Raw genomic sequence first — 72,089 nt, 5'->3', positions numbered from 1 at the left:
AGATGATGGAATTTGGAGATGGAAGGTGGAAGAGATGATGGAAGGTGGAGGAGATGGAAGGTTGAAGAGATGATGGAAGGTGCAGGAGATGGAAGGTGTAGGAGATGGAAGGTGGAAGAGATCATGGAAGGTGGAGGGGATGGTAGGTGATACAGATGATGGAAGGTGGAAGAGATGATGGAAAGTGGAAGAGATGATGGAAAGTGGAAGAGATGATGGAAGGTGGAGGATATGGAAGGTGGAAGAGATTATGGAAGGTGGAGGAAATGTTAGAAGGTGGAAGAGATGATGGAAAGTGGAAGACATTATGGAAGGTGGAAGAGATGATGGAAGGTGAAGGAGAACGAAGGTGGAAGAGATGATGGAAGGTGAAGGAGATGGAAGGTGGAAGAGATGATGGAAGGTGGAGGAGATGGAAGGTGGAAGTGATGATGGCAGGTGGAGGAGATGGAAAGTGGAAGAGATGATGGAAGGTGAAGGAGATGGAAGGTGGAGGAGATGGAAGGTGGAAGAGATTATGGAAGGTGGAGGAGATGGTAGGTGATAGAGATGATGGAAAGTGGAAGAGATGATGGAAGGTAGAGGATATGGAAAGTGGAAGACATTATGGAAGGTGGAAGAGATGATGGAAGGTGGAGGAGATGATGGAAGATGGAGGAGATGGAAGGTGGAAGAGATGATGGAAGGTGAAGGAGATGGAAGGTGGAGGAGATTATGGAAGGTGGAGGAGATGGAAGGTGGAAGAGATGATGGAAGGTGGAGGAGATAGAAGGTTGAAGAGATGATGGAATGTGGAGGAGATGGAAGATGGAAGAGATGATGGAAGGTGGAGGAGATGGAAGGTTGAAGAGATGATGGAAGGTGGAGGAGATGGAAGGTGGAAGAGAAGATGGTAGGTGGAGGATATGGAAGGTGGAGGAGGAGATGGAAGAGATGATGGAAGGTGGAGGAGATGGAAGGTAGAAGAGATGATGGAAGGTGGAGGAGATGGAAGGTAGAAGAGATTATGGAAGGTGGAGGAGATGGAAGGTAGAAGAGATGATGGAAGGTGGAGGAGATGGAAGGTAGAAGAGATGATGGAAGGTGGAGGAGATGGAAGGTAGAAGAGATTATGGAAGATGGAGGAGATGATGGAAGGTGGAGGATATTGAAGGTGGAGGAGGAGATGGAAGAGATGATGGTAGGTGGAGGATATGGAAGGTGGAGGAGAAGTTGTGTGAGTTCCCCTCCCTTAACTGGAGCTGCGGTGGACTATAGTTTATTTACTGGGAACATACTGGTGTTCCTGTGTGTCCCAGCTGGGTTGCAGCGCTGAAGATGTGGTCGGGGGGGGGGCAGTGGTTCCACCTTGTCCCCCCAGCAGGCGTGTCCTGGCAGAGGAGGAGGTGCAGGAGACACAGACATAAAGACAGAAATGAGACTAAACTTGTGAATAAATGAGAATTGTCCACCCCTGATGTGTTGCATCACTTCTAGACGTTTGGCAGTAGTTTGGTTCCAACATGATGGTTGGAGGTCGGGCACAACAGCGCTGGTCGAAGCTGAACGGGACACGTTACCATTTAGTAGCAAGTTATGTAGTGTCTTCACTATCTGCACACATCTGCAGCTGTACAACAGGTTTCCTCCTGGGCATGGAGGCACCTCCACCTGCCTCCATCTGCCCAATGGCCGCTACACCACGTCTGGCTGTGGAGAACATCGTTCTGTTCCTCTGCTCTGGGTTGGGAAAAGGAGCGGACCCGACCTGTCAGTCCCTTCCCTTTGGAAGGTGCTGGACTGGAGTCCAGAGTCTCCATGTTCCATGTCCACCAGCAGGGACAGATAAGCCACATTGGGGAGCATTTTATATCCAACCATCACTTCATGTTCTGTATCTGCAGGTGGAGGAAACACCTGAGCAGCCTGATGATGGGCTGTTGTCATGGCGACCGCCTCCTTTTACCTGCAGGTCTTCATGTAGAGCTTTATTAGTACGGCAGCTTCTGTACGACTTATTAACTGTGTGATGTGGCTTTTTTAACATGTGGAACTGTATGTAGAGCAGCTAACCCGACAGCAGCAGCTTTCTGAATTCAGCATTGATGTCTGAACCGGACTCTGAGCCTGAGAGAGAAGATACCGAGATGGTGGAAGGAGCACGTTTACAACAAACTGTCTCAATTCAATTAAACTTTATTTATAAAGCGTCAAATCATGGCAATGCCATCTCAAGACGCTTTACAGACAGAGAGGAAAACATAATGAAGGCCATTTCATAATAGCCTATATAAGGAAACCAACAGATTGAGTTGAGTCCAACTCAATCTCCCATCCTGAGCAAGCACACTGGCGACAGTGGGAAGGAAAAAACTCCCTTTTAACAGGAAGGAAACCTCCGACAGAACCCGGCTCAGGACAGGCAGCCATCTGCCTCTGCTGTGTGGGGGGAAGAGGACAGAAAGACAACAGACAACAGGAACTGCTACTCCCGGCCAGGGAGACCTGCTGAGACAGGAGACATACATGTTAATGATGCAACACTGTTATTGGGGGGGATAAAAGAGAGAGATAAAGAGAAAAAGAAGCTCAGTGTATCAGGAAATGTCCCTCAGCAGTCTAAACCTATAGCAGCATAACTAAGGGATGCTAACCATCCCTAGCTATAGGACTTATCAAAAAGATAAGTCTTCAGCCTAGTCTTAAAGGTGGGGAGGGTGTCTGCTTCCCTAACACTAACTGGGAGCTTATTCCATAAGAGAGGGGCCTGATAACCAAAGGCTCTGCCTCCTGCTCGGCTCTTTGAGACTCTAGGAACCACAAGTAAGCCTGCAGTCTGGGAACGAAGTACTCTGCTTGGTATATAAGGAACAATGAGGTCTTTGATATATAGTGGTGCCTGGTTGTGGAGGGCTTTATATGTAAGGAGAAGGATTTTAAATTCTATTCTAGATTCAACAGGCAGCCAATGAAGAGAGGCTAAAACTGGAGAAATATGATCTCTCCTGCTGGTTCTGGTCAGGACTCTGGCTGCAGAATTCTGGATCAGCTGAAGGCTTTTCAGGGCATATTTAGGACAGCCCAGTAATAGAGAGTTACAGTAATCTAGTCTCGAAGTAACAAAAGCATGAACCAGTTTTTCTGCATCACTCTGAGACAGAATGTCCCTAATTTTGGCTATAGTACGTAAATGAAAGAAGGCTGTTGTAGTAACCTGCTTAACATGTGGGCCAAAGGACAGGTCAGGGTCAAATATTATTCCAAAGTTTCTCACTGTAGCACTGGAAGCTAAGGAGCTGTGAGGGACCAAGCTGGTGAAGGAAGAGGAACACAGGTGACTTCAAAAGAAAGAGGTTTTATTTGCCAAAACAATATAAATGAATTAGGCCTTTAAAAGAGGTCAACTAAGCAAAACCTAAATCAAAGTCTGAAAATAACTAAACAGATTAGGGAACATAATCAACATAACACAAAAACATACTGACCTGACAAACAACAAACAAAGGAGAACTTAAATACTGGCTGATCAGACCAGTTACAAAACATATGGGGTAACACATTAAACATACTAACAAACTAGACAAAGAACCAGAACCTAACTGTTAGCTTAATTATTCTTAACAAAACTACTAACAAAAGGTAAACCCAAACTAGTCAAAAATGGGAAAGAAAATGAACAAACATTAGAAGAAACTAAACTAAACTTTTAATCTCCACCTCTGAAGATGAGGTCTTCCCAAAGGCCCGCGGCACTTCCTGCTCACTGGCTTCCCACCTGTGCACACTCCTGCCCCCCAATGCCCAAGCTAATCCCTTCAGCACCAGTAAAAACGAAACAAGATTAACCAAAACGCAAACAATTGAAAATACAGTGGCTCCTTAATGTGCGCGCTAACAAAAAGAAACCAAAGCATTTAAACTAAGTTTAAATATAAAGAAAACTAGCAATGTGGTGCTTTTACCGCCTTTATATGTGTGGCCATTGGTCTGGCCATCACATAATGCCATCCAGGTTCATTACAAAACTGGAAAATTTAGCTCTGAGTTTTTCAGATCCAATGAGAATTACTTCAGTCTTATCTGAGTTTAAGAGGAGAAAATTTCTAGACATCCAAGTCTTTATGTCTATGAGACAATTTTGTAGCCTATTGGGCTGATTTGTTTAATCTGGTTTAAAGGATAAGTGTATCTGAGTATCATCTGCATAACAATGAAAGTTTATTCCATGCTGTCTAATAATTTTGCCTAAAGGGAGCATATTTAATGTGAAGAGTATTGGTCCAAGTACAGAACCTTGAGGAACTCCATGACTTACTGTAGTTTGGGAGGAGGACTTGTCATTTACATGAACGAACTGAAGTCTATCAGATAAATATGATTTAAACCAGCTTAACGCTGTACCTGTAATTCCAATCACCTGTTCTAGTCTCTGTAACAGAATGTTATGATCGACTGTATCAAATGCAGCACTAAGATCAAGCAAGATAAGTACGGACACAAGTCCTTTGTCTGAGGCCATAAGAAGGTCATTAGTAACTTTCACCAATGCCGTCTCAGTACTATGATGAGCTCTAAATCCTGACTGAAACTCTTCGCATAAATTATTTCTGCTCAGGTGGGCATGTAGCTGAGCAGAAATAAAATTAAAAATTAATCAAACAAACAACAAACCTGTATTTGTGAAGAGAGGGTGGAAAGTCCTTGATGACAGCTGTGTTCCAGCTGTTGCCGGCATTGTAGGGTCAGTCTGCTCCAACATCAACTTTTAGACATCAGTAGACCGCTGGTGCTGCGCATGGCGTGAGATGTGCTGGACTAAAATCTGCAAATACAAGTTATAAAAATATCAGATCATCACATAAATAGATTGTAGGTGTAAATGGCTGCAGTTTAAGAGTAATCAAATATTGTAATACAAATAGATCAAATCAAACTTTATAAAGCACTTTCATGCCAAATGCAACACAAAGTGCTTCACATACTTTTTTTTTTTTTTTAAAAAGCTGATTAAATAAATCAGGTTTTCACACACTGAAATATTAACATAGAATATGAAAAACACACTTGTTTTATTTCACACAGTTATGCACAGACACAATTTTCCCTAACCTCTGTGTCTTCACTACATGTAGATAAAAATAAAACATATCTTTCAGATCCATCATACCAGGAGTCAGACCTCCACATCCACAGAGGCTGCAGCTGCAGATATTAATCCTGCACAGCTCCCGTTTTACAAACATGACGTGAAGATGTCAGAAATAAAAAGTTTGCATTCTGGTTCGGTGAATAAATACGAGGATTGGAAATAAAATATCCTCCCTGCCGATATCCAACAGGTGCCAATATCAGACTACATGATGGTCACCTTGTTAAATAATCATTACAGCTGCCATGTCATGGAGAGCAAGCTACATCCATCATGAGTATTGTACTTACTGTGTGGTAGCAAGTGTGAAAAATGATAAATAGAGAAGTCATTTACAAACATTTACGTGGCAGAGCATAGGATAGATATAAGAAAATAAAACCTGGGGCTCATTTGTACGTCGCAGGAGGTTAAACCTTCTGGCTCGTCCCGTTGGCATAGCCGTTAGCATTATCGTCATCAGCTTCATCTAATCACGTCACGTCACAGCAGAACTTCATAGACGTAGTGACACTTACCGACTGCATTGATGGTGAGCCGCTTAAAGCTGCAATTGTCCCTCTTTCCAACCGGGTTGATGCCATCTTCCCTTGGTATTTTTCAATGTTAGCAAAATGTTTGGCACAAACAGAGGCCGCGGCCGGCAGAGATGCAGGTGCATTATCAGCAAAAAATAATGTAATCCATCTGTCCCTGGTAGTTTGGTCCACTGATGAAGGGAGAGAAAAAAAACCTTCTGATGTTGGTTTTGGTAACAGACAACCGAGCAGTAGACATGGGATCGCTGTTCGCACATCTTCACACAGATTGTTGCTAATAGCAACTGAGGCAGATCCAGCAGGTGTATTTAGGCTGGAAAAGGGGCTGGTTAATGCAAATAGCTCCCCGGGATTTCAACATCCCGGGGAGAAAATAAAAAGAAAATGCGTTTGTGAGACTTCAGTGTTGCGAACAGTTTTGCTGCGAACAAAGCGCCCAAACGTAAAAACCTGGCTGTCTTCAACAGAAAGGCTTCCGGGAATGTTACCACTTCCGTCCAACACTAATACGCACGTTTTAACTCGAAAAAGTGCAATTTCCGGGTGATGACTCCTTTAAACAACACAATGTAACTCCAAGTCAACCAGACTTCTGTGAAATGGAACTGTCCACTTAGGAAGCAACACTGATTGACAATCAGTTCCACCTGCTGTTGTGCAGATGGAACAGACAACAGGTTGAAATTACAGGCAACTGGCAAGACACCCCCAATAAAGGAGTGGTTCTGCAGGTGGAGACCACAGACCACTTCTCAGTTCCGATGCTTTCTGGCTGATGTTTTGGTCTGAATGCTGGCGGTGCTTTCCCTCTAGTGGTAGCATGAGATGGAGTCTACAACCCACACAAGTGGCTCAGGTATTGCAGCTCATCCAGGATGGCACATCAATGCCAGCTGTGGCAAGAAGGTTTGCTGTGTCTGTCAGCGTCGTGTCCAGAGCATGGAGGCGCTACCAGGAGACAGGCCAGTACATCAGGAGACGTGGAGGAGGCCGTGGGAGGGCAACAACCCAGCAGCAGGACCGCTACCTCCTTTGTGCAAGGAGGAACAGGAGGAGCACTGCCAGAGCCCTGCAGAATGAGCTCCAGCAGGACACAAATGTGCATGTGTCTGCTCCAACAGTCAGAAACAGACTCCATGAGGGTGGTATGAGGGCCCGACGTCCACAGGTGGGGGTTGTGCTTACAGCCCAACACCGTGCAGGACGTTTGGCGTTTGCCAGAGAACACCAAAATTGGCAAATTCATCACTGGTGCCCTGAGCTCTTCACAGATGGAAGCAGGTTCACACTGAGCACATGTGACAGACGTGACAGAGTCTGGAGACGGCGTGGAGAACGTTCTGCTGCCTGCAACATCCTCCAGCATGACCGGTTTGGCAGTGGGTCAGTAATGGTGTGGGGGGGCATTTCTTTGGAGGGCCGCACAGCCCTCCATGTGCTCGCCAGAGGTAGCCTGACTGCCATTAGGTACCGAGATGAGATCCTCAGACCCCTTGTGGGACCATATGCTGGTGCGGTTGGTCCTGGGTTCCTCCTAATGCAAGACAATGCTAGACCTCATGTGGCTGGAGTGTGTCAGCAGTTCCTGGGGTCCACCCGTTCCCCAGACCTGAATCCAGCTGAGCACATCTGGGACATCATGTCTCGCTCCATCCACCAACGCCAAGTTGCACCACAGACTGTCCAGGAGTTGGCGGATGCTTTAGTCCAGGTCTGGGAGGAGATCCCTCAGGAGAACATCCACCGCCTCATCAGGAGCATGCCCAGGCGTTGTAGGGAGGTCATACAGGCACACACTGCAAAGCCTCATTTTGACTTGTTTAAAGGACATTACATCAAAGTTGGATCAGCTTGTAGTGTGTTTTTCCACTTTCATTTGGAGTAGAACTCCAAATCCAGACCTCCATGGGTCGATATGTTTGATTTTCATGGTTAATTTTTGTGTGATTTTGTTGTCAGCACATTAAACTATGGAAAGAAGAAAGTATTTTTTAAAAAATGTTCCATCCATTCAGATTTACATGTTATTTTAGTGTTCCCTTTATTTTTTTTTAGCAGCATATATATATATATATATATATATATATATATATATATATATATATATATATATATATATATATATATATATATATATATCTCATCATCTCATTTTCAGCTGCTTTTCTGGGGTCGGGTCACGGGGGCAGCAACCTAAGCAGGGAAGCCCAGACTTCCCTCTCCCCAGCCACATTTACCAACTCTGCGGAGGGATCCCGAGGTGTTCCCAGGCCAGCCGAGAGATATAATCCCTCCAGCGTGTCCTGGTTCTTCCCCGGGGTCTCCTCCCAGAGGGACGTGCCTGGAACACCTCACCAGGGAGGTCCAGGAGGCATCCTAATCAGATGCCCGAGCCACCTCAACTGGTTCCTCTCGATGCGGAGGAGCAGTGGCTCTACTCTGATCTCCTCCCGGATGACCGAGCTCCTCACCCTATCTCTAAGGGAGAGCCCGGCCACCCTGCGGAGGAAACTCATTTCAGCCGCCTGTATACGAGATCTCCTTTTGGTCACGACCCACAGCTCATGACCATAGGTGAGGGTAGGAAAGTAGATCGACTGGTAAATTGAGAGCTTCGCCTTCTGGCTCAGCTCCTTCTTCACCAGGACAGACCGGCGCAGAGTCCGCATTACTGCAGACGTCGCACCGATCCGTCTGTCGATCTCACGCTCCATCCTTCCCTCACTCGTGAACAAGACCCCGAGATATTTAAACTCCTCCACTTGAGGCAGGACCTGACTCCCGACCCGGAGAGGGCAATCCACCCTATTCCGGCTGAGGACCATGGTCTCAGATTTGGAGGTACTGACTCTCATCCCAGCCGCTTCACACTTGGCCGCGATTCGCTCAAGTGAGAGCTGGAGATCACGACCAGATGAAGCCAACAGGACCACGTCATCTGCAAAAAGCAGGGACCCAATCCTGAGGTCACCAAGCCGGATCCCCTCAACACCTGGGCTGCGCCTAGAAATTCTGTCCACCCGGCCACCAGACGCTCGCTCTCGTACCCCACCTCCAGGCCTGGCTCCAGGGGGGGGGTCCCGGTAACCCGTGTCCAAGCAAGGGAACATTTATGCCCAGGTTTGTTGTCATCATGGAGGTCTATGAGCCGTGCTTGGTCTGGTCCCTTCCCTAGACACCTGTTCGCCATGGGTGGCCCGACCGGGGGCATTAAGCCCTCGACAACATAGCTGCTGGGATCTTTGGGAGACACAAACCTCTCCACCACGATAAGGTGACGGCTCAGGGAGGGGAAAAACACTTAAAACTTCCATCGGAAATAATTTACTGTTTGGGGTCCAGTCCAGGAAGATGAACCGTTATTCTTCAGGAGGAAGAGGAGTCGTCTTCAACTGGAACCCCACATTGCCCCAAGCGGAGAACAAGTGTGTGTTGTGTCACTTCGAAAAATGTCTGCTAAATGTAGAGTTGAATAAAATGTAAAATAGAATAAAAGACATGAAATGTAAAATAGAATAAGACAAAAAAAAATGTAGAACAGAATAAGAGACAAAATGTCAAATATAATAAGACATAAAATGTCGAATAGAGTAAGAGACCTGATGAAAGGTGTCGTGGAATTTATCCGATAAGAAATAAATCTATAAATCAACTGTTTTCTGTTCAATTTATTGGGCATGTACAGATGTTGCGGGCGAGAGGTCTCGAGAGCTCTGCCCCTGCTCAGTGTGCTACAGTGTTCTTTAAGCATACACAAACAACCTTTGCCTGGCAGCACTAGTCAAAACAACTGCTAGCTTGGAGATAACAACAGTCAAAGCTGAAACAGGCCTTGAACAGAACACTTAGTTTTATGCATGAATCTACCAAAGCAAGCTTACTGAACTACTCTAACTATGCAGAATATATATCTTGTACTACTTAAAAGAAACTTAATAAATGAATAACATATTAAAACTACACTATACGCATAATTCCACCACATTCCCCCCTTTTGATCCTTTCAGGATCAACACAAAAGAAACACAATTCACGAACATAACAAGGCAACAAAACAAACCCATAAAATAACACTAACTACCCAAAGAGATGCAGGAAACTAAAACATCAGAATGGCCACTCCCGGCAGGGTTGAAGAACATTCGTCATAAAACATCCTGAAAGGAAAAACACTCACGTGTCAGAGTCAGAATCAGAAAAGCCATCACTATCAAAAAAGAAGGAAAAAGGATCAAAGAGAGGGAGATCCGAAGCAGGAAGAGAGTAATAAACAAGCCGAGGAATGCGACATCTTAAGGCAGAGTCAATCAGCCCAACCAACAAGGCTCTGATACACGGGACGACACAGCAAACACAGAACAAAAAGGGCAACAAATACTGCAATGGAACCCCAATAGCGTTGATGTAGGCAGAAGCAGCTGAGTCGTCAGGATGAACAGAGTGCCTGGACCGAGTGACCGGATAAGGGGGCAGATGGGAAACCCAGGAAGACAGCTGTAGGCAAGAGAAGGGTGACAGGGGCATATATACCAGCCCACTTCGATGGCAGCACGCCCCTAAGAACCAGACCACCGTACCACCACCAAAGGCCGGCGTAGGCCACAGAAAATTAACAGCATAAACACTGTCACACCAAGCACGGACCAAAACCCCAACAAAACCAGAACCCGGAGAGGAGCTCATGAAGCAAGTAAAACCTCACTTCGTCACACTTGAACCAGAAAGGAGGGGACTGTGTGCGGGTAACAAGGAAAGGAACATCTAAGGAAATACATATCTGAAAGGGATAGGGTTAGGGTTTTCAGGAGAGAGCACATCAATCATACAGGTGGAGTCAAACTCAGGTGGAGGGGCAACTACATGCAGCACAGGTCTGGGCCCCAGGCAGACCACACAGGCAACTCCAACAAACACTTCTACCTGCTCAGCCAGCAATATCCAATTATTACTCTGAGCAGACATGCCAGTCATCATCTCAAAGCAATCATCCACTTACTTCTCAAGTTCAGACTTGGGACCCGGGAAAAGACCGACAACAGGGAAATCAGCATAGGACTCAGCCAAGCTACGAGGTGACGACGCGACATCACTGCAAAGAGAAAAATCCACTTACGGGTCCCGGCAAGGGCCCAGAACATACACAAACAACCTCATACGACAACAGGAGTTATTAAAAGTATCACCCCGATATCGGCTAGGAGGAGGATACTTGAAAAGGGGCTCAGAGGTAGTGTTAAACATGAACACCAAAGTAGCCTTAGTCAGGTCTAATTTCAATACACAAGACCACCTGCGACAATTCTTATTACCCACGTAGGAGGAAGGAGACCAGTCAGTTCCAGTTTAGGAAAAAACTGTCCCCCAAGTAGATGCAGAAGTGGAATCAGAAAAACACCACTGGTAACTGGTCCACCGATCACCATGCCATCCAAAGAACCAGAGCACACACATGGCGCAGGTATCATAATGACAGAGTAGACCGCACAGGGGCTCCTCAGAGTGCTAACAGGGAAATACATGATGGCGCGTCTACCTGTTAGAACCACAGACTGTATAGAGAGATGGACGGGGTCTCCGTGACGTCACCCATAGGTTCCTGAAGAGCTGAATTGAAGCTCGGTGGGCAGTTCCTACCGTCGCCATGTTGGTAGCGTTATGCGCGTCGTCTCGCCCGGAAAACACAAATATGGGCAAAGAGGTGGAGCTGAGAGGGGGGCTGTGAGTGTCATGGCGGATGACGGACATCTAGCGAACTCCAAGCCTACTGTTGCTAAAAGCTAACAGAGCTAACTGTAGCTAAAAGCTAACTGAGCTAACCCCAAGATAACGGGAGCTACCCAGCTAACGGAGGCTAAAGCTAAGTCACATTGTTTACCGGCTAAAAACCGTGGTTGTTCTATGTCCTTCGTCCTTGAAGCCACAGATTGGTACCTGTCAATAAAAAGGACCCGCATGGGAACATGGGACATGGGAGTCTATGGGGATTTGCTCTGTTTTGGAGCCAGCCCCTAGCGGATGAAGGGGGAACTGCCGCTGAATGCACTTCAGTATAGGCTTCACCTTTAACCGCCTTTAACCGGCGGTTAAAGGTGAAGCCACGTGATGCTGCAGAGGCCTGTCAGCCAGGACAGCCCCACAACATCCAGAGCCTTAAGGAACTCCGGGCGGATCTCATCCACCCCCGGGGCCTTGCTGCCAAGGAGCTTTTTGACCACCTCAGCGACTTCAGACCACCCAAATATCATAAGGATTTTATCAATGACTTTGCTGAGTTTCTGGCAGAAGTTATACCCAAATATGACTCTCTCCTTATTGTTGGTGATTTTAACATTCACGTGTGCTGTCCAGACAAGCCTATGGCAAAGGACTTTTTAAATCTTATTGACTCTTTTAACTTAGTCCAGTCCATGTCTGCTCCCACTCAAGAGCGCGGGCATATGCTTGATCTGGTTCTGGACCGCCACCGAATGGCAGCCAGGCCGCACTCCCCAGGCACCAAGGCCCTTTCACCCCTCCCACACACTCACATACACTCACACACTCATACACACACACACACACTCATTCACTCACGCATACATACGTGCACACACACTACCTTCCTACACACACATACACTCTATCCTGTCGCTTACAGACAACCCGTCTCGCACTCCCCCGCCCCCATCCTCCACAGATGCAACAGACCAGCACCCCCTCAGGGCCAGCAGCGACCACTCCCAGCCAAGCCAGCTGGGGCCCAGGTCTATCGGACCCCCCCCCCCCCCCCCCCCCCCCCCCCCCCCCCCGCCCTTGCCCGAACCCCTCCAGCAAGGCCCCGGAAATGGGGGCATGATAGGACCTCGATGCGCCTGCCTCCCTCCCCGCCAATGAATGATTGAGAAGTGTCCGTTAATTGCAATTAAAATTGAGGGGGGTAACCGCACCGTGTCAGGAAAGGAACCGCCTAAGCAGCCCCACCCGCCGTACACTGGATGTCCCGCCCCCCAAAACTTGACCATGAGTCGTCAGTGTTTTGTGTTGTGGTGACTAAATGTGATTAAAACTGAGAGGTGAGCAGATACTGGGTGCAGGGATCAAGACCACCTTGATGGTCTTTCTCACCACCCGCGCACCGTGCCCACCGCCCAACGCCCTACCTGTGTGTGGAGGAGAGAGGGGAAGGAGAAGGGACTGGGGATTTTTGTCCAGAGGGAAGTGGGTTCTTCCTCCATAATAATAATAATAATAATCATAATACTAATTTTGTCCTGAGAGCAGAAATAATATCTGTTGTAATGTATATTGCTCACATGTTCATTTCCTAGGAGAAAAAAAAAGAAAGAAAAAAAAAAAGAAGTTGGTCCTTTACAAATTCATACACTGCACTATTGGTTTCCATATTTTATCAAACTTTTGGGGCATACATGTCAAACTCAGGCCAATTTTGGCCCGCACTGAAATCATATTCGGCCCGCGAGATGATTTCCAACATAAATCACACCTGGCCCACCGATCCATTACATAACGCACGTACCTCTAACACTTCAAATCCCACAATGCTGTCTTGGTGAGCTAGACTCCGGATGGGAACCCCCCCCCCACCTCAACGTGCTTAATCTGCAGCTTCAGGGCGTGTGCACATCATCACAATGACAATGCCGTGAGGGCTTTTAGAACCAAGTTGTGCTTGTGGGAGAGTCCGATGCAGCGAGGAAACCTGGCTCATTGTTTGTGCTGCCGAGTCATGAGAGAGCAGACATCTACCACCGTGTTGCCTTCTGCACAGTTTGCTGAAAAACTTGATCTATATAGCGCTGAATTTACCTGACAATCTGCCAACTTTGAAGCCAAAAAGTTTATTTGAACTTTTTAGCAACCCGTTTGCGGTTGACGTGAAAAGTGCACCAACCAGCCTCCAAATGGAGCTTATTGAGCTACAGTGTAATTACACGCTCAAGTCAAAGTATGACTCTGTTGGAGCTGCACAGTTTCCACCTGACCTCCCCGACACGCTGCCCCGACTCCGAGCCCAAGCTGAGCAAATGCTCTCTATGTTCTGCAGCACATATCTGTGTGAGAGACTGTTTTCTTTAATGAAGATGAACCAAACACAGGAGTCGTCTCACTGATGAACACCTTCATCCAGTCCTGAGGATTTCCTCAGCTCAGAGCCGGACTCCACTAACTGATGGATTTGCATGTAAAAAGCGACGCCAAGTATCTGGACTGGACCCATGTGCATTATTAGAGTAAATGGAAGCAAACTAAACTGGATAAATATGATATTTACTGAAGGCATGGTCTGTTCAAAGTTGGAAGAGATTATTGTTTTGTTTTTTTTGTTTTTTTTAGGTGTTGGCCTTGATGGTCTGTGTTGAAAAGATTTAGGTTACAATCAAAATCAATATAAAGTTTCAAATAGAGAGACCTGATATCTATTTCAGTTTTTTTTTAAAAAATTGGTTCTGGGTTTAGTGTTTCAGCAAAAATAGGCCTAACTATTATTTAATATTTGAAACTGTTAATACAGTACTGTATCTCAAAGACAAGAAAAGCACGAATAATAGCCGTCACTTTCTGAATAAAAAAATGAGTTTGGCCCTCGACTTTGCTCCTCTTTTTAAATTTGGCCCTCTGTGAATTTGAGTTTGACACCCCTGTTTTGGGGGGTCCTTTTTATATTTTATTAAAAATTATTTCACTGGGTAACATTGATAAATGATTTTAAAGGAAACTTTTCTTATTTTATTAGTTAATTAAAATTTGTTGAGAAGAGTCCATGTTTTGTTCCAGCTCACTCCTGTGACCATCTTGGACCAAGCTGAGATCACATATGGAACAGAGGTGCAATTAGCCTGGAACACGGAGATGTTCTATTTTTTGGAAGAACCAGACTGAAAGCATGTTCTGCCTACAGGATTACCAGACAGATCACGTGGAGGTGATGGTGTCTCATTGGATAAAGAAGTCAGACCTTATAGTAACAACTGCAGGAACAGATTAGACTCTCTGGGACTCAAAGGAGTCTTAAAAAGACAGAAATTCTAGGAAACTAAAATGGCTTCCTTTTGAATGAAAGAGTTGGCTTACCAACACAATATCATATTGTGGAAGATTGCATACAACCAGACGAAGGCAAGTTGAGTCAGGAGCTTCATCTCTTCCACCAGTCAAGAAGAACAAAAAAGGAAGAGAACAGTCTTGACGAGCCAACTTTAGCCTCCAACCCATAACTCCGTCACAATCGAAGCTCTTTGTGTGTGAGACCTAATAATAACCACCACACAGCGCCCCCCCCCCCCCCCCCCCCCCCTCCCCCGAACACACAAGGGCAGACAGAACTGCATCACAAACAAAAGAAAATAGCAATAATAATAAAAATAAACAACAATTCACATTATTTGGCAAGGCACAATATTACCTATATCTCCTGGGAACCCTGACCACTGTGCCCCAACGACTTTGCCGAACTGGCTCAGGCACAGGGGAAGGAACAGGTGTAGGTATGACCGGTGGGGCTTGTGTAGGCGGCCGGCCTCTACAAGCTGGGGGTGCCAGCTCCACCACGCCACCCTGGAGCACACAGCCAGGTTTCAAACAATCCACTGAAACCTGGTCTTGACCCCGACCAGGTCAGGACCTGAGCAAAAAATGCTTGTGCCCAGCCTCCAACACCAAAAAGGGACCATCAATAGGTGGCTGTAGGGGCGAAGGGTGGGCGTCATGACGAACAAAAATATACTTGGCTGACATGAGGTCTTTGGCACATATGTCTGAGGAAGGCAGTGCTGATCAGGTACTGACACAAAAACCTTCGCCCCTTCATGGAAAGCAGACCTCTGAAATGTGCCAGGGCCTAAACCAGGAGTCATTGGAAGGAACTCCCCAGGGACCTTCAAAGTCTTGCCAAGCACCAACTCCGCAGAAGAGGAGTGCAGGTCCTCTTTAGCAGCAGAGCTCAAGCTGAGCAAAACTCATGGCAATCCGTCTACCCAGTTACTGTCCACCAGAGACACATGGTGGGCCACCTTTATACTACGATGAAACCTCTCACACAGCCCATTAGCTTGTGGATGATACGCCGTGGTACAATGAAGCTTGACTCCCAAGCTCTGTACAACAGCAGTCCACAGATCAGATGTGAACTGTGGCCCTCTGTCTGAGATCAGTTCTAAAGGCATGCCAAACCAGTACACACAGTCTACACAGTAGATGAACGAGCGGGCTACATGAGATGAAGTAGTTGACCTCAGAGGTACGGTCCACCATAGTAAGCAGGTGAGTAAAACCCTGGGATGTAGGAAAAGGTCCAACCAGGTCCACATGAACATGGTCAAACCGTCTCTCCAGAACCAGGAACGTGTCCAGAGGGGCTTACATGTGCTGTACTTTAATTCAGTTCAATTCAATTTTATTTGTATAGCGCCACTTCACAACAATGTTGTCTCAGGACACTTTACAGACACATCATTTCGAGCCAATTCAGACATATCTTATAATAGAAACCAACTGATTGCATCAAGTCATGACTTGGATCCAATCCCCCATCCTGAGCTGCACGCGGCGACAGGGGGAAGGAAAAAACTCCCCTTTAGCAGGAAGAAAACCTCCGGCAGAACCCGGCTCAGGGAGGGCAGCCATCTGTTATGTTTTGCCTCATCAGTGTAAACTCTATCCATCTGTGGCTTCCTAATTGCCTCTGCTGTTTCATTCAGTTCACCTGGTTTTCATTTCTCACTACCTACTTAAACTCCCTCCAATCTCTTCCCCTCTGCCAGATTATCATCAGACTCATGTCTAGTTGTGTTCCAGCGTTCTGCAGATTGTCTCCAGTTGCTGACCTACTGCTTCACGTCCCAGGATTACCCACCTTGCCTTGCCCACGACGGACACCTCTAATTTCTTGGATCTTCTGGTCACAGACCCTTGCTTTGTCTTTGGATCTCCGAGCCTTGTCTTTGCCCTGGATGAGTATTTGCCATTCTGTTTACCTCCTGCCATCCATCTGGAGCCTGGTTTCTACAGCGGCCCATTCACCTGGATTGATCCTTTGCTCGTGCTCAATCACCAATAAACTGGTTATTTGTTTATAGCTCCTTGTGTGTGGCTGAATTTCCGGATCCTCACAGTAATTCATTACAGCCATCAGCCTCGACTGGTTGGGGTGGAGACAACAGGAAAGACAGATCAACATGTACAACTGCACTTATTCAGGAAGACCTGCGGAAAAAAGGAGAAATAAGTTAGAGACGGCAATATTGGCATATATTTATACATTAATATATTAGAGAAATAGAGCGAGGTACTTCTCAGTGCATCAGGTAACATCCCCATTGCTACATAAGTAATGGATGGCTAGACTACCCATAACTATAAGAGCAATGAGCAGAACCTGGACAGTTGGGTCCCGTACATGCAGACTCCAACTCAGGAGATGCTCATATCCTAACTATAAGAATCATAGAAAAGGAAGGTTTTCAGCACCATCTTAAAGGTGTGGAGGGAGTCTGCCTCCCGAACCCACGGTGGGAGCTGGTTCCATAAGAGAGGAGCCTGATAGCTAAAGGCCCTTCCTCCCATAGTACTCTTTGAGACTCTGGGAACCACCAGTAAACCTGCAGTCTGAGAGCCAAGTGCTCTATTTGGAATATATGGAACTATAAGATCTTTTATGTACAATGGAGCTTGGTCATGGAGAGCTTTATATGTGAGGAGAAGAATTTTAAACTTTGTCCTGGATTTAACGGGGAGCCAGTGTAGAGAGGCTAAAACTGGTGAAATATGATCTCTCCTGCTAGTCCTCATCAGAACCCTCGCTGCAGCATTTTGGATCAGATGGAGACTTTTCAGGGCATATTTTGGAACAACCCATGAATAAGAAATTGCAGTAATCCAGCCTGGAAGTAATAAAGGCATGGACTAATTTTTCTGCATCTTTCTGAGACAAGATCCCCCTCATTTTTGCAACATTACGCAGGTGGAAGAAGGCGGTTCTAGAAACCTGTTTTAAATGTGAGCTTTAGTGCGCTGACAGGAGGCTGACCAGGTCTTAACCTCTTTCCTGAGGCCTGGCCACACAAACTTGGCTCCCACCAGTTTAACAGAAGCCTTAATGCCAGGGTGCGACAAGGAATAAACAGCATCAAACACCCTGTGGCACCAGACAGCTGGGACAAGTGGCGTGGTCTCCCAGTGGAGACATCACAAAGGAGGGTTTCCCCAGAGTCTTGAAAAACAACCTCCTCCAACTGCAAACTGGAGTCAGCTGTTCGAAATGCCTGCATCTCTGAATCAACCTGCTGGTTGGCAGCCATCTCTGCATAGTCTACACCCAAATGAACAACAGTGACAGGAGCATGTGACAGGCAGTCCGTTAGCAAGTTGTCCTTCCCAGCCACATGGCAAATATCAGTAGTAAACTTTGAAATCGCTGAAAGGTGTTGTTGTTGCCACGCCGACCACGCCTCAGAGGTTGTAGCCATGGCAAAGGTCAGCGGTTTGTGGTCCACAAAAGCGGTGAAACCACGGCCCTCCAACAGGAACCGGAAATTATGTGTGGCAAGGAAAAGGGCCAACAGCTCTCTCTCAAAGGCACTGTACCTCCTCTCTGAGTACTAAAAAAAAGGCCAGTGGCTGCCAGGACCCATCCAGCCACTGCTCACAAACCGCACCAAGTGCATAGTCTGATGCATCTGTGGTGAGAGCTACAGGTGCAGCGGGATCAGGGTGCGCCAACATAGCTATGCTGGCGAGCACCTTCTTCAAAGGTGCACAACCTCCTCAGGGCGCCAAATAAATAGCCATTCCATGTTGGCAAACTCATTCTCAGCAATGGCCAACTTAGCAGCATCCAAATGGTGCGCATGCGCAAAGACCGGAGGTCCGACCGTGGTGATGTAATACTCAACACCATGTTTAGTCACAGCAGCTGAGAACGCAGGAACGGTAAGCAAGGGGACCTCGGCAAGGAGACGCTGAAACCTGTCTCCTGAGGCTAGCATATTAGCAAGAAGCGGCCCCGCCCCACCCAGTGAGCACGGATAGGAGTCAAAAGATACAGCATCGATCAAACATCTATTAGCCACATCAACCAAAAGTCTAAATGCACATAAAAAGTCTGCACCCAGAATAGGAATTGACACAGCAGCCAAAACAAAGTCCCAGGTAAACACACAACCGCAAAAACGTAGTCATGGACCTGACGCCATAAGTGCAGATTGGAGTACCAGTAGAAGCGTTCAACGGCGGTCCATGTCCATCTGCAGTTGAGTCCGCTGAAGAGGGGGCCGCGATGCTCCGCTGCGCTTCTGAGTCCATAAGGAAACGACGTCCCGAGGTGCTGTTCTCAATGAAAAGAAGCTTATCGTTTCCGCCAGTGCACGATGCTGCTAGTGAGCACTGTCCGGCTCGTTTCCCGGCGGCTGGAAAGAGCAGGGCAGGACACAACGGCGAGCCTTCACTCCAAAACAGAGATGGTAGAAGCACAGGTTGCCCTCCTTCTTACGGCGATCCACGACGGCAGCCACACCTGCGACGTCCTCACAGGTCAGTGCAGTGCGCACCAGAGGTGGGAGCTGATCCAGAAACAGGTGGGTGAAAAGAAACAAGGTGTCCCTGGATCCGAGGAGTGCCAACATGTTCTCCATCAATCCAGGCCTGTCATGGACAGCAGGCGGTCGGCCCGCTCAATGTCGGAGAGACAAAAACAGTTGGGGACGGCGAAGCCGCGGAGGCACACAAGTCGTTGTCCACAGACATGCTTCTGATATCCAATGTCGGGGTCACCAATGTGGAAGATCAGGTTGAGAGCATCTAAACCAGTCATTTCTTTGGTTTAGGAGGATGTGCTGATGTTGCGGTAACACATTGTGTAATTTCCTGTTTGCCTAGCGTGTATCACTGCAGATTGCTACGAGCCGTTTGCTCCTTGAACCTCTTTCTAACTTCTATCTATTGTTAACCAACCACTCACTTTAGCTCACAAAATCTTCCCAAACCACTGTTCTATATATTGCATGTATTTTCAGGATCTTAGACTTTCTGTTTACTGACTTAAACAGCTCAAGCACTCGGTTTTAGCATGGCTGCTAGCTCTCTTCCCACACCCCGGTCCCCTGCCTTTTCTTGCTCGGTGTGTCTGATGTTTAGCTACTCCTCCGCCTCCTTTAGTGATAACGGTAGGTGTATTAAGTGTAGCAGCTTGGCAGCCTTGGAGGCGAGGCTCTGTGAGTTAGAAGCCCAGCTCCGCACTCAGTTAGGGAAGCAATTTATAGATAATTTGAGCGCTTTTTGTGGAAAGCCTGGTCTTATTAGGAGAGATGGCATCCATCCCACGTTGGATGGAGCCACTCTCTTATCTAGCAATATGGACTCTTTTATTAGTCAGCTAAATTGACAACTCAGGGTTGGGACCAGGAGGCAGAATTGTAGTCCTACACACTTTTCTGCAGCTTCCCACCTGCCGCCGCCCACCCAAAACCCCATTCTGACCTTATACAACTCCCCAGAAGTAAGAATTAAACAACACAAAAACACTTCTTGGGTTAATCGTGAAAACCTCAAAAAAATAAAAACAATGGATCGAATAAAATCTGAAAATAAGACAATAAAGTGTGGCCTAATAAAATAAAAATACAATGTCAACACATAGCATACAGCCCTACATGTTGGAACCTGAATCAGAGCCTGAAAACGAAGTGGAAAACAGCAACCCACAGCAACGAATGCAGCAGGATGTCTCTCTTTGGTAAACTCACCAGCCATCGTTGGAAATAACTTTATCCCACGTTTTCCACCCGCCTGATGTATTTGTACATGCCCTTGTTAACCAGTAGAAGGTAACCAATCACCGAACCTTATCCCCCGGGACGTCACAAGGATTTCCAAGTAGAAAAAACGCTCTAAAACGACACGTTTTTCGTCGCCATGAAACCGAAGGAGAGCGTGCTGGAACTCAAACTCGAACTCAAACATGTCTTTAGGTGATAAAAAACAGTGTTGTTCACATGTCTGATGAGGATTCAACACTGTAACACTGTAGAAAGCTCAGAAAACTCCAAATACCATAATAGCACCCCTTTAACCTTTGAATTCACTTTATTTGATTACTCACTGACCAAAAATAAATTCTACTATAGTAGATGTTTATCAGACAATATTATTACAAAATTTAAACAATCAATTGAATCAATTTTTTCCCCTCTACCATGTGTTAGCATGACTGAGAGTCCCCCTTTAAGCCTTACTCCTGCTCAGATTGATGCTGATACTATAACAGCTTCCATGCGTACAACCTTGGATAATGTTGCTCCCCTAAAGAAGAAGAAATTAGGTAAGATTACGAAGGCTCCCTGGTTTAATTCCCAGCTTCGAGCTCTAAAACAGGCGTCAAGGCGTTTGGAAAACAGATGGCGTTCATCAGGACTAGAGGAGTCTCACTTAACCTGGAAAGAAAGTTTAATTGTATACAAAAAAGCCTTACGTACGGCAAGAACAGCTTATTATTCATCATTGATAGAGGAAAACAAGAACAACCCTCGGTTTCTTTTCAGCACTGTAGCTAGGCTTACTAGGAGCCGGAGCGCTGTGGAGCCATGTATTCCTTTCTCACTTAGCTGGGATGATTTCATGTGTTTTTTCAGGAATAAAATTGATCCTATTAGAGATCAAATCTACAATACTCTTCCTTCTACCTATAATGTTGAGCCTGTTGTGGTCTCCAAAGCATCCTTAGAACCAGGATCTGACTTGTGTCTAAATAGTTTCTGTCCTGTCCAACCCTCTGAATGAACTAAAATAATAGCTTCATCTAAACCATCCACCTGTATCTTAGACCCTCTCCCAACGAGCCTCTTTAAATCATATTTATCTGATAGACTTCAGTTCGTTCATGTAAATGACAAGTCCTCCTCCCAAACTACAGTAAGTCATGGAGTTCCTCAAGGTTCTGTACTTGGACCAATACTCTTCACGCTATATATGCTCCCTTTAGGCAAAATTATTAGACAGCATGAAATAAACTTTCATTGTTATGCAGATGATACTCAGATATACTTATCCTTTAAACCAGATGAAACAAATCAGCCCAATAGGCTACAAAATTGTCTCATAGACATAAAGACTTGGATGTCTAGAAATGTTCTCCTCTTAAACTCAGATAAGACTGAAGTAATTCTCGTTGGATCTGAAAAACTCAGAGCTAAATTTTCCGGTTTTGTAATGAACCTGGATGGCATTACTTTAGCTTCCAGTGCTACAGTGAGAAACCTTGGAGTAATATTTGACCCTGACCTGTCCTTTGGTCCACATATTAAGCAGGTTACTAAAACAGCCTTCTTTCATTTACGTAATAAAGCCAAAATTAGGGACATTCTGTCTCAGAGTGATGCAGAAAAACTGGTTCATGCTTTTGTTACTTCGAGACTAGATTACTGTAACTCTCTATTACTGGGCTGTCCTAAATATGCCCTGAAAAGCCTTCAGCTGATCCAGAATTCTGCAGCCAGAGTCCTGACCAGAACCAGCAGGAGAGATCATATTTCTCCAGTTTTAGCCTCTCTTCATTGGCTGCCTGTTGAATCTAGAATAGAATTTAAAATCCTTCTCCTTACATATAAAGCCCTCCACAACCAGGCACCACTATATATCAAAGACCTCATAGTTCCTTATATACCAAGCAGAGTACTTCGTTCCCAGACTGCAGGCTTACTTGTGGTTCCTAGAGTCTCAAAGAGCCGAGCAGGAGGCAGAGTCTTTGGTTATCAGGCCCCTCTCTTATGGAATAAGCTCCCAGTTAGTGTTAGGGAAGCAGACACCCTCCCCACCTTTAAGACTAGGCTGAAGACTTACCTTTTTGATAAGTCCTATAGCTAGGGATGGTTAGCATCCCTTAGTTATGCTGCTATAGGTTTAGACTGCTGAGGGACATTTCCTGATACACTGAGCTTCTTTCTCTTTATCTCTCTCTTTTACCCCCCCCCCCCCCTAATAACAGTGTTGCATCATTAACATGTATGTCTCCACAGCAGAGGCAGATGGCTGCCTGTCCTTGAGCCGGGGTCTGCCGGAGGTTTCATTCCTGTTAAAAGGGAGTTTTTTCCTTCCCACTGTCGCCAGTGTGCTTGGTCAGGATAGGAGATTGAGTTGGACTCAACTCTGTTGGTTTCCTTATATAGGCTGTTATGAATTGGCCTTCATTATGTTTTCCCCTCTGTCTGTAAAGCGTCTTGAGATGGCATCGCCGTGATTTGATGCTATATAAATAAAGTTGAATTGAATTAAACTGAATTGCATCACTTAAAACCAGATGAGAGCAAGTTGAGTCTGGAGCTTTATTTCTTCCACCAGTCAAGAAGAACAAAAAAGGAAGAGAACCGTTTTGGCTGGCCTCCAACCCAGAGCTCCCTCACAATAGAAGCTCCTTGTGTGTGAGACCGAACAATAACCACCACAATATCTAACCCAGTTGTAAAAAACTAAAGATTTATTTTTAAAACAGAAATCCTTGTTCCAGATAAAATACCCATTTGGAGTGAAATTGTGTTTAAAACTAAGAGACCATAAAGGCTTGTTTATGGAGGTTAGAGATCTTTAGGAATCCTGTCAGCATTTTAGTTACATAGTAAAACAGAATTTTGGCCATCTTAGAGACGTCGTCGTAGGGAATAACATGCCAAATAGGAGTTTAGAGGCTGTTTTAAGATCCAGTTTGTTTCAAATGTTTTGTTAATTGAGAATAATTTGGTTTCTAAATTGATAATGAATGAAAGAATGAATGAATAGATGAAAGAATGAATGGATGAAATAAATAAATAAATAAATAAATAATGAATGAATGAATGAATGAATGAATGAATGAATGAAAGAAAGAATGAATGGATGAAAGAAGAATGAATGAATGAATGAATGAATGAATGAATGAAAGAAAGAAAGAAAGAAAGAAATAATGGATGATGAATGGATGAAAGAATGAATAACTGAATGAATGAATGAATGAATGAAAGAAAAAGAAAGAAAGAATGAATGAATGCATGGATGAAAGAAAGAAAGGAAAGAAGAAAGAAGGAAGGAAAGAATGAATGAATGGATGAAAGAATGAATGGGTGAAAGAAAGAAAGAATAAATTAATAAATGAATGGATGAAAGAATGAACAGATGAAAGAAAGAACGAATAAATGAATAAATAAATGAATTAATGAATGAAAGAAAGAATGAATGGATGAAAGGAAGAAAGAATGAATAAATGAATAAATTAATGAATGAATAAATGAATAAATGAATGAATCAATGAATGAAAGAGACAGACAGACAGACAGACAGGAAGGAAGGAAGGAAGGATGGATGGATGGAAGGAAGGAAGGAAGGAAGGAAGGGTTAGGGTTAGGATGGATGGATGGATGGATGGATAGATGGATGTAAGAAAGAAAGAAAGAAAGAAAGAAAGAAAGAAAGAAAGAAAGAAAGAAGGAAAGAAAGAATGGATGACAGAATGAATGGATGTAAGAAATAATGAATGAATGAATAAATGAAAGAATGAACTGATGAAATAACGAATGAACGAATGAATGAATAAATGAAGGAATGAATGAATCAACATGAAGTTCATGAGAAAAATGGATCAAGGTTGCTCTGACGTCATTTTAATGCGACGCTCCCGGAAACCAACATCGGAGCCAAAATGGCGGAGAGTCAGAGGGGATCGGCGAGGGTTCGGCTAGCCACAGAACCGGAACCGTGACGCCTCAAGAACCTTTGTAACGAGCACAGGGAGCACCCGGAGGCCTTGCTGAGGACCGGAGCTGCCGACCTGATCGCACGTGGGTGGTGGGTAACCAGCGGGTTCGCTGCTAGCATGTTGAGTCACGCTGTTTACCGGCAGCAGCTGCGTCAACTAGTTACCTGGTTAACTAGTTACCTAGTTACTTGTGGGTTTACTGTCCACCGATTCTTCTGCCAAGGACACCTCAGAACCGAGCCGCCGTTCCTCTTCTGGGTCCACAGTTCAACCCGGCTCCGCTATGCTAGCCTCTTAGCATGTTAGCAGCTCCTGCTAACGGTCTACTTCGGACCGGAACCGGGTCCGTTTACCGGGCCACACCCGACCCCGAACTTAGCAAGACTTTGTCTGCTTTCCAGAACCCCGATGAACCCAAAGCTTGGTTCTAGTCTCGTCACTACCAGGTTCTACCAGGTCCTGTCTGGTTCTACCAGGTTCTATTGGGTCCAGTCTAGTTCTACCTAGACTGGTAGAACCAGGGTCCGGTCTGGTTCTACCAGGTTCTACCAGGTCCTGTCTGGTTCTACCAGGTTCTACCAGGTCCAGTCTAGTTATACCTGGTCCTGTCTGCTTCTATTGGGTCCTGTCTGCTTCTACCGGGTCCTGACTGCTTCTACCGGGTCCTGTCTGCCTCTACCGGGTCCTGTCTAGTTCTACCAGGTCCAGTCTGGTTCTACCAGGTCCAATCTGGTTCTACCGGGTCCTGACTGCTTCTACCGGGTCCTGACTGCTTCTACCGGGTCCTGTCTGCCTCTACCGGGTCCTGTCTAGTTCTACCTGGTTCTACCAGGTCCAGTCTGGTTCTACCAGGTCCAGTCTAGTTCTACCGGGTCCTGTCTGCTTCTACCGGGTCCTGTCTGCTTCTACCGGGTCCAGTCTGGTTCCCTGCACGTTGCTTCTTCCTTCATTAATCAATACATTAATCAATACTGGTAGAACCAGGGTCCGGTCTGGTTCTACCAGGTTCTACCAGGTCCAGTCTAGTTCTACCTGGTCCTGTCTGCTTCTATTGGGTCCTGTCTGCTTCTACCGGGTCCTGTCTGCTTCTATTGGGTTCTGTCTGGTTCTGTTGGGTCCTGTCTGCTTCTACCAGGTCCTGTCTTGTTCAACCAGGTTCTACCAGGTCCAGTCTTGTTCTACCAGGTCCAGTCTGGTTCCCTGCACGTTGCTTCTTACTTCATTAATCAATACAAGCAGTCAGATCAATGTGTTTGTCTGATTGGATCATAAGTGCTGACATAAACATGTCAACAATTGTTAGTTTCACTTTCATTATTTATCCTGATCGTTCCTTTGCTCATGGAGAAAAATAAGTGTTTTGTCCTTTCACACTTTCTGTAGTCAGCTGAGTCAGAATAAACAGGAAGTTCAGGTGTTTTTCCTCTGAGACATGTCTACCTGACGAGTCGCTAACTTACCTTCTGCTGGAGTTGGGTGAGGGCTGACGAGTCGCTAACCTACCCTCTGCTGGAGTTGGGTTAGGGTTAGGCCTGACGAGTTGCTAACCTACCCTCTGCTGGAGTTGGGTTAGGGTTAGGCCTGACGAGTTGCTAACCTACCCTCTGCTGGAGTTGGGTTTGGACTGACGAGTTGCTAACCTACCCTTTGCTGGAGTTGGGTTAGGGTTAGGCCTGACGAGTTGCTAACCTACCCTCTGCTGGAGTTGGGTTTGGACTGACGAGTTGCTAACCCACCCTCTGCTGGAGTTGGGTTAGGGTTAGGGCTGACGAGTTGCTAACCCACCCTCTGCTGGAGTTGGGTTAGGGCTGACGAGTTGCTAACCCACCCTCTGCTGGAGTTGGGTTAGGGCTGACGAGTTGCTAACCCACCCTCTGCTGGAGTTGGGTTAGGGCTGACGAGTTGCTAACCCACCCTCTGCTGGAGTTGGGTTAGGGCTGACGAGTTGCTAACCTACCCTTTGCTGGAGTTGGGTTAGGGTTAGGGCTGACGAGTTGCTAACCTACCCTCTGCTGGAGTTGGGTTTGGACTGACGAGTTGCTAACCTACCCTTTGCTGGAGTTGGGTTAGGGTTAGGCCTGACGAGTTGCCAACCTACCCTCTGCTGGAGTTGGGTTTGGACTGACGAGTTGCTAACCCACCCTCTGCTGGAGTTGGGTTTGGACTGACGAGTTGCTAACCTACCCTTTGCTGGAGTTGGGTTAGGGTTAGGCCTGACGAGTTGCCAACCTACCCTCTGCTGGAGTTGGGTTTGGACTGACGAGTTGCTAACCTACCCTTTGCTGGAGTTGGGTTAGGGTTAGGCCTGACGAGTTGCCAACCTACCCTCTGCTGGAGTTGGGTTTGGACTGACGAGTTGCTAACCCACCCTCTGCTGGAGTTGGGTTAGGGCTGACGAGTTGCTAACCCACCCTCTGCTGGAGTTGGGTTAGGGCTGACGAGTTGCTAACCCACCCTCTGCTGGAGTTGGGTTAGGGTTAGGGCTGACGAGTTGCTAACCCACCCTCTGCTGGAGTTGGGTTAGGGTTAGGGCTGACGAGTTGCTAACCCACCCTCTGCTGGAGTTGGGTTAGGGTTAGGGCTGACGAGTTGCTAACCCACCCTCTGCTGGAGTTGGGTTAGGGTTAGGGCTGACGAGTTGCTAACCCACCCTCTGCTGGAGTTGGGTTAGGGCTGATGAGTTGCTAACCTACCCTCTGCTGGAGTTGGGTTAGGGTTAGGGCTGACGAGTTGCTTGCCAGACACCGTACCGTTGTGGTAAAAGAAGATGGAAGCTGGATCGGTTTGCATCGGCACCATCAGCAGCTCAGGGTATGTTTGTTTTGTTCTCCAGGTGGGGATGGCGGAGCAGCGTGTGGAGTGGAAAACTCACATCTCTGAGCAGCTGAAGCTCAGGGACCGGGTCCAGAGACACACCTTTGAGGAGATTGTCCACCAGTGTAAGTTACCTCAGTTCTGGTTGGTTCTGGTCCATTTCTAGTTGTTCTGGTTTGACTTGTTGTGGCAGATTCCCATAATCCTAACGGAGATGGAAACAATGTTTGGACCAGGTTAGGTTGTTTGGACCGGTTCCTGCAACAGTTCTTTGGTCCTGACCCAGATTTGTGACCCGCTGTGTGTTTTATTGGTTCTGGCTGCAGATAACCGTCTGCTGGAGAAGTCGGATCTGCAGGTGGTTCTGTCGGAGAGGTATCAGACGGACAAATACGAGGCGCAGAGAGGACATGAGTCCAGGTGAGACATGCAGACACTGGGACAAAAGGACTCACACACACACACACACACACACACACACACACCAAGCCCAATGCAAGGCATGCAGTCAGGGGAAGCCTGGCATCGATGCACCGATTTACTGGTTGAAAGATGACTTCATGTCCCGGAGACGTGTCCTCTATTCAATTCAATTCAATTCAACTTTATTTATATAGCGTCAAATCATGACAATGCCATCTCAAGACGCTTTACAGACAGAGGGGAAAACATAATGAAAGCCAATTCATAACAGCCTATATAAGGAAACCAACAGATTGAGTTGAGTCCAACTCAATCTCCCATCCTGAGCAAGCACACTGGCGACAGTGGGAAGGAAAAAACTCCCTTTTAACAGGAAGGAAACCTCCGGCAGAACCCGGCTCAGGACAGGCAGCCATCTGCCTCTGCTGTGTGGGGGGAAGAGGACAGAAAGACAACAGACAACAGGAACTGCTACTCCCGGCCAGGGAGACTTGCTGAGACAGGAGACATACATGTTAATGATGCAACACTGTTATTGGGGGGGATAAAAGAGAGAGATAAAGAGAAAGAAGCTCAGTGTATCAGGAACTGTCCCTCAGCAGTCTAAACCTATAGCAGCATAACTAAGGGATGCTAACCATCCCTAGCTATAGGACTTATCAAAAAGATAAGTCTTCAGCCTAGTCTTAAAGGCGGGGAGGGTGTCTGCTTCCCTAACACTAACTGGGAGCTTATTCCATAAGAGAGAGGCCTGATAACCAAAGGCTCTGCCTCCTGCTCGGCTCTTTGAGACTCTAGGAACCACAAGTAAGCCTGCAGTCAGTGAACGAAGTACTCTGCTTGGTATATAAGGAACTATGAGGTCTTTGATATATAGTGGTGCCTGGTTGTGGAGGGCTTTATATGTAAGGAGAAGGATTTTAAATTCTATTCTAGATTCAACAGGCAGCCAATGAAGAGAGGCTAAATCTGGAGAAATATGATCTCTCCTGCTGGTTCTGGTCAGGACTCTGGCTGCAGAATTCTGGATCAGCTGAAGGCTTTTCAGGGCATATTTAGGACAGCCCAGTAATAGAGAGTTACAGTAATCTAGTCTCGAAGTAACAAAAATGTCTCGAAGTAACTGAGCTGCAGACGTGTCCTCTGACCAGTGATTCTGCCCTCCAGCCCGGCGGATCTTGGACGCAGCGACATCCTGCAGCAAGAAATGGCCCAGATGAGGATCCGCCATCAAGAGGAGCTGACGGAGTTGCACAAGAAACGAGGAGAGGTCAGTCACAGTAGGTCCAACTGATGCAGTCTGGTGCTCCATCAGAACTGGTTTCACTGCTGCTGCATGTTTTAGATGTCCCCAACACACCTGACTAAGATTAATTGACGTCCTGTGATCTAGGTCTGCTTAGTTTGCACTTAATAACTTTCCTACATATCTGGAACATCCTGTGCTGCAGCGTCTTCAGAATGAATCCCGCTTCAGAGGTATTCCTTCTGGGACGCTGCTTAGTTTCACTTCATGCATGGCATCGCACGCTTCGAAACTTCCCGAGGGGCGGGGCTAGGGAACATGAACCTGAAGATGACACGACACACTTACATACACACACTGCTAAAGTAACAGTTAGATGCTCAGAGAGGCATGATGAACCGGTCTACGGCGTTATCAAGTTTTATTAAACAGAGCATGATGGAGTGGATCCCGCTCTGGACCTGAGTGGATCTCGCATGCTCGGGGCCGGAGTGGATCTCGCATGCTCGGGGCCGGAGTGGATCTCGCATGCTCGGGGCCGGAGTGGATCTCGCATGCTCGGGGCCGGAGTGGATCTCGCATGCTCGGGGCCGGAGTGGATCGCACATGCTCGGGGCCGGAGTGGATCGCACATGCTCTGGGCCGGAGTGGATCGCACATGCTCTGGGCCGGAGTGGATCGCACATGCTCTGGGCCGGAGTGGATCGCACATGCTCTGGGCCGGAGTGGATCGCACATGCTCTGGGCCGGAGTGGATCGCACATGCTCTGGGCCGGAGTGGATCGCACATGCTCTGGGCCGGAGTGGATCGCACATGCTCTGGGCCGGAGTGGATCGCACATGCTCTGGGCCGGAGTGGATCGCACATGCTCTGGGCTGGAGTGGATCGCACATGCTCGGGGTCGGAGTGGATTCCGCTCTGGACCACGATGTCAACATCGTGTCAGTCTGTTGCCAAACTACCTCTGGTTGCACATGATTTATACGACCAATCTCCCCATTTGATCCCCAGAGAGACATAAACCGAGAGAAGAAGGGAAAAAGCTTGTTTATTCCAGAGAGAGGATGAAACAAAGACTCTGGCAAACGAGGAAAGAATATTTAGGTCAGTGTGAATCTGGAACTTCAGCGGTGAATCTGTGGGAAATAGAAATTAGCATGAAGGTACGACGATATCAAACAGATTGAATCTGAGAACCAAACTTGTCTTTAAGTCTTACGACATCGACCTCTATGATCACGACAAACCTGGGCATAAATGTTCCCTTGCCCGTACGCGGGTTACTGGGACCCCCCCTCTGGAGCCAGGCCTGGAGGTGGGGTATGAGAGCGAGTGTCTGGGGGCCGGGCCTTCGCCCATGGGGCTCGGTTGGGCTCAGCCTGAAAGGGTTACATGGGCCCCACCTCCCGTGGTCTCACCATCTGCGGGAGGAGCCGTAGGGGTCGGGTGCAGTGTGAGCTGGGTGGCAGCAAGGGGCGGGGACCCTGGCGGTCCGATCCCCGGCTGCAGAAGCTGGCTCTAGGGACGTGGAACGTCACCTCTCTGGTGGGGAAGGAGCCTGAGCTTGTACGCGAGGTTGAGCGGTTCCGACTAGATATAATGGGACTCAACTCGACGCATGGCTTGGGCTCTGGAACCAGAACCCTCAAGAGGGACTGGACCTCCTTCCACTCTGGAGTTGCTCATGGTGAGAGTTTCCCTCTGCCTCCGAGTGGGGGGGACGGGTCCTGACTGTTGTCTGTGCTTATGCACCGAACAGCAGTTCAGAGTACCCACCCTTTCTGGAGTCCTTGGAGGGAGTGCTGGAGGGTGCTCCTTCTGGGGACTCCATTGTTCTGCTGGGGGACTTCAATGCTCACGTGAGGAATGACAGTGAGACCTGGAGGGGAGTGATTGGGAGGCATGCACCCCCCCCCCCCCCCCCCCCCCCCCCCCCCTGAATCCAAATGGTGTTTTGTTATTGGACTTCTGTGCTCGTCATGGATTGTCCATAATGAACACCATGTTCCAACATAAGAATTTCCATATGTACACCTGGCATCAGGATTCCCTGAGCCACAGTTCCATGATGGATTTTGTAGTCGTATCGTCGGACCTGCGGCCACATGCCTTGGACACTCTGGTGAAGAGGGGGGCGGGGATTCAACTGATCACCACCTGGTGGTGAGTTGGCTCAGATGGTGGGGGAGGAAGCCGGTCAGATCTGGCAGGCCCAAATGTGTTGTGAAGGTCTGCTGGGAACGTCTGGCTGAGTCCCCCGTCAGAGCGAGCTTCAACTCCCACCTTCAGCAGAGCTTCAACCATGTCCCGAGTGAGGCGGGGGACATTGAGTCCGAATGGGCTGTGTTCCGTGCCTCTATTGTTGAGGCGGCCAGCCGGAGCTGTGGCTGTAGGGTCGTTGGTGCCTGTCGTGGCGGTAATCCCAGGACTCGTTGGTGGACACCAGCAGTGAGGGATGCCGTCAAGCTGAAGGAGTCCGATCGGGCCTTCTTGGCCTGTGGGACTCTGGAGGCAGCTGATGGGTACCGGCGGGCTAAGCGGCATGCGGCTTCGGCTGTCGCCGAGGCAAAAACTCGGGCATGGGAGGAGTTCGGCGAGGCCATGGAGAAAGACTTCCGGTCAGCTTTGAGGCGATTCTGGTCCACCATCCGGCGGCTCAGGGGGGGGAAGCAGTGCTCCGTCAACACTGTACAGTGGAGGTGGGGAGCTGCTGACCTCAACTCGGGACATTGTGGGTCGGTGGAGGGAATACTCGGAAGACCTCCTCAATCCTACCAACACGGTTTCCCATGAGGGAGCAGAGCTGGGGGACTCAGGGGTGGACTCTCCTATCTCTGGGGCTGAAGTCGCTGAGGTGGTCAAATAGCTCCTTGGCGGCAAGGCCCCGGGGGTGGATGAGATCCGCCCGGAGTTCCTTAAGGCTCTGGATGCTGTCCTGGCTGACACGCCTCTGCAGCATCGCGTGGACATCGGGGACAGTGCCGCTGGACCGGCAGACTGGGGTGGTGGTCCCCCTTTTTAAGAAGGGGGACCGGAGGGTGTGTTCCTATTACAGGGGAATCACAGTCCTCAGCCTCCCTGGTAAGGTCTATTTAGGGGTCCTGGAGAGGACGGTCTGTCGGATAGTCGAATCCCGGATTAAGGAGGAGCAGTGTGGTTTTCATCCTGGTCGTGGAACAGTGGACCAGCTCTATACCCTCTTTAGGATCCTGGAGGGGCATGGGAGTTTGCCCAACCAGTCTACATGTGCTTTGTGGACCTGGAGAAGGCATTCGACCGTGTCCCCCGGGGGCTCCTGTGGGTGTTTGCCAGGAGTATGGGGTACCGGACCTCCTTGTACGAGCTGTCTGGTCCCTGAAGGCAAAGCTCTTGATTTACCAGTCGATCTACGTTCCTACCCTCACCTATGGTCATGAGCTGTGGGTCGTGACCGAAAGAACGAGATCTCGTATAAAGGCGGCTGAAATGGGTTTCCTCCGCAGGGTGGCCGGAGGAGCTGAGGAGCTCGGTCATCCGGGAGGAGATCAGAGTAGAGCCGCTGCTCCTCCGCATCAAGAGGAGCCAGTTAAGGTGGCTCGGGAATCTGGGGAAGACCCAGGACATGCTGGAGGGATTATATCTCTCAGCTGGCCTGGGAACCCCTCGGGATCCCCCCGCAGAGTTGGCAAACATGGCTGGGGAGAGGGAAGTCTGGGCTTCCCTGCTCCAGCGTGTCCTGGGTCTTCCCTGGGGTCTCCTCCCAGAGGGACGTGCCTGGAACACCTCACCATCCTGACCAGATGCCCGAGCCACCTCAACTGGTTCCTCTTGATGCGAAGGAGCAGCGGCTCTACTCTGATCTCCTCCCGGATGACCGAGCTCCTCACCCTATCTCTAAGGGAGAGCCCGGCCACCCTGCGGAGGAAACTCATTTCAGCCGCCTGTATACGAGATCTCCTTCTTTCGGTCACGACCCACAGCTCATGACCATAGGTGAGGGTAGGACTGTAGATCGACTTGTAAATCGAGAGCTTCGCCTTCTGGCTCAGCTCCTTCTTCACCACGACAGACCGGTGCAGAGTCCGCATTACTGCAGACGCCGCACCGATCCGTCTGTCGATCTCGCGCTCCATCCTTCCCTCTCTCGTGAACAAGACCTCGAGATATTTAAACTCCTCCACTTGAGGCAGGACCTGACTCCCGACCCGGAGAGGGCAATCCACCCTATTCTGGCTGAGGAATCACTGTTTAAGTAAACATATAAAACATCTAAACATGTATAAAATCTATAAAAGCAGAGCCTGTGGCCTATGGTGTGTCTGTACAGTATGACTGTTTCAGCCGGACTGATGACGGACATTTCCAACAGCAGCGGCGAGCGTTTGCTTTCTGTCTGAAGATTGTCGTTGCTTTGGTCTCTAATGGCAGAGAATGAAGTAGAGGGGAGGAAAAGACCAAAAAGTGGCAGTGTGGGACCATTTCACACTGAAAAGGACAGAAAACGTAGAGTTGGCGTACCACCCCCCCACTTCAGATTCAGCTTTCTGATTTATATCAAAAGCAGCAGCGGCTGTTAAAATGTTATAACCTGTGATTTTAGTCAGCAGTGACGAGGCATGGCGAGGTGTCGGCTGCTAACGCACGTTAACCGTCTGGTAATCCATCCCTCATCTGTCTCTCCTGCACACACGCAGAGTCAAAGCGCATGTTTTAGGCAGTGTGTGACGGAGCCTCTGTTCCTGCAGCAAATTTTTATTCCGGATTAAACAGACACACGTTTAACAGGCGTGTCGTCCACCAAGACATCGGCTAGTTCTTACTGTGGACATGTTCACAAGTCACTCCTTCTTTCTACGGGAATTCTTTTGAATCTTTTAAAAGGCAGGAATTCGTGACCGGTTGAGAATTGTTTCTCCACACATTGGCACATTTTAGATATGCTTTTAAAACATTTTAAAAGTATCATATTTTAAAACATTTTTGTCATTTTCTCATTTTCATTAGGTAGTTAGAACACATGCAACAGCTTCACAAATATACATTTATAATATTTGTTTTACAAATTATAATAAAAAAAATCGTTAGAGTACTCAATTACAAAAGTACTTGATAGTTGCAGCTCTACCCTAGCCACCGACTGGTTCTTCTCTGGTGACCTGTGTGTGTTTTTTACAGCTGGCTCAGAGTGTGATTGAACTGAACAACCAGATCCAGCAGAAGGACAAAGAGATCCAGATGAACGAGGCCAGGTAAGAGATCAGTGATCAATAACTGTGTTTCCAGATGTACGTAGGTAGGACTCCTGATCGGTGATCAATAACTGTTTCAGGATGTACATAGGTAGGACTCCAGACCAGTGATCAATGACTGTGTTCCCAGATGTACGTAGGTAGGACTCCTGATCAGTGATCAATAACTGTGTTTCAGGATGTTGGAGTTCCAGCAGCAGATTTTCAGTCTGGAAGGAGACTGTCGGGATCTGAAGAGCAGTCTGCAGGTAACCGCGCTTCCTGGCCCGACCCGTTACCTGGCCCGACGCCCTTACCTGGACCGACGCCCTTACCTGGACCGACGCCCTTACCTGGACCGACGCCCTTACCTGGACCGACGCCCTTACCTGGACCGACGCCCTTACCTGGACCGACGCCCTTACCTGGACCGACGCCCTTACCTGGACCAGTCAGACCTGTTCCGGTCCGACCCGTTACCTGGACCGACCTGTTCCGGTCCGACCCGTTACCTGGACCGACCTGTTCCGGTCCGACCCGTTACCTGGACCGACCTGTTCCGGTCCGACCCGTTACCTGGACCGACCCCCTTACCTGGACCGACCCGTTACCTGGACCGACCCCCTTACCTGGACCGACCCGTTACCTGGACCGACCCCCTTACCTGGACCGACCCCCTTACCTGGACCGACCCGTTACCTGGACCGACCCGTTACCTGGACCGACCCGTTACCTGGACTGACCTGTTCCTGTCCGACCAGGTAACCAGAGTACTGGCTGGGAGTGTCTTAGTAGTCATGTGACCCCTGCAGGACCTGGAGCGGGCCAATCAGACGCTGAAGGATGAGTACGACGCACTGCAGATCACCTTCTCGGCTCTGGAGGAGAAGCTAAGGAAGACCAGTGAAGACAACCAGGAGCTGGTGTCGCGCTGGATGGCAGAGAAGGCTCAGGAGGCCAACCGTCTCAACGCTGAGAACGAGAAGGACAGCAGGTAGGCGCCGCGCCTGGAGGAGGCGGCGGGGCTTACTCTGCACTGCCCACCAACTCGTCATGTTTCTGTTTTAGGCGTCGGCAGGCCAAACTGCAGAAGGAGCTGGCGGACGCCGCCAAGGAGCCTCTGCCCATCGAACCGTCAGTACAGCCATTATGTTTCTACTTCCTGTTCTACTTGCTGTTCTACCACGTAGACATTCATACGCCTCATTGTGCGCGGGAGGGTGAACCAGCGTCGCCGCCATATTGGATGGGTCTCTGCTTTCGAGTCTTGCTGCAGAGTCAGCATAGTGTGAACCCTAAACGGATGCCAGGGTCTCTCCATGATGCCGGGTGGGCGGAGCTTGAGTTGGAGCTTGGCACGCTACTGTTGCAGGTGGACGCTAATTTCACTCCATACTGAGATTGCTTGAGAACGGCGGCTGGTCTTCAGGTGTGAGAGTAGACTGTCTCACTACCCACACTACCACAGGGATTATTCTGCCCTCTGTTGGGTGGTGTGTTATTCTGCTGTGTCAGGAACAGCAGCAAGCCGGGGAGCCACGGTCGATGCAGGAACCTTCCTGCAGCGATGATACAGTAGTTGGATACTACGGGCACCCAAGTAACACGTATTCACCAAATTAGCATGTATTCAGCCAAGTAGCACGGTCATCTGTCTGGGTCATCATAAGAATCTGAAACGGGTGGTCCCAGCATTGACGTTTGAAGCTTCTCATCAGTACAAAGTCTCCAGGCTGAAGTAAACGGAGCTGCTTAGACGCTGGTTCAGGAAGGCCTGCAGCAACCTGAGAGCAAATGCCTGAAAAGGTTCACATGAGATCAGCACAGTATGTTAAAACATTACTATCACACTGGGTCGTGCCAGGAGGGGGAGCCTTGGAGGGGCCCATGTCCATTCGGGTGGACCTGCGAAAAGAATCTACGGGGGGACCAATTTGGTCCTCCCCTTTTATGCATGCGCATGGACAACAGCACGAGAGGAAGTGCTTTGGTCCAGGAGGCCTGAAAAGGCCTGAGAGAGACCAAGGAGGAAATCTCTCCATCTGTGGGCCGTGAGAGAAAAGAGGAAGTGAGAGGCTGCAAGAGGAGGGTGGGTCAGAGATGCAGCCTTCATCTGCAGGAGAGTCACCTGTAGAGACAGGGTCAGAAGAGTCAGTGCACATGTGCATACAGCAACCTGTCAGGGGAGCAAAATGGCAGAAAGAAGGGAGTCAATAAGGCGACGGTGACGAACTGGGTCACCATCAGATGTCAGGAAACCACGGTGTTTCCACAGCGCTCCAAAACCCACACCTGGGTCTGGGTTCTGAGAGCGGAGCCATCAAGTCAGGGTCAACTAGAGGTCGGTCAGAGAGGTCAGGTCTGGGGGTGCAGAGGATGGCCAGTCCAGCCACACAGTCATGGAGCGTGTCATCGACAGGAGCGGGGAGTAGAGAGGCTGGATGTAGGACTGTGTGTTGACTGACTGTCAAATCAGGAATAAAACATCCAATACTGACGTAAAAGATTATTTAATCTACTACAACACGACACACACACACACACACACACACACACACACACACACACACACACACACACACACCGTTTCTGCTCCAGTGTCCTGACTGACAGCATGTGTGACACCCAGAACTCTGCAGTGGTTCAGACCAAGAACTCCCTCTTCCCCAGTCCACCCCATGAATCCCCCTCAGGCATGATAGACATGTTGGGGTCCCTGTGGAGACCATGGTGCATGCTGACAAGGGTTAAAGGGGCGGTGAGCTGCCGTGGTCGACGCCGTGCAGTAGGGCTGGGCGATATATTGAATATACTGGAGATATCGTGGCTAGTCCCCTGTGCGATATAGAAAACTCCTATATTCGTCATATTCGAGTATCTTGTTGTCACGTAGTTGTTTTTAGCTGTGGGGGGGTTTCCTCCCTCCTCGACTCTGCACCACTTTGCACAGAGAGTTAAAGCAAGCGCACCTCGTTACGTACATAACGTGAGCTACGTGCTACGTCATGAGAGGCAGCGTGGAGCCACTTTCTCGCTAAATCTGGCGACTTCTTGTGAAAAGCGACTAGCGACAAATCTAGCGACGTTTACAGGAGTTATTGGAGACTTTCCTGGTGTTTTGGCGACTGACTTTAAAGCGCATATTGTAAAGTTATTGTCAGAAGGAGAGTCTCTCCCCGTCCTAAAGCACTCAGTCGCTCCGGCTGCAGCTGCAGCCAGTCAGAGGAGCAGAGAGGACACCTGCACGACTCCACCTACAGTCACAATGAACAGCCAAATCCGCCACTGATCCCGCTCTGGATTACAGAGTGGGACGTAAATTACAACGTTTTTCACGTCACGCAAAAATAACTAATTCTATTTGATTACATTCACAGCCTCTGTCACTTACTCACCTCATCCACTGTGTGTGACACAAGCATATTTATCTAGCTCCTCATGTCTCTAGAAAGTACAGAAAGCAGTGGGAATCAAACCCTGAATTAAAAACTGGCTGAAGCCGTTTATTGGAGACGATACGAGGACATTCTGCCTGGATTATAAGACTGATTTCTACGCTAAACTCTACAATTAAAAAAATACACGACAACTCAAAAACGTATCCATAAAGCAAAGCCTTATAATAGTTCATCATTTGAAAAGTCCCCCCTAGAGCACCTATTTTCATACGTTGCATTTATTACATCATGCAAAGTCACTTTATTTTGTTTTAAAATGACATGTTTCTGCCACTGCTTTAACTGTTCAATAAATACGGTTTTGATCAGTTTGCTTCGTTACAATTTCATCCTTTTGGCATGAATGTTTAAAATCAGCATATCTTAATGCAGTATGAACAATTATGTTTTAATGTAGACACAAAATCATCTTACTGATGTGATTGTATGCACCAAAGCATTCATTCAAGGATAAGGTAAATATCGAGATATATATCGTATATCGTGACATGCCATAAAAATATCGGGATATTACTAAAAGGTCATATCGCCCAGCCCTACCATGCAGCAGACGAGCTTCTGAGGCTGCATCTGAATCATTTAGTCATGTGATTATAGTAATGTTCTTATGTTGAATACTGTTGCAAATATATCATGTGGACCATGTTCTGTGCTGTGAAAATCCTGGACTTTGGATCATTACTGTATCTGTGTGAGACTATAGTGGCAGTGGATCCATAAGTCAGTGTTTCCCTGGGAAAGCTGAACATGACCTCGCCAAGAAGATAACGCAGCTTTAACACATTAAGACGATGTTGGTGTGCTGTTCCTGTTTTAAAGCTTGAGATTTTACCTCCCCCCCCCCATAACACCATGCTTATTTTCATCATCCTTTAGCTGGGTATTTAACAAGCACAGCCCAAATGTCTTTCTCCGTTTATTTTCAGTCAACGTCAATTTATTTAGTCATACTAGACATAAACATAAAATAACTGTAATCTTAAAGAAACAAAAGTCACCATTTAAATATCTGAAAGGGATTAAACAGAAGTCCAAGCCCATCCAGTCCACGCAATGCACACCAACCCAACAGAATCAGCTCCCAACGCCACACATCACGTCCCTCATCTTTCGGTTTATTCTTTACTTCATCCAATGTGTTGTTACAACTAAAAATGCTATGACATCATCCCCTTTAATGAACACACTCTTCTTCCTCACCTCGCTCTCTCATGTTTTCCTTTCCTTTGCTCTGCCTTCCTCATCCAAGCTTCTCCTTATCTCCTCCACCTGCACTGATCAGTAGTTTGTAAAATACATGTAAACATGTTAGATGTGCTCTGAACTCGTCCTCTGCTTCTAACAGTTCTTTCTAAATTTCTTAAAATTTTCTAAACTCTGCAATAATACATATTTGTCTGTCATTTAATCTTTTACCTCCTCTTCACTAAACTGTTAGAGGAAGATAATATTCTCTCTTTTCTGTCCTGGTCCATCCAGGCACGTTCTGTCACATCTAACAGAGTCTGCCTGAACCAGGCTTTACTGTCATCTTTTGGAGAAATGCCCGTGATCTGATTTTCAATCTTTAATATATCCTTGTTCTTAGACATTGACTTGAGAAAATTTGCTGAATCATTAGTTAGTGTGGACAACAATTTGTGTATACAGTTATGATGCTAGGCACAATAGATATGTGGATCCTACAACCACTTGCCACGGGACTTGCGTCACCAAAAATAACAAAAAAATCTCCTACAATATTTCCACACAACTCTCCAGAGAATAACAGGTCAGACCTCTATTTTTAATTCCTCTTATAGAGAGCGAACCAGTCCGCACATTAATTTAATTTTCTATTCCAACTTTTCCATCTGATACATGCTCATAAAGCTTCCTTCTGGAAACCCACATTCTTCACAGCAGAACGTTAAAAAATGTACTTACGCCTTCATCATATTTCTGTTTTATAAACACCATAATAGAATTTGGTTTAGGTTGCTCCACCTGATCTCGTATTTCTACTCACAGGGCTTCGTTTTGGAACCTGATCTCGTATTTCTACACAGGACTTCATTTTGGAACCTGATCTCGTACTCACAGGGCTTCGTTTTGGAACCTGATCTCGTATTTCTACTCACAGGGCTTCGTTTAGTAACCTGATCTCGTATTTCTACTCACAGGGCTTCGTTTTGGAACCTGATCTCGTATTTCTACTCACAGGACTTCATTTTGGAACCTGATCTCGTACTCACAGGGCTTCGTTTTGGAACCTGATCTCGTATTTCTACTCACAGGGCTTCGTTTAGTAACCTGATCTCGTATTTCTACTCACAGGGCTTCGTTTAGTAACCTGATCTCGTATTTCTACTCACAGGGCTTCGTTTTGGAACCTGATCTTGTACTCACAGGGCTTCATTTTGGAACCTGATCTCGTAGAGTTTATTTCTTTCTTTATTTTTTTTTTGTCAAAGTAATTCCTGGGAGGGGAAAAGGAGCACCACCACCATCAGTGTTAAAAACAGTTGACTATTCACACAAACAAGTTCCTGCTTCAGCCTGCTTCTACAAATGACTAGATTCTAATTTGGAAAGACTTCTTAACAGACAAATCAGCAAATGTGTGGAGATCCCGCCGTGATCGACTGAAACCGTTGACTGTGGCCCTCGTCACTCTGAAACTGCTTGGATTGTCCCGGCGGAAACACGTGAGATCCCACTTCTGACACCAAACTGTCGTGGAATTTATCTGATGAGAAATAAATCTAGAGATCAACCGTGCTCTGTCCAGTTTATTGACCATGTACAGTTGTTGTGGGCGAGAGGTCTGGAGAGCTCTGCCCCGGCTCAGGGTGTTACAGCAATCTTTAGGCATACACAAATAACCATTGCCTGGCAGCACTAGTCAAAACAACTTCCAGCTTGAAGACAACAGTCAAAGCTGAAGCAGGCCTTGAACAGAACATTCAGTTTTATGCATGAATCTACTAAAGCAAGCTTACTGAACTACTCTAAACTGTGCAGAATATATATTTGGTACTACATAAAAGAAGCTTAATAAAGGAGTAACATATTGAACTTTACTGTGCATAATGTCCATCTGTTTTCTGTGGAACAACGCGTATATATTACACACAAACAAAACACTTTTCTACATAACTGATTGATAAATAATGTTAACACAGTGAATAATCTACTAAATGCAAATGATAAATTTTACTCCTATGAAGTGTTTATGGAAAATATGATATTGATGTTTCACAAACAGAGTTTTACATGGTAGCATAATTACCTTCACCAAGGAGGTTATGTTTTTACCGCCTTTATCTGTTTATCTGTTTGTGTTCAAGATAACTTAAAAAGTTATGGGTGGATTTTCCTGAAATTTTCAGGACTTCTTGGAAATGTGAAAAGGAAGAACTGGTTTAATTTTGGTGGTGATCCGGATCACCGTTTGGATCCAAGAAGTTTTTTGTTTTTTTTTGTAATAAAAGTTTTTTTTCATTTTCAACTTTAAAATGAACAAATAGTACAATTAACAATAAGATACAGATTTTCTCTTGGGCCCATACCTCATATATATATATATATACACACATATATACATATACATATATATATATATATATATATATATATATATATATATATAAAAACAAGAATAAATAAAAACTAAAACACAATATAGGGTGCCTGTACATATATAAAATAAAGTACCTTATTTTACACTTTTTTTGCATGTTCACCTGAGATACATGTCTGAAGAGGAAGTCAACTGCCAAAATGACAGAAGACCTCCAGAAGCCTCGGCCCAATCCGCCTAATCTGCCAATGACGAGAACCCAAAGTTAATGTAACCTCATGAGTCATGACTCAAATCTTTGTCCCCAAGATTCATTGAAGTTATCCATGTCATCATTAATTCTGGCCAATAGTTTTTCATATGAAACAATTTTTTTTTAACATATTTTCTTTCCATTTGTTTAATACTGGGGAAGAAGGGTCCTTCCACAGACTCAAAATGACCCTTGCGGCTGTAATTACCCACACCTGTAGCACTACAAACTTAGATTTTGTTTTTCTTAGCTTCACTGACTTATCCCCTAATAAACATAACCTTGGAGATTTTGGTATGTCCATTCCAATCCATGTCCCTATTTGTTCTAAGACTCTTTCCCAAAATGGGTACATCTTATTGCATTCCCAAATAGCATGCAAAAACGTACCAGGGGCTGATTGACATTTCCAACAGATGTCAGTTGTCATAATTCCCATTCTTTTAAGTTTAGAGGGAGTCAAATACCAACTATGTATCAGTTTATACTGTATAAATATTCCTCCTGCTTCTTTTACAAATTTACCAGAGTGCAATAAGATTTCATCCCTTTCCTTCTTACTTATGGTACATCCTAGATCCCTTTGCCAAATATTTCTCAGGTTCTCGCATATGCCTTAAATTGTTAAACATTTTGTATCATACAGCTGCTTTCTGTATCCCCTCTGGCAATTTACAAAAATTCACTACTAGATTTGGTTCCTGTGGAACTTTACTTTTGAAGATACAGTCCCGTAATTGCAAATATTTCCAAAAATTACCCTTCTTTTCCAATGTATATTTTTGGATTACCTCGTCAAAGGACATAAATATTCCATCCTTATACAAATCACTGAATTTATTTATTTATTTATTATTTATTGACCTTTGTCAATCCACTCCTTCCAATAAAGTGCCCTTTTCCCGATTCTTACTGCCAGATTATGCCACAACAAGGCATAGGATTGTCTTAAATGTGAAGCTCCACACCATTTATGAAGTTTTCTCCATACATGTTTCGAGTATATAAGTACAGGATTATCCCGAAGTTCTAGGTTGTTTGTAGTACCCTCTTGGGATAGAAAGTCCAGCGGTGTAAATGGTTCCACCAATTCCTGTTCAATCTTAATCCAGCTCAAATCTTGTGAAGTCTCTGTCCAGTGTTTTAACAAGCCTAGTCATTTCAAATGCTAAATTGTACAGTTTCACATTTGGAAACTGTCAAGAGCCAAGTCTCTCGAGGCCCACACTTTTTTAATATTGACCCTAGGTCTCTTTTTGTCCCACAAAAAGTCTTTCACCATCTTTTCAGATTGTACAAATGTCAGAAGATATTTTTACAGGCAAAATCATGGAAAAATAGTTGAACTGAGGAGTAATCATCATTTTAATAACATTGATTTTCCCCCATACAGAGAGTTTTAATTTTTCCTCATTTTTCCAAATGCGTTTTTATTTTTTGGAGGAGAGGACTCATGTTTGATTGCATTATTTCTTCCAAATTTGGATTCAGAAGAATTCCTACATATTTCATACCCGATTGTAACTATTTAAATTTGAAGGTAGTGACATATTTAGAATGGCACGATGCTGATAAAGGCACGCTTTCAGACTTATTCCAATTTATCTTATAGCCCGAAATCCTAGAAAATGTTTCATAACATGTAAGTAATGCTGGTAAGGAGTGTTCGGGGTCAGTGAGCACAGTTAAAATGTCGTCTGCATACAAAAACAACTTGTGTTCTCTTCCCCCAGCCTCTACCCCTTTGATATTTTTGTTTGCATGAATTTTTAGAGCCAACGGCTCCAAGAATATAGTAAAAAGCAATGGAGACAAGCTACATCCTTGTCTCATTCTAATTGAGTGGTCAAAGAAGTCTGACGGAAGACCGTTTGTCATTATTGTGGCTCTTGGACTGGAATATATGGTCCTCACCCAGTTGCAGAAACCCGGTCCAAATCCAAACTTTAAAAGTACCTTTAAAAAGAAACCCCATTCCACCCGGTCGAAGGCCTTCTCCACATCCAGGGAGAAAGCCGTGACCAGGTCCAAGCTAGATTTACTTATGCATAATATGAACAAGTCTCCTCATGTTGTGTCCCGAGCACCTGTTCTTAATGAAACCGACCTGATCACTATTAATAATAGTAGGCAGCACATTTTCCAAATGTGAAGCCAGTATCTTCGTAAAAATTTTGCAGTCTACTCCTAGAAGGCTAACCGGTCGATAGTTTGCTGGCTCAGAAGTGTCTCAATCTTTTTTAGGAATAAAAGTTATCAGCGCATCATTAAATGAACTTGGCAAGGAGCCCAAGTGAAGTGCTTCCACATAAACCTCGTGCAAAACTGGAGTTAAAATATCAAAATAAGTCTTATAATACTCAATGGGAAAGCCATCAAGGCCTGGCGACTTCCCATTTTTCATTGATAAGATGGCAGCTCTGATCTCTCCTTCTGTTATAGGGGCATCTAGTTTATCCTTTTGTTCATTAGGGAGTGTTGGAAATTCTAAATTTGAGAGAAAATTGTCTATATCTTTATCATTTATATTACCTGCTGATGTATATAAATTATAAAATGATTTAAAAATTGAATTTGTTTCTTTTGACTATGTTATAGTTTGGTCATCCTTTTTGATCATTGCTATATCGTTCACATTATCTAGTTGTTTCAACTGTCGTGCTAATATACTACCATTTTTTTTCCCCTCCATAAAATTTTGTTTTGAGACGAAATGAGGCATATTCCGCTTTTTTATTATAGATATCATGTAACTGATATTTCATTCTACAAATATTATTGTATTTATCAGTCAAACTGTTTTGCCAAATCCCTCTCTAACTTGTGTATGTCCTTGTCTAATTTCTTCACTTTTCCGAAATGATCTTTTTTAAGTTTTGTAGCATGTGCAATTATCTTACCCCTTATAAATGCTTTAGATGCCTCCCACACGGTCGCAACTTTTTCTGTACAACCAATGTTTACATCAAAAAATATTTTGAGATCCTCTGACAGTTCCCCACTAAATGTTTTGTCCTGCAAAAGTATCATATTAAGCCTCCAACGTCCCCTCTTTGACTGATCTGTGTTTAAATTAATATGTAACGCCACTGAAGCATGATCACTAATAGCTATCAACCCAATTTCACAATCTACCACCAAGTCCACTAATGTTTTGGATATTAAGAAGAAGTCTATTCTCGAATAAGTTTTATGACAATGAGAATAAAATGTGTAATCTCTGGTAGAGGGGTTTACCATTCACCATATATCAACTAAACCAAAATCCTCCACCAACATGTGTATTGCTTCCCTGTCCGAGTGAGGACCTACCTTTTGAAATGCTTTTATCAATTATTCCATCCATCACCTGATTAAAATCCCCTGCCAAAATAATCTGACCTTCCCTGTTCCCTATTATGCTATTGATCTCATGAAAAAATCCTGGGTTTTCTATATTAGGTTGCATAAAATTATTCTTATTCCATTAATGAGGGTTTCAACACATAAAACACAGCCTTCTTTGTCATTATATTTCCTTATCAATATAAAGCTTAAATTTTTGTGTACAAGAAAAATTGTAGCTCAGGAGGAAGAGCAGTTGTCCTTCAACAGGTAAGTTGAGGGATCGATTCCAGGCTTCCCCTGAAATGCCGAAGTGTCCTAGGGCAAGACACTGAACCCCAAACTGCCCCCCGATGTGCCTATCGGGGTATAAGTGTGTAGAATGAGTGTGTGTGTGAATGGGTGAATGTGACAAGTAGTGTAAAGCGCTTTGAGTGGTCTGTATGACTAGAAAAGCGCTATAGAAGTACAAGTCCATTTACCATTTACCAAGAATCATAACCCCGTTTCACTTGCTTGAATATGAGCTATGTATTACTGTTCCTACCCAATCTCTCTTAAATTTCTTTGCCTCTTCTTCCCCTGCAACATGTGATTCTTGGATAAATGCTATAGCTGTGTTTTTTTTTACTTTAAATATGCAAGTACCTTCCTCCTTTTAATTGGGTCCCTACATCCCTTTATGTTCCACAATGTAATATTTATGTATCTCGTAATTTTTTACAACAAAAACAAATACAGTGCACTTCAAATATTATGTACAGGCAATATAAAAAACTCAAATAGGCTGGCCCAAGTCAGACTACTGTTTTAGAAAACAATCCGAACATGAACAAAACGAACAGACCCCCCCACTTAACCGCGCAGAACACCGCTGAAAAGCTCCCCGTGTCACCCCCCTCCCTCTTCAGCCCAAACACACACGTAGTGCGGGCTACCTAACTTTACTTGGTCTGTGAGACAGTCTCTTCTCGACCGATAGCAGCACACCCCGACCCAGCCCTCCATCCATGTTACCTCACATAAGATTTGTAGATTCCCATATACTTCTCTTTTCCTTCATGTTTAAGACCTTTGTTGAAGAAATCTGTCCGCCTCCTTCGCATCAGCAAACGCCTTTCTCTGGCCGTCCCATGTAAAAACCAGTGTGGCTGGGTAGGTCATCCTGTGTTTCACCTGTAGCTCACGAAGACGTTTCTTCGCCGGGCCAAATGCCTTCATCTTTTCCGCCAACTCCTTTGTGACATCCTCGAAAAAAGACAACTTATTGCCTTCCCAGTCAAAGCCCCTCTTCTTACTGGCCAGCTGTATTACTTTCTCCTTAGCACCCGAATGTATAAAGTGGACAAGAACAGCCCTGGGTGGTTTAGAGGCATCAGGGATAGGTATTGGGATCCTATGGGCTTGTTCAATCTCAAATTCACTCCCCGAGAGACCGAGTGCGTCTGCTAATATCTTCGCAACGTAGCCATTTTTCCTGGTTGTTCCAACTTTTCTTTCAAACCAACAATGCGGACGTTGTTTCTGCGAATACCATTCTCCAACTGCTCCACTCGTGACCATAATGCCTGAAATTTCTTGTCACATTCATCCAGCTTTGGCCCAGCACGAGCGCTGGCATCCTCCAGATCCGATATGCGTTGTTCTGCCTCTTCCAGCTGTGTTTGCACTCTCTCCACCGTGTCTTTGAGATCTTTCGTTGTCTCCTTAATTGTGGTCACATCCGAAGCCACTTGTTGAAGCGTAGCATGCATTATTTTCATATCTTCAAACATAATAGCACTTTCATACTTTGTAGAAATGTCATCTTCAGTCATCCCCGCTGGTGTAGCCTCAACCTCAGGGCTAGGTGTGTTGCTAGCTAGCTTCTTCGTAGTAAGCCTTGTTGTTGTTGCTCCTTTGACAAAGCTTGCTTTATTCGTACCCGACACCTTCGCAAACTTTGTTCACTTTGGGGAAATTTCACTCTCAAAAAAAATCATCCAAATGCTGTCTTTACATGAAGTTTATGTTTCCAAGAGATAATTTAGGTATGGGTTTCAGGAGCAGGTCTAGTGTGCGGCCATCACCTTCGGCGGTCCCACATGACTCTGGATCCAGGAACTTTTTAAAGGCCTTGGCAGAGGTTTGTGCTCTTCGAGTGTTTTTCTGGGTAATTTTAAAGTTTTGATAGAGTTGTACAAAGTCTGAAAATAAAGTACTGTATCTCTGTTTAATAATTAATAAATGTAAATAAGAGTCAACCGTAGTCAACAGAAAGCAACAACTTTTCCTGTATTTTAACTTTATTAATACATTTATTTATAATATAGCTACCTTATGTCTTAGTTAAATAGCATATAAAAATATTTTAGCATAAATGCATGTAGTTTTTAATGTTTTACAGTGATCTGTATCATAACATCTCTGCCATTTGTAACAAACAAAAAATCAGGTAAAACTTGGTGAAGTTGTTGTTGGACCTACACCATACAAATAAATGCATTGGAGGCGCATGGTGACCCATCCAAGATGGCGGCGCGATGAGATGTCAGATCGTAGAGGTGGCGTGATGCTATGCAGCGTCTATGTCGGTTATGTCTCACTCTACTTCCTGGTTGGTTTGACTCTACTTCCTAGTTGACTAGGCTCTACTTACTGGGTGACTTGACTCTACATCCTGGTTGACTTGACTCTACTTCCTGGTTGACTTGACTCTACATCCTGGTTGACTTGACTCTACTTCCTGGTTTGTTTGACTCTACTTCCTGGTTTATTTGACTCTACTTCCTGGTTGGTTTGACTCTACTTCTTTCCTGGTTGGTTTGACTCTACTTCCTGGTTGGTTTGACTCTACTTCCTGGTTGGTTTGACTCTACTTTTTCCTGGTTGACTTGACTCTACTTCCTGGTTGACTTGACTCTACATCCTGGTTGACTTGACTCTACTTCCTGGTTTGTTTGACTCTACTTCCTGGTTTATTTGACTCTACTTCCTGGTTGGTTTGACTCGACTTCCTTCCTGGTTGACTTGGATCTACTTCCTGGTTGGTTTGACTCGACTTCCTTCCTGGTTGACTTGGATCTACTTCCTGGTTGACTTGACTCTACTTCCTGGTTGGTTTGACTCTACTTCCTTCCTGGTTGACTTGGATCTACATCCTGGTTGACTTGACTCTACATCCTGGTTGACTTGACTCTACATCCTGGTTGGTTTGACTCTACTTCCTGGTTGGTTTGACTCTACTTCCTGGTTGACTTCACTCTCCATCCTGGTTGACTTGACTCTCCATCCTGGTTGACTTGACTCTACTTCCTGGTTGGTTTGACTCTACTTCCTGGTTGGTTTGACTCTACTTCCTGGTTGGTTTGACTCGACTTCCTGGTTGACTTGACTCGACTTCCTGGTTGACTTGACTCGACTTCCTGGTTGACTTGACTCGACTTCCTGGTTGACTTGACTCGACTTCCTGGTTGGATTGACTCTACTTCCTGGTTGACTTGACTCTACTTCCTGGTTGACTTGACTCTACTTCCTGGTTGACTTGACTCTACTTCCTGGTTGACTTGACTCTACTTCCTGGTTGGTTTGACTCTACTTCCTAGTTGACTTGACTCTACTTCCTGGTTGACTTGACTCTACATCCTGGTTGACTTGACTCTACTTCCTGGTTGGTTTGATTATACTTCCTGGTTGACTTGACTCCACTTCCTGGTTGACTTGATTTTACTTCCTGTCTTATCTTGCTGGACTTCCTCCTCAGGGATGATGACATTGAAGTTCTGACAGAGGATGGGGGGAAGGGGGGTGAAGGAGAGACTCCCCTAAGTCGCCCCCTCAGCAGAGCGTCCAGGTGAGACCCCAGTTTAGAGCAGAATTAGACCTGTGTGTTCTTGTGGTCCTGCTGAAACTAAATGTGTGTGTGTGTGTGTGTGTGTGTGTGTGTGTGTGTGTGTGTGTGTGTGTGTGTGTGTGTGTTGCAGTAAGAAGACTTCCCAGCAGCCCCCAGGTGGCCTACTAGACTCCATCTCCAACATATTTGGGTATGTAGCCTTTCATGGGGAAATGGGACTTTCTTGTTTTGGGGGTTTCCTTTGGGTTCTTTGGGTCCATGTTTCGACAAGCTGTCTATCTGCCTGACTCAAGCTTGTGTCAATGTGTCCAGCCTGGACTTGACTCCGCCCCCTCCAGGTGAAGAATTGTCACCTGTTCACTGTCAGCAGCTCAGTTCAGATTGGTTTTAGAACCAGTTTAAACCATTAGAGGGTCTGGTAGTTCTGCTGCTGCCATGGGACCAGGAGTTATTGGGTCAAGGCCATGATGTCAAGGGCTCCAGACTAGACCAGGAGTACCATGGCCCCTGACTTAAATTTGTAGCAGTGCACATCAAAGTCAAATTGCAAAGCAAATATACACATTTCCTCTCATTTTTCCTGTAACTACAGAGTTACATTTCACATTTTACTGGTCAGCCGTTGGAACAATATAAAAAACCTGCTGTGATTAAATCAATAACACCTGTTTGTGTTAAACTGTAGAACCACTTCGGTCTCCTCCGTGGCAAGCTGCTATGCTGGTTGGCCGCTTCCTAAATGCAACTGGGAGCGGACATGCACTTCCATTACACACATTACAGCACATTTAGTGTGACAGACTGGCACTGTCTGAATCAAAGTGTCGTGTTTTTGTTGCTTTGGATTTTGTTGCTTTGATCTGTTTTATCAGCTGCATCTTCCCTGCATGTTGGGTATCAACAGTAGAATTAGCAGGTTGTTTTTTATTTTCTGTCTTTAAAATATGTCAGTCAGGTGAATGCTTCAGCCGCTCATTGGAAAACAGAGTTTCCTGACTGAGTCGGAGTCTTTTCCTGTTTCTCAATTCGGGTTCTGCACACCTCCAAGTCTACAGACTACATAGACTACCAGGTGTTCTACAGACTACATAGACTACCAGGTGTTCTACAGACTACATAGACTACCAGGTGTTCTACAGACTACATAGACTACCAGGTGTTCTACAGACTACATAGACTACCAGGTGTTCTACAGACTACATAGACTACCAGGTGTTCTACAGACTACATAGACTACCAGGTGTTCTACAGACTACATAGACTACCAGGTGTTCTACAGACTACATAGACTACCAGGTGTTCTACAGACTACATAGACTACCAGGTGTTCTACAGACTACATAGACTACCAGGTGTTCTACAGACTACATAGAGTACCAGGTGTTCTACAGACTACATAGACTACCAGGTGCTCTACAGACGACATAGACTACCAGGTGTTCTACAGACGACATAGACTACCATGTGTTCTACAGACGACATAGACTACCAGGTGTTCTACAGACGACATAGACTACCAGGTGTTCTACAGACGACATAGACTACCAGGTGTTCTACAGACTACATAGACTACCAGGTGTTCTACAGACTACATAGACTACCAGGTGTTCTACAGACTACATAGACTACCAGGTGTTCTACAGACTACATAGACTACCAGGTGTTCTACAGACTACATAGAGTACCAGGTGTTCTACAGACTACATAGACTACCAGGTGCTCTACAGACGACATAGACTACCAGGTGTTCTACAGACGACATAGACTACCATGTGTTCTACAGACGACATAGACTACCAGGTGTTCTACAGACGACATAGACTACCATGTGTTCTACAGACGACATAGACTACCAGGTGTTCTACAGACGACATAGACTACCAGGTGTTCTACAGACGACATAGACTACCAGGTGTTCTACAGACGACATAGACTACCAGGTGTTCTACAGACTACATAGACTACCAGGTGTTCTACAGACGACATAGACTACCAGGTGTTCTACAGACGACATAGACTACCAGGTGTTCTACAGACGACATAGACTACCAGGTGTTCTACATCGTCTGCAAACTGAAGTGAGCTTCCTGCCAGTAAAATGAGATGGCCTCTCTAGTGGACGAGAATTACCCATAGTGCTCCAGTCCTTCGTTGCCTAGCAACTACATACGCCAGGTTTATCTCATTATTGATCCCATTCTTCCACAAAAAACATGAAAATATGTTTAAAATGACAGAAAATGGTGGCAGTAGTTTAAATGAGATTTCTTTTCCTTTGTGTGTAAATGAGCAACATGAGGCGGTTTAGACGAGCTCTCCTCTGGCTGACAGCTCATCCTGTCAAGCTGACGTTAACTTCAGTGGAAAATAATCCTTGTTAGACACATATATAGTCGTCCTCATATATATTCATACCCTCCCATTAAAGAAGAAAAACAGCTGCCTGGGAAATGAGATGAAACTGACTAAAGTCAGAATAAATAAGTTTTATTCCTGTGATGTTTCCAGTCCAGTCAGGTGTTTTCTGTCCCTCCCAGTTCTGCACCTGTTGACAGGTATTTTGTCCCACTGTTCATCAGAAAAATGCTCTAATTTGTCCAGGACACATTTGTTTGTTTGTTTCTTTAACTCATTAAATGACAGCGTCTTATATGACTGGATTATAATTTAGCACGTTTAATTATTGTTCCTTATTCCAGTCTCCAGTTATCTGAGTGACTGGAATAAATTCACCCGTTTCTTTAATGAAAGGGGACAAAGACATCTGAGGACGACTGGAAGGAAATCAATTAGTGGTTATTGGACACAATTCAATTCAACTTTATTTATATAGCGTCAAATCACGGCAATGCCATCTCAAGACGCTTTACAGACAGAGGGGAAAACATAATGAAGGCCAATTCATAACAGCCTATAAAAGGAAACCAACAGATTGAGTTGAGTCCAACTCAATCTCCCATCCTGAGCAAGCACACTGGCGACAGTGGGAAGGAAAAAACTCCCTTTTAACAGGAAGGAAACCTCCGGCAGAACCCGGCTCAGGACAGGCAGCCATCTGCCTCTGCTGTGTGGGGGGAAGAGGACAGAAAGACAACAGACAACAGGAACTGCTACTCCCGGCCAGGGAGACCTGCTGAGACAGGAGACATACATGTTAATGATGCAACACTGTTATTGGGGGGGGGATAAAAGAAAGAGATAAAGAGAAGAAGCTCAGTGCATCAGGAAATGTCCCTCAGCAGTCTAAACCTATAGCAGCATAACTAAGGGATGCTAACCATCCCTAGTTATAGGACTTATCAAAAAGATAAGTCTTCAGCCTAGTCTTAAAGGTGGGGAGGGTGTCTGCTTCCCTAACACTAACTGGGAGCTTATTCCATAAGAGAGGGGCCTGATAACCAAAGGCTCTGCCTCCTGCTCGGCTCTTTGAGACTCTAGGAACCACAAGTAAGCCTGCAGTCTGCGAACGAAGTACTCTGCTTGGTATATAAGGAACTATGAGGTCTTTGATATATAGTGGTACCTGGCTGTGGAGGGCTTTATATGTAAGGAGAAGGATTTTGAATTCTATTCTAGATTCAACAGGCAGCCAATGAAGAGAGGCTAAAACTGGAGAAATATGATCTCTCCTGCTGGTTCTGGTCAGGACTCTGGCTGCAGAATTCTGGATCAGCTGAAGGCTTTTCAGGGCATATTTAGGACAGCCCAGTAATAGAGAGTTACAGTAATCTAGTCTCGAAGTAACAAAAGCATGAACCAGTTTTTCTGCATCACTCTGAGACAGAATGTCCCTAATTTTGGCTATATTACGTAAATGAAAGAAGGCTGTTTTAGTAACCTGCTTAATACGTGGGCCAAAGGACAGCTCCGAGTCAAATATTACTCCAAGGTTTCTCACTGTAGCACTGGAAGCTAAAGTAATGCCGCAGGGTCCGCTGGATAGTAAATAGTCGAATCTCGGATTGAGGAGGAGCAGTGTGGTTTTCGTCCTGGTCGCGGAACAGTGGACCAGCTCTATACCCTCTCTGGGGTCCTGGGGGGGGGCATGGGAGTTTCCCCAACCAGTCTACATGTGTTTTGTGGACCTGGAGAAGGCATTCGACCGTGTCCCCCGGGGGCTCCTGTGGGGGGTACTCCGGGAGTCTGGGGTACCGGACCCCCTTGTACGAGCTGTCCGATCCCTGTACAACAGGTGTCGGAGCTTGGTCCACATTGCCGGTAGTAAGTCGGATTCGTTTCCGGTGAGGGTTGGACTCCGCCAAGGCTGCCCTTTATCACCGATTCTGTTCATAACTTATATGGACAGAATTTCTAGGCGCAGCCGAGGTGTTGAGGAGATCTGGCTTGGTGGCCTCAGGATTGGGTCTCTGCTTTTTGCAGATGACGTGGTCCTGTTGGCTTCATCTGGTCGTGATCTCCAGCTCTCGCTTGAACGATTCGCGGCCGAGTGTGAAGCGGCTGGGATGAGAATCAGCACCTCCAAATCTGAGACCATGGTCCTCAGCCAGAATAGGGTGGATTGCCCTCTCCGGGTCGGGAGTCAGGTCCTGCCTCAAGTGGAGGAGTTTAAATATCTTGGGGTCTTGTTCACGAGTGAGGGAAGGATGGAGCGCGAGATCGACAGACGGATCGGTGCGGCGTCTGCAGTAATGCGGACTCTGCGCCGGTCTGTCGTGGTGAAGAAGGAGCTGAGCCAGAAGGTGAAGCTCTCAATTTACCAGTCGATCTACGTTCCTACCCTCACCTATGGTCATGAGCTGTGGGTCGTGACCGAAAGAAGGAGATCTCGTATACAGGCGGCTGAAATGAGTTTCCTCCGCAGGGTGGCCGGGCTCTCCCTTAGAGATAGGGTGAGGAGCTCGGTCATCCGGGAGGAGATCAGAGTAGAGCCGCTGCTCCTCCGCATCAAGAGGAACCAGTTGAGGTGGCTCGGGCATCTGGTAAGGTTGCCTCCTGGACCTCCCTGGTGAGGTGTTCCAGGCATGTCCCTCTGGGAGGAGACCCCGGGAAGACCCAGGACACGCTGGAGGGATTATATCTCTCGGCTGGCCCGGGAACGCCTTGGGATCCCCCCCCCCCCCCCCCCCCCCCCCCTTAGCTACAGGCAGGTCATAGTTTGCTAGATGTCAGTCATCCGCCCACACGCTCACAGCCCCCCTCTTTGATCATATCCATGTTTTCTGGGAGCGTTGGCAGATTTATTGTTCAAACGCGCGAGTAAATAAAGTGTACTTGCTCCATTTGCAGCAGGGAGCCTGATGTCAGAGGTGTTTCTGGGTGCTTTAGTTACGTCCATCTCACCTTCACATCAGGTGGTAGGATGTCTCCGATCTTCCCGGTCGTGCGGGATCCAGGTGAATCCAGATCAAACCAGCTGATAACGTCTAAAACTTATCAGAAACAATCAGACGATGATCGCCAGGACTGATTGTGTTGATTGATTATTTTGTAACTGAAGGTGGAACCAGACTGGACTGTGAAGACTGGTCCGGTTCTGTTCTTCACTTTAACCCGTTTCTTAACTGCTCCTCTTCTTCAGCAGGCGGCGATCTGCCAACTCATTCAGCATGTCGCCGGACAACTCTGAACCGCTGTCAGGATTGTGTGCTGAGGTCCGGATCCCATCCACAGCGCTACATGCCTTTGTAAGTAGCACCCGCCGGTTCCACCAGAACTGGATTGCCAGGTTCTGCGGGCGATTCATCGTAGTTTTATTGCTGCTTATGACTTCCGGTCTCCTTGGAAACTGTTGTGGCATTCCAGCATCAGGGTTTAGGTAGCGTGTCGGACGGCAAGACCAGCGCTCAGAATCAGACACGTGAAAACCAGAAACAGTTTCTTGTAGACCCGATGAAACCGTGTCACCTCTTTGTGTGTTGGGTCATTCAGGAAGCCCATGACGGGGAGGTGAACGCCGTGAAGTTCAGCCCTGGCTCTCGTCTCCTAGCAACAGGAGGGATGGACCGCAGGGTGAAGCTGTGGGAGGTTGTCGCTGGTGAGTTTCATGCCACACCTACATGTCAAGTTGTGTTCAGGTGATGAAGGTCAGTGATGAGGAGTAAAAGGTCTGATTACCCACAATCCTCTCCTGCTGCCTCTGGCTCCCAGCAGCCTGCTCTCTGCTCCCATCATGCTCCAGTGATACAGTGGTGGTACCAGCAGCTGCTGACATCACAACGGGTGTGACATCAGAGGAATTCTGTCCCGAGACTTGGCAGACTTCCTGTGATGATGATCCAACAAACAATCAGAACGGAGCTTCAGGAGGAGGAGGAGGAGGGAGATGATCTTAAGTTTTCAACCTGAGGCCTTTATCACACTGAAGAGTAATCAGAGTACTGGGTTGAAGTACTGCTGAAGTACTTGGTGGTGGTAGTTCATGCTGGCATCATCAGTCACATCTTCATGATTCAACTGCAATGTTTGCCTCAGAACCTGTGTGTGTGTGTGTGTGTGTGTGTGTGCGTGTGTGCGCGCGCGCGCTCAGGTCGGTGTGAGTCCAAGGGAGCTCTAACTGGAAGCAACGCTGGAATCACCAGCATTGAATTCGACAGTGCCGTGAGTCCTGATGGTGATGATGACGATGATGATGGTAGTGATGATGATGGGGGTGATGATGATGGTGGTGATGGTGATGATGACGGGGGTGATGGTGATGGTGATGGTGGTGGTGGTGATGATGGGGGTGATGGTGATGATGGTGATGATGATGATGGTGATGGTGATCGTGATGATGGTGATGATGATGATGATGATGGTAGTGATGGTGATGTAAGGGATAATGCCCGACGAGGTGTCAGAAATTATTGGACGACGTGGAGGACGGTTGCCTCTGCGTCGTCCAATAATTTCTGATAATGGACACCTCATCATGCTGATCCCGCTTATACCATGGTCACTCACAAAGGAAATAATATAAGATCAATTACAATTGTTGTTTTTCCTGTTAAAATGTTTTTCACAAGAAAGGGCAGAGTGGACTATTTAATGTCTTTTGTTGTGGCGTTTGTTAACATTTCTGTTGCCACGGTTACCAACTGCTGTTTGAGCCAGCGCTCTGATTTAGAACTATTGGGCTATTTGACAGAACTTTTTTTTTAACTGGTGTCCATTGTCACTTTTTAACGGACACCCTACAACCAATCAGAATCGAATATTCACCCAGACCATGGTATAAGATGATGAAGATGGTGATGGTGATGATTGTGATGATGATGATGATGGGGGTGATGTTTACAGTCTAACCAGATGTGTGGATGTTTCAGGGCTCATACCTGCTGGCTGCCTCCAATGACTTTGCCAGTCGCATCTGGACGGTGGACGACTTCAGATTGAGGGTGAGATAGAACTGGTCCTGGAGTGCTGGTTCTGGTTTTGAATCTGGTGTGGTGAACTGTGTGCAGAGGGGGATGGTACACCCATGGACACAATGATGGGTTAACCGGCTGTAACCCTACTGGTGATCTTATGGGTCACCTGTCAGGTGACTGGCAGGGTAACCCTACTGGTGATTTGTTGGGTACCTGTCAGGTTACTATTGGGTAACCCCACTGGCAATCTGTTGGGTCACCGGTCAGGACACTTATCAGGTAACCCTACTGGTCAATTGTTGGGTCACCTATCAGTTGACTTGTCCGGTAACCATACTGGTCAATTGTTGGATCACCTGTCAGGTTACCGGTCGGGTAACCCTATTGGCAATCTGTTGGGTCACCTGGCAGGTGTCTGGTTGGGTAACCCTATTGGCAATCTGTTGGATCGCCTTGCAGGTGTCTGGTCGGGTAACCCTATTGGCGATCTGTCAGGTCACCTGGCAGGTGTCTGGTCGGGTAACCCTATTGGCGATCTGTCAGGTCACCTGGCAGGTGTCTGGTTGGGTAACCCTATTGGCGATCTGTCAGGTCACCTGGCAGGTGTCTGGTTGGGTAATGCTGCTGGTGATCTGTGTCGGGTCACCTGGCAGGTGAGATAATTAAACACTCATGTTCCCATGCAGCACACACTGACGGGCCACAGCGGGAAGGTTCTGTCAGCCCGCTTCCTGCTGGACAACGCTCGGATCGTGTCTGGCAGCTACGACCGGACACTGAAACTGTGGGACCTGCGCAGCAAAGTCTGTACGTGATTGGCTGTTGGGGTGTCAGGTGAGGAGTCGTGTTTGGCTGCAGACTGACTTTTACCTTCACTTTGCAGGTATGAAGACTGTGTTCGCTGGCTCCAGCTGCAATGACATTGTGTGCACGGAGCAGTGTGTCATGAGTGGACACTTCGATAAGAAAGTCCGGTTCTGGGACATCAGGTGGGTTCTGGCATGGGGTGGGTGGGGGGTTCTGGGTCTTTGACGTTGGCATCATGCTGCTTCCGGCACAACCGCCTTTCTTTCCCTGAATGATCAATGTCATCCTTCCTATAAATATAACGAGGAATTATTGGTGATGGATCCCGGCAGGGCGGAGAGCATCGTTCGGGAGCTGGAGCTGATGGGCAGAGTCACGTCTCTGGACCTGAACCACGACCGGACCGAGCTGCTCACCTGCTCCAGAGACGATCTGCTGAAGATCATCGACCTGCGAACCAACACCATAAGACAGACCTTCAGGTGAGTTCAAGTGGGCGGAGCAAAAAGTCCACTTTAGCATTTACTGGTTCTAGAATATCTCCCGGGTTTCGGTTCCAGAACACATGGTAAACCATCAGAATTAGGTCAGGTCCATGTAAAGCTTCAGAACTGGTTTAAAACTCTAAAACCAGCTCTGTCTCCATCTTGATGTTCTTTATCAGTTCACAGTTACGCAGAATGTTCTGTTGATCTGAAACGTCACAGAACCGGACCAAACAGTACCTGCTCCAAAAGAACTGAACCCAGAACCGAAAGAACCCACTTTCACTCTCTGTGTTTTAGTGCTCAGGGCTTCAAATGTGGAGCTGATTGGACCAGAGTCACCTTCAGGTGAGTTTGCACCTCGTCCAATAAGGTTCGGGTTCTGGCCGTCACACCTGGAGTTCACCTGTTGTGTTGGTTTTATCAGTCCTGATGGCAGCTATGTAGCTGGAGGATCTGCTGATGGAGCGCTCTACATTTGGAATGTCCTGACCGGGAAAGTTGACCGGACTCTGGACAAAAATCACAAGTGAGTTAAATACTTGGTTCTTATCCCAAATCTGGATTCTGAACCTGGTCTTGAACCTTGTTACGAACATGGTGCTGGACCTGGAAACAGTCCCAGGCCTTACTGTTTCTGACCCAGAAGTGGTTCTGGTCTAAAGTTCTGAGAGGTCTTCGTTCTTATGTTCTCTCCAGTTCTGCCATCAACTCTGTGTCCTGGTCACCATCGGGAACCTACGTCATCAGTGTGGAGAAGGGAAGCCGGGCCATCCTGTGGTCCGATCTCTGATTGGCTGGACACTCAGAGCAGGACGTCAAGGGACAGGGTCACTGTCCCAGCAAGTCCAAGCAAAGCCAAAGGACTCTTTATTGTGGTGGTTTACGTTGGACTTTTTGGTAGGATGGACTACCAGGCAGACTTTGTGGTGGACTGGTCTTACTAGACAGATGGACTGGTCCTCCAGGCGGACTGGTCCTCCAGGCGGACTGGTCCTCCAGGCGGACTGGTCCTCAAGGCGAACTGGTCCTCCAGGCGAACTGGTCTTGGTGTTTTATGTGTTTTTGGCTTCAGATCTTTTAAATGTTGTTTTAAATGGACAGAAGAAGGAATATGAGGATCTATGTCAACAACCTGATGGGTAATAAAGTTTTATTGAAAGATGTGACTCTGGCTGTGTTTCAAACGTCCACCCTGTTCCCTACATAGTCCTCACGCCATTTTCTAGGGGAGTCCGAAAAAAGTAGTGAGCATCGATGGTCACTATACAGGTCAATGTAGACCACAATGCAGTGCAGCAGAAGCTCAGTAACACTAAAATCAAAGGTTAATGAAAAACTATAAATCCTTTTATATCCATATGTTTTTAATAAATATGAAACAAAGAATAAAATACAATTGTAGCGTATTATCTTTCATGTTAATCCGTGATACGATGTCTGCGTGACATTGGGTGTTTATTAATTTGCTGTGTCCTTAGGCCAACAACTCCGGGGGCACCATCCTGCCCAAAATTTGTGGTATGGTCAGGGAGGGAGTACCGTAAGATAATATTTGTCTAACAACAGATAACCATCAGCCTCAGAATACGCTTAGGGAATGGGCCTACTTTTGGACGATTTTTGAGTGGGCAGGTCTTGCCGTTGTACGAAAACTCATGACGATGTCAATGTCGCGAAGAAAATCGTCCGTTGGCAAGCTTTTTGGCTGTCCACGAAGTAGCCCCGTGGACGGGGCCGTGCCGGCCTACGGATGGTGCTCTCGCTCCACCGTGGACATGAAGAGGCCTTTCTGTCCACTTCAGGTCCTTCCAATGGTTCCGGGGGCCCGGATTCCTTACCCCGTCGACTTCAAGGCCTTTTCGTCCACGGGGAGACCCGACGCCGGAAACGCCCCAAACGGCGCCCGGAGCCTCAAACTCGCCAGCGGGGCCTCGTGGGGGCCCCCGACGGGCGGAGCGGGGTCCGGGCGCCTCAAAAATGACTTTTTGGTCCGCGTACTCGAAAAGGCCCCCCGACGCCACCCGCGAACCTCCTGCCCTGGATGCGCCCACCCTGGCGCCGCCAGACCCATTGGAAGAACTTTTGCCAAAACGTGGTCCTAGGGTTCTGGGGACCCCGCGGGCGCGCAGCCCCTTCCACGGAGGCGCGCCTGTTCGCTCGCAGACCCTGTGGCCCCGGTGGAGCCCCTGCGGGAGACCGGTAAGGGAAGTACCATTTGGAGGGATTGAAAGCGGATGATCGTCCACCGTCAGACCCTCCCCATTGTGAGCCAAAACGGACAAGTGTCCGTTTGCAATCCTTTTGCATGGGAACCCTTACCTCCCTCCCGCGGGGTCCCTGCGCGCCGATATCCGGAGGAGGGTGCCCGAGGGGCCCGGGAAATGATCCCCTCCGACGCCGAGCCGTTTCAACAAACTTTAATTTTCGGCCCCGTGGGGGGAAAAGGCCGTTTCTGTTAGGTTGACGTCAAGTGCGGGGGATTCATATGCGGACTCGGCTTGGAGTTTCAAACAATGCTTTATTTGCTTCCTTCTGATTTCGGTTTCTTTCCCAGGTGGATGCGGAAGATAGGTTAGTCGGCAGGCAGACACGCGGGGAGGTAAACCTGGCGGTCAGAGAGGCGGGCAGGCGGGCGAGCAGGCAGGCAGGCAGGCGGTAGGGCAGCAATCGGGCATGCAGGCAGGATCTCTGACGGGGAAAAAAAACACACGGGTTAACGATCAGGAAATCACACTGGGAAGAATCCTTCAGGCCGAGAGTTGTACCAAAGGCGTTCAACTATCTGGCGATGAACAGCAGGCTGGGCAGATCTTAAATAGTGCTGCTGCTGATTGCCAAGATGCCGATCAGGTGCTGATCCAGGTGCCAGGATGCCAGACACGCCCACCAGGGAACAGGATCACAACAGTACCCCCCCCCTCAACGGGAGCCACCAGGCGACCGAAACCGGTCAGGATGAGCCCGGCGAAAGTCACGAACCAGGGAGGCATCCAAAATGAACGAGCGAGGGACCCAGGCACGCTCCTCAGGACCATACCCTTCCCAGTCAACCAGGAATTGAAGGCCCCGACCACGACGGCGCACATCCAGGAGACGTCGGACCGTGTAGGCCGGGCGACCAGCCACAAGCCGGGCGGGAGGAGGGGGCCTGGAAGGAGGGACCAGAGGACTGGATGAAACAGGTTTAAGTTGGGAGACGTGGAAGGAGGGATGAACCCGCATGGATCGGGGGAGCTTAAGTCGAACCACAGTAGGGTTAATGATCTGTTGAATTTCAAAGGGGCCCAAGTAACGAGGAGTCAGTTTCTTGGCATCGGTCCGCAAAGGAATGTTCCTGGATGAGAGCCAAACCTTCTGACCAGGGGAATAACCGGGCGCAGGAGTCCGATGACGATCTGCCTGGCGCCGATTCTGTTCCCCAGTTCGGAGCAGCGCAGCCCGAGCCTTCTGCCAAACCCGTCGACAGCGGCGGATGTGAAGCTGGACAGAAGGCACAGAAACCTCATCCTCCTGGGCGGGGAATAGTGGCGGCTGGTACCCTAGGGAGCATTCAAAAGGGGACAATCCAGAGGCTGAGGAGGTGAGAGAATTGTGCGCATACTCAACCCAGTCCAGATGTTCACTCCAAGAGGATGGGTTGGTTTCTGCCACACACCGGAGGGCAGTCTCCAAGTCTTGATTCGTCCTTTCAGCCTGACCATTGGTTTGGGGGTGAAATCCTGATGACAGACTCAGAGTGGCTCCAATTGACTGACAAAAGGCTCGCCATACCTGGGACGTGAATTGGGGCCCTCTGTCAGACACGATGTCGGCGGGCAGTCCGTGGAGCCGAAAAACGTGATGAACCAGTAGGTCAGCCGTCTCCTTGGCCGAGGGAAGTTTGGGGAGTGCGACAAAATGCACGGCCTTGGAAAAGCGGTCAACAATGGTTAAGATTGTATCTTTACCTTTGGAGACGGGTAGGCCGGTGACGAAGTCCAGGGCAATGTGGGACCATGGCCGGCTGGGAACAGGCAGGGGTCGTAGAAGACCGGCTGGCGGTCTATGAGAGGCCTTACTCCGGGCACAGGTGGTGCAGGCAGCTACATACTCCCGAGCATCCTTCGCCATTGTGGGCCACCAAAACCTACGCCTAATGAGGGATAGGGTGCGTGTGGATCCAGGATGGCAAGCCAGACGGGACGAGTGACCCCACTGGAGGACCAAGGAACGGACGGCATCTGGAACAAATAGGCGGTTAGGAGGACCTGTACCTGGGTCAGGTTGCTGTTGCTGGGCTGCGAGGACCCTATCCTCTACTTCCCAGGTAACTGCGGCAACAATGCGGGTAGCAGGCAGGATTGGGTCCGGGGAGGAAGTGGATCCTGAAGTGAACTGGCGGGAAAGGGAGTCTGGCTTCTGGTTCTTGGACCCAGGTCGGTACGACAAGGTGAAGTTGAAGCGGTTAAAGAAAAGGGACCAACGGGCTTGACGGGGATTTAGCTGTTTGGCTGACTGCAGGTATTCCAAGTTCTTATGGTCTGTCCAAATGAGGAATGGCTCCCTAGATCCTTCCAGCCAGTGACGCCACTGTTCGAGAGCCAATTTAATGGCTAGGAGCTCGCGATCACCGACGTGGTAATTTTGTTCAGCTGGGGTGAGGCGTCGAGAGAAATAAGCACAGGGATGGAGTTTCTGAGTCCTAGATGATCGCTGCGACAGCACAGCTCCAACTCCTATGTCTGAGGCATCGACCTCAACCACAAATTGACGACTGGGATCAGGATGGAGGAGAACAGGGGCTGTGGTGAATAGATCCTTCAGTCTACGAAAAGCCTGATCTGCAGGTTCAGACCAGGTAAAGGGAATTGATGGAGAGGTAAGACGAGTGAGAGGGGCTGCAATCTGGCTATAGTTACGGATGAAACGGCGGTAAAAATTAGCAAATCCCAGGAAGCGTTGCAGTTCTTTCACAGAGGTGGGGGCAGGCCAATCTACCACCGCCTTGACCTTCTCCGGGTCAGCTCGGACTTGCCCAGTCTCAAAGATGTAGCCGAGGAACGATACAGTACTCTTATGAAACTCACATTTCTCAGCCTTGACAAATAAGCGGTTCTCCAAGAGTCTCTGTAGGACCAGTCGGACGTGTTGGATGTGCTCAGACTCGTTCTGGGAGAAAATGAGGATGTCGTCTAAATAGACAAAGACGAAGCGGTTAAGGAGATCTCGTAACATGTCATTAACCAGGGCCTGAAACACGGCAGGAGCATTACATAGTCCAAACGGCATAACACGGTACTCAAAATGGCCCAAGGGTGTCCTAAACGCTGTTTTCCATTCGTCTTCCTCTTTTATCCTGACCAAGTGGTATGCGTTGCGAAGGTCGAGCTTCGTGAAGATTGTGGAGCCATGAAGGGAATTGAAAACTGACTCCAGTAGGGGTAAAGGGTACTTGTTTTTAACTGTGATTGCATTTAAGCCCCGGTAGTCAATACAAGGTCTAAGTGAGCCATCCTTCTTGGAGATAAAGAAGAATCCAGCTCCTAGGGGTGAAGAAGAGGGCTTAATTAATCCAGCTGCTAGGGAATCTGAGATGTACCCCTCCAAAGCCTCCATCTCAGGTCGGGATATGTTGTACAGTCGGCTGGTAGGCAGCGGGGCACCTGGGAGCAAATCAATGGTGCAATCGTAAGGTCGATGAGGTGGCAAAGCTAAGGCCTTGTCCTTGCTGAAAACCTCCATTAAATCGTTATATACTGTCGGTACTGCAGACAGGTCTGGGGCAACGGGTTGAAGACCAGAAACGGATGAGGTCAAGGGAATAGCCGACAGAAGACAGGTGGCATGACAAAAGGAGCTCCAATTGATAATTCTCCCAGTTCGCCAATCTAGGTGCGGGTTATGTAATGACAGCCAGGGGTGACCCAAGACCAGTGGAGACTTAGGTGAGTCAACAATGAGGAAAGGTATGTATTCTTGGTGGTTGCCAGAAACTATCAGTCTAACGGGGATGGACTGTCGGGTTACGGAATAAAGATGGCTACCATCCAGAGCCTGTGCTGATATAGGGGAAGAAAGAGCCTCCAGACATAACCCAAGAGTGGTGGCCAAAGTCTCGTCCAGAAAATTGGCCTCAGCTCCAGAATCCACTAAGGCCTCAACAGAATGGGGGGTCTTATCTACGAACAAGGTTGCGGGGATAAGTGTCTTGGTGTGGGGGATCTCGTTGGATGATGTGGTCGTCAGTACTCCCGCCGCTACTGACGACCCTGGTCTTTTGCCCGGTTGGGACATAGAGATATCCGGTGTCCAGATCTTCCGCAGTAATAGCAATCTCCAGAGTCCCTTCTCCTCTGCCGCTCCTCTGGGGAGAGGTGAGCCCTGCCCAGTTGCATGGGCTCCTCCGTAGGCGGGGTAGTGTGAGACAGAGGGGAGGAGTTCGATTCCGAGAGAGTGCCCGAGTCTTGGCTGGATCTGGATCGCCGTTCCCTATCCCTCTCCCGTAGCCGGTTATCTATTCGTATAGCAAGAGAAATTAGTTCGTCCAGCGAGCCCGGTGTGTCTCGGGTTGCCAACTCATCCTTTAGCCGACTGCTTAACCCGTTGGCGAAGATGTCTCGGAGAGCCACGTTGTTCCAGCCTGAATCAGCAGCTGCTGTCCTGAAATCAATCGCAAAGTCCGCTACACACCGATCTCCCTGACGGAGATTAAGGAGACGCTTGACTGATTCTCCGCCCCTTACTGGGTGATCAAAAACTTTTTTCATCTCCTCGACAAATGAGGAATAGGATGAGTGTCTAAAATCCTGCTGTTCATATGCCGCTTCCGCCCACGCCAGTGCCTTTCCTTCCAGCAGTCCAATTATATATGAAACCTTGGATCTATCATTAGCATAGGTGTATGGCTTCTGGTCAAAAACAATGGAGCATTGGAGGAGGTATCCCCTACATTTTCCCAAATCCCCAGCGTAGGGCTTGGGATCTGGGATGTGTGTCTCTCTTACTGTGACTGCTCGACCGGGTTGAAGCGCGGGGGCGTCGGGATCCGGCAGCTGGGAAGGTGCAGATGGGATCAATCCAGCGACATGTGTGGTAAGTTGGCCCAGCTGAGAGAGTATGGTGTGGTAATTAAGATCCAGAGTCATCATCAACTGTTCATGTCGAGCGAGGCGAGCATTCAGACCTGAGAGGGCTTGCTGTAGTGGGACCGAGGCGACTTCCGGGTTTGAGTCCGCTGAATCCATTTGTGGCCAGATAGTTCTGTTAGGTTGACGTCAAGTGCGGGGGATTCATATGCGGACTCGGCTTGGAGTTTCAAACAATGCTTTATTTGCTTCCTTCTGATTTCGGTTTCTTTCCCAGGTGGATGCGGAAGATAGGTTAGTCGGCAGGCAGACACGCGGGGAGGTAAACCTGGCGGTCAGAGAGGCGGGCAGGCAGGCAGGCGGGCGAGCAGGCAGGCAGGCAGGCGGTAGGGCAGCAATCGGGCATGCAGGCAGGATCTCTGACGGGGAAAAAAAACACACGGGTTAACGATCAGGAAATCACACTGGGAAGAATCCTTCAGGCCGAGAGTTGTACCAAAGGCGTTCAACTATCTGGCGATGAACAGCAGGCTGGGCAGATCTTAAATAGTGCTGCTGCTGATTGCCAAGATGCCGATCAGGTGCTGATCCAGGTGCCAGGATGCCAGACACGCCCACCAGGGAACAGGATCACAACAGTTTCAGACCTTAGGGTTGGCAGGGAGACGTCGTCCAATCCCGGCAAAACTCGGCACGGCGGCGGGGTGCGCCCGGGCGATGCAGGGGTTCGATTCTGGGCCCTCTGCGGGCACGAGGCCCCGATCCGCGGCCCGTCCAAATCAGGACCCCGGGCCCATGTAAAGGGATTGCCAACGGACGCTTCGTCCCACTTCCAATCCTTTTTAACTAGGGTTGACCTCTTGACCCCGACCGCTGACCGAGCCCCGCAGCGCCCGCCCCCAGTGCTCGGACGGGCCTGAAATCGCACCAGGCGGTCGGGGGCACCCGGGGAGCGACCTCCCGTCGCCCGATTTCAGACGCGAGGCTTCTGAACGGAAGTAGCTCCCCTAAGGCTCCCACGCTCCCAGCTTTCGATATGTGGGCCCTGGGGCACGGAAACTGCAAGAACTGGGTTTTGGCCCGGTTTCAGGCATTTTTGGGGAAACCGCGGGCGTGTCCACTTCCAATCCCTTAACATGGGATTTTGCCTTACCAAAACGCCCCATGTTTTTGGCATGGCAAATGGACGGTCTCCCGCGGGGCCCCCATCGGAGCTGGGGGTCCCCGCTTCCAGCAGCCATCGCCACGCGGCCCCCAGAACAACACATTGCCCCCGCGGCGCACGGCGCCGCTCAGAAAAAAATTCTCCCCAAATGTCCAACTTTTGCACGAGGCTCTATTGCGAGTACATCCGAGCCCCTTCCTGATCGTTAGATTAGGGTTTGGGGACAAAAGATTTTCCGGGGCCCTCTGGGCCCCAGGGCGCACATGGGAGGGTTCTTTTGTCCAAAAGGCGCGCGCGCAAAAAGTCTGCCCTCTCAGCGACGCTTCTGGGGCGCGCAGGAGCCCGGTAAGGGTTTGCACCCCTTTAATGGAAAAGGATTGGAAGCAGACGATTGTCCCGCTTCCCATTCACTTCCATTCATCCGGTCTTTGTCCTCCCGCGGGGTCCCGAAACGCGGCAGAAGGGCCACGATCGGCCAAGTAGACGTACTGGCGGGGCCCTACGGGCCGGTCTTTCTGCTGTGCGTTTAGACTGTTTTTGGGCAAATCCACAGCCAAAAAGACACTCCCCCCATGCAAAAGGATTGCCAGTGGACACTGTCTCGTTTTGTCTCTGTCTTTTTGGACATGGCAGAGCAGAGGAAGCTCACAGAGGGCCCAAAACGCTTCCGGTCGGTGCCGAAAAGGCGCCCTACGAGGCCGAGGCGAAGAGGCGTTTCTGGGGGCTTTTTTGGGCAAAATGCCAGCCAAAAAGACACCACCAATGCAAAGGGATTGCCAGTGGACAGTCCCGTTTTTGCTGTGCCTGACACTGGGAGACAGAGGAAGGTCCCAGAGGGCCCAAAATGCTTCCACGTCATGCTGAAAGGATGCTTATCGTGACTGAGGCGGAGCGGTGACCGTGACGCGTTCCTGGGGGAAATGAGAGGGAAAAACACACTCCACCAGTGCAAAGGGATTGCCAGTGGACACTCTCAGTCGACACTTGTAACAATTTCACCCCCTGTCCAGTCAAAGGGATTGGAAATGTCCAAAGTGTCCACTTTCAATCCCTTTCGCCGGGCACGGGCCCCCGGCCACCAGGGGCTCACCTTTGGGCCTAGGATTCTGAAATTTGGACACGGGGGTCCTGGTAGCATGCCCTGTCGGCGTGCAAAGTCTCGTCCAAATTGAAAAAGTTGACGATTTTGGACCATGTTCCTTGAAAGGGACCAAATTTTCAACGTTGTCCAAACTTGACCAAACTCTGGTAGGAGGAAGAGGGCCTGTTGGAAGGCATGTATGCCAGTTTTGAGGCAGGTTGGACAATCAGGGACCAGATGGGAGCGTGGTAAGGGAAAACGTTTAATTTCCGTCCACTTCCAATCCCTTAGTATTGGGGGCCAGGGTGGCCATGTGGACAGTGGCTATTTCTCAGCCGTACATTGTCCTAGGAGGCTGAAACTCACGGGGTAGACTCAGTAGAGCTCCACCAGATTGCCCTGAAAGTCCCAGCTTCCTAGGACAGTGTGGCTGAGAAAAGGCCTCTGTCCACAAAGCTTCCCTGGGCCCCAATACTAAGGGATTGGAAGTGGACAGATTTGGACAGTTACCCTTACCAGTGTCCCATTGTGGTGGAATCCTGTTTTAATATGTTACTCATTTATTAAGCTTCTTTTTATGTAGTATAAGTTTTATATTCTGCATAGTTTAGAGTAGTTCAGTAAGCTTGCTTTAGTAGATTCATGCATAAAACCAAGTGTTCAGTTCAAGGCCTGCTTCAGCTTTAACTGTTATCTCCAAGCTAGCAGTTGTTTTGACTAGTGCTGCCAGGCAGAGGTTGTTTAAAGAACGCTGTAACACTCTGAGCAGGGGCAGAGCTCTCGAGACCTCTCGCTCGCAACATCTGTACATGATCAATAAATCTGAACAGAAAACAGTTGATTAATAGATTTATTTTTCATCGGATAAATTCCACGACAATTTGGTGTCAGAAGTGGGATCCCATGTGCTTCTTCCGGGACCAGACTGAGGGGCAGGCCACCTGGATCCAAACAGATTCATCCTCAAACCTTGTGTAGGCCTTGAGAGTGATGAGGGCCACAGTCAACGGTTTCGGTCGATCATGAAGGGATCTCAACCCACGTGTGGGTTTATCTGGTGAGAAGTATATTTTTCCAAATTATAATAGAAAGTGGTTTTGAAATAATATTATAGACTGAGTGATTCTTAATGCTAATCAAACTGAAACAGATTTGTTATGAAATTGTCGACTGTTTTCATAATACTGGTGGTTGCGCTCTTTTTCCCCAGGACTGACTTTGACAAATAGACACTTAGCGACATAGACTCTGTGAGATCAGGTTCCAAAAAGAAGCCCTGTGAGTAGTACTACGAGATCAGGTTCCGAAACGAAGCCCTGTGAGTAGTACTACGAGATCAGGTTCCGAAACGAAGCCCTGTGAGTGCGAGATCAGGTTACTAAATGAAGCCCTGTGAGTAGAAATACAAGATCAGGTTCCAAAAAGAAGCCCTGTGAGTAGAAATACGAGATCAGGTTCCGAAACGAAGCCCTGTCAGTGCGAGATCAGGTTACTAAACGAAGCCCTGTGAGTAGAAATACGAGATCAGGTTCCAAAAAGAAGCCCTGTGAGTAGTACTACGAGATCAGGTTCCGAAACGAAGCCCTGTGAGTGCGAGGTCAGGTTACTAAACGAAGCCCTGTGAGCAGACTTTTAGGACTGACATAACAGAAATATAAGACCAGGTGACGATGGGGAATATGGGGGGAAAGGAGGAGCAATCTAAACCAGATTCACCTATTATGATGTTGATGAAAAAGAAATATGGGAATGAATGTTGTGAATTTCTCGTTTTGTGGTGTGAAAAGTTCGGGTTTCCTGATGGTGGATCACTTAGTAAGAACCAGTTGAAGAAGTTGAGAGATGAACTAGAAAAAGAAAGCTGTAAGATGTTGGAAAGAAAAACGGTTAAGAGTGCAGATGTGAAAATGATGTACAGAATGAATGAATGTCTAAAGAAATGGGAACAAGAGTGTGAATTAAGAGGAAGTAAGGGCCAGAAGAAAAGCCAGACAGTTATGTCTGGAGTAGCACATGGTGATAAGGGACAGGAGAGGCCTGCTAAGAAACCTAATGTTAAACCAGGAACCTCAGCTTCTCTTTATCCGTCATTACAGACATCCATGTGGGCATCTGCAGTCGACTACTCTCTGGACTCCGCCCTTCCGCCTTATTGTCCAACTGATCAGCACTATCGGGAGAGAAAAGATGATGGACCGAGCTCACAGCACAGCAGCGCGCAGTCATCATCGTCTGAGGCCGAGGCCTTGCCACGTGTCGCCACCCCATCACCTCCAGTACTCAGTCCAGTACACCAGGCGTCGCCCGAGGCTGTGCCATGTGTTGCCACTCCCCCACTTCCGGTACTCAGTCCAGTCCACCAGGCGTCGCTACAGGACAACCTTGCAGGGGCCTTTGGTGCACAATGCACCATCAGTTCCACACAGTCTGATCCTCCTATTTCCAGCCGTACTAGACAGCAGACGATGGCTCATGTTCCCCAGCTGCCGATGGTACAGGTGGGGGGACCACATGGGGCTCCAATGTTTGTTTACCGAGCGTGGACTCCGGATGATATCATAAAGGCTGCAAAACACCTGCCGCCTCCTGAAAAGGGAGGAGATGTTCTTGCCAAGGCGTTGGAGGAGTTTATCCGGGATTTCACTCCCACCTCTGGTGAATTGGGTCGAGTCATGATGAACGTCCTCACCCCCTCCCAATTCTCTCCTCTGAGACCCCTGTTCAACATGCATTTCCAGCCGACGACCCATGCATGGAACCAGGAGTCCGCAAAGGACCAAGACCTTGACTACAGAGAGTGGGTTGTTCGGTTTCTGCAATCTGTCAGAGACTTTTTCCCAGTTACCAGTGATCTTTCCAAGATCAGTCTTTGCACGCAGAAGCCAGGTGAAGCCGTGGAGGACTTCCTGGAACGTTTGCAAACTGTTTTTGATGCTCATAGTGGTTTAGAGAAACCCCTGGGGTACCCCGACGCTCGCATGGGCCCCTATGAGGGCCTTCTGGAGCAACAGTTTATCAGCAACATGGAACCCCGGCTTGCTGACGCGGTCAAGGACTCATGTGTGGGTTGTTTTGATTCATCTGTGCGTCTGGCTGATGTGGTTCGCCATGCTAAACACCAGCAGCGCAGGCGGGATGACAAAGCTGCTAAGGACCAGCAGAAAAAGGAGGACACTCATCACAAGACGCAGCTCCACCTCCTCTCACACGTGGGAACCCGTTATCCACCTCCTGACATGCAACAACATGATGGCGTTTGTTACTGTTGCTTCCAACCAGGCCACTGGGCTCTGCAGTGCCCCCTGAAATCTCGGCGTCGCAGGGGGAGAGGTCGTAGACGTGGCTACTTCCGCAATGGGGAAAGGGGAGGACTTAGGGGACCGGCCAGACCCCAGTTGGCAGACTGAGAGGTGAAGCAGGGTGGAGCTTCGGAGGGGAGTTCGACTGAGGACCGCCCTTCTCTGGCGCCAGAACACACAGATAAGTGCACACCCACACCAACACACACACCAACACACACATTGCTGCAAACACCCACTGAAGGGAGTATTTTAAATCTGCCCACAATGATGTTGACTGTTGGAACAAAGAAACTCAGTTTTATTGTTGATTCTGGAGCGTTTTCAGTGATTCGCCAATCTGACCTGCCGAACACCAGCCTTAGTGGGAGGTATCTCTATTCTCTGGTTGCAAGTGGTTCGGAAGTAAAGGAAAACTTTACTGTTCCTCTTACTTGCTCCTCAGATGGTGCTCCCTCATTCAAACATTCATTCTTGCTTTCTAAGTGCTGTCCGTTTAATCTGCTGGGACGGGATCTTATGATTGCTATGAGTATTGAACTTTGTTCGACCCCACTTGGAGTGGAGGTCTATCCCAATTCTAAATCTGCCTTCTCCTTAGTGAATCATGTATCTTCAGGCGGCGTGTTTATCTACCAGTGGTGGATAAACTCAGAGCAGTCTGAACAGCTGTGTTCTATGGCACGCGAGCGGCTTTCACATGCTGCACAGTACATGTCTGCAGAGCGTCTTCATTGCGCTGCACACGTGGCCTGTGCTCCTGACCTTGACTTTGAAAAACATTTCTTTGCAGGCAAAGAAGATGCTGTACACTCCCAAGATCTGTTTTGGTCCTCCACAAGATGTGCCCTCTCTATTCTGCTTACTCCAGACCAGCAGGAATTCTTTAATGTGCAGAATAGCAGTCCTCATGTAGCTCTTGGGAAATCGGATGACTGGCAGGACCTAGGGCCCTGGATGAGGGCCTGTCTATCTGCATCAGATTGGCTGCCCACTTCTGACAGTTCGGTCTTGTTTTCTCCTTCCTTGAACGTCTGCAAAACCCCGTGTCAGCTCCAGCTTCCAGCTCTGAGATCGCTTCACGTCATCCATACTTCTCTGACTGCCTCTCTTGTTTCTTCCCCTTCACAGGATGGCCAGTTCCCTGAATTGAGTTCGGTTCCTGACTGTGTGTGGGCTTCCCATCCCTATGATGTTGGACTCATAAAGAACTGTCAACCGTTGGTGGTCACGCCTAAGTCTCACTTTCGCCCTCGCCGGGCTCAGTATCCCCTGAGGCCTGAAGCAATTGCAGGCATACGGCCGGTTTTTCATTCACTCCTACAGTCGGGTGTGGTAGTGCCTTGTGATGACTCTCCTGTTAACACGCCCATTCTGCCGATTAGGAAGTACCGTGAGCCCCCTGCACCAGAGGAGTGGCGTTTTATCCAGGATCTTACTGCCGTAAATGCAGCAGTGCATGCTCGCACTCCGGTGGTGCCAAATCCTCATACCATCTTGTCTACAGTTCCTCCGCATTCTAAGTGGTTTACGGTGATCGACCTAAGCAACGCCTTCTATAGCATTCCTGTGGACAAGGGATCTCAGTTTTGGTTTGCATTTCAGTTTGAGGGCCGGGGCTACACATTCACTCGGATGCCACAGGGGTATTGTGAGTCACTCACTGTGTAAACCAGGCCCTGGTCGATTCTCTGTCTTCTTTGGTTTTGACGGGGGGGTCTGCCCTCCTCCAGTACATGGATGATTTGCTTCTTTGTGCGCCGACGAGGGAGCAGTGTGTAGCTGACACTGTGTCTCTGCTCTGCCACTTGGCGGCGGAGGGTCACAAGGTCAGCAAGAAGAAGATGCAGTTTGCTCAACCTGAGGTTGTGTTTCTGGGTCACTGCGTCTCTGGGCGGGGCAGGCGTCTCTCTTCGAAACATCTCACAGCGATTCAGAAGGCTCCCAAGCCTGAGACGGTGAGGCAGCTCCTTTCATTCATAGGACTCTGTTCATACTGCCGAGCCTTTGTTCCTAACTTTTCAGAGTACTCCAAACCCCTTCGTGCCCTGACACATTCCCTGCCCATGTCAGCGAGGCTGCAGTGGACTCCGGAGGCCTCATCGCCCTTTGAGGCCCTGAAGTTGGCCCTTCAGTCTCCTCCTACGCTGGGGCTCCCTGACCCGTCTAAGCCATTCACCCAGACCGTGAGTGAGCGTGGAGGTTGCATGACTTCTGTTCTCCTTCAGGACCACGGTGGCTCTATGAGACCAGTTGCTTGTTTCTTGTGTAAACTGGATCCGGTTGCTGCTGGTTTGCCTCACTGTCTGCGTGCAGTGGCTGCAGCTGACAGAGCTCTGGCTGCTTCAAGGGACATAGTTGGTTACTCTGATC

General features: G+C 47.7%; 1 protein-coding gene across 4 annotated transcripts; it reads left to right on the top strand.

The window, feature by feature from the left end:
- The first annotated feature begins 24,320 nt into the window (after nt 1-24,320).
- Nucleotides 24,321-58,244, top strand: atg16l1 (ATG16 autophagy related 16-like 1). 4 transcript variants are annotated; one of them, XM_079246886.1, is made up of 20 exons: nt 24,321-24,464; nt 27,216-27,321; nt 27,523-27,616; nt 28,787-28,889; nt 34,021-34,094; nt 34,273-34,342; nt 34,886-35,067; nt 35,142-35,207; nt 48,413-48,502; nt 48,633-48,692; nt 54,042-54,147; nt 54,392-54,497; nt 54,990-55,060; nt 55,768-55,839; nt 56,499-56,619; nt 56,696-56,801; nt 56,952-57,101; nt 57,405-57,452; nt 57,532-57,633; nt 57,804-58,244. In XM_079246886.1, exons 2-20 carry the CDS (start codon nt 27,222-27,224, stop codon nt 57,895-57,897), a joined length of 1,815 nt encoding a protein of 604 aa, XP_079103012.1. In that variant the 5' UTR covers nt 24,321-24,464; nt 27,216-27,221; the 3' UTR covers nt 57,898-58,244. The 4 variants fall into 4 exon arrangements, with proteins under 4 accessions (XP_079103012.1, XP_079103013.1, XP_079103011.1 ...); XM_079246887.1 differs by having other exon boundaries at nt 24,321-24,471; nt 54,045-54,147; XM_079246885.1 differs by having other exon boundaries at nt 24,321-24,471.
- Nucleotides 58,245-72,089: the final 13,845 nt, after the last annotated feature.

Source organism: Telmatherina bonti (genome assembly GCF_933228915.1).
Source record: "Telmatherina bonti genome assembly, chromosome: 9".
In the NCBI taxonomy this organism is placed as follows: domain Eukaryota; kingdom Metazoa; phylum Chordata; class Actinopteri; order Atheriniformes; family Telmatherinidae; genus Telmatherina; species Telmatherina bonti.
Note: the sequence above shows the minus strand (reverse complement) of the source record. Positions and strands in the feature narration are given on the sequence as shown.

Coding starts and splice junctions, on each gene's coding strand:
- atg16l1 (XM_079246886.1), top strand. CDS start 27,222: ATGGCGGAGCAGCGTGTGGAGTGGAAAACTCACATCTCTGAGCAGCTG. Junction 55,840..56,498: donor TGGACGACTTCAGATTGAGG/GTGAGATAGAAC, acceptor GTTCCCATGCAG/CACACACTGACGGGCCACAG. Junction 57,634..57,803: donor ACTCTGGACAAAAATCACAA/GTGAGTTAAATA, acceptor TGTTCTCTCCAG/TTCTGCCATCAACTCTGTGT.